This window comes from Lathyrus oleraceus, chromosome 2 (genome assembly GCF_024323335.1).
Source record: "Lathyrus oleraceus cultivar Zhongwan6 chromosome 2, CAAS_Psat_ZW6_1.0, whole genome shotgun sequence".
Lineage (NCBI taxonomy): Eukaryota > Viridiplantae > Streptophyta > Magnoliopsida > Fabales > Fabaceae > Lathyrus > Lathyrus oleraceus.
This window is the reverse complement of record NC_066580.1, coordinates 329,911,510-329,983,598: the sequence shown is the minus strand read 5'-3', so window position 1 is coordinate 329,983,598 and position 72,089 is coordinate 329,911,510.

Genomic DNA, 72,089 nt, shown 5'->3' with positions numbered 1-72,089 from the left:
GTTGACACCACCCCACGTTCTTTAACAGCCCGACTAAACTGCAGACAGCCCTCATCAATCAAACCTTGGATACCAGCCCTCAACTGTACACAACCATTCTTTGAACCTTCACAATCTGAACAGCCCTGATCACAGCCCGGGAACACTTCCCCACTCAACAGACGATTTTTCACAACTAGCAATGAGGTCTGAACATCTTCAACATCAACTATCCAGTCAACAACTTCTCCATCTTCCAAATTATTTACCCTATGCGCACCATGCTGAGGCATAGGATTGTTCACAACATTCGGCACAGGAGCAAAATTGATAGTTTTGGCGTCAATTAAGTCCTGGACCTTATGATGAAAAGCCCGACAGTTCTCAATATGGTGCCTCGGTGCACCGGAGTGGAAGTCACAACGTACGTTGGCATCATACCCAGGTGGTATCTTTGTCAACGGAGCCATTGTACGCAACTCAACGAACCCCAATCTGAGCAGTTCGGGCAGCAATTCAGCGTAGGTCATTGGCAACGGGTCGAAACGTCGATCCGGCATCCTCTGTCTCGGCTGAAACGGACGTTGCTGTTGTTGTTGTGGTGGTGGTTGTTGAACTCTCTGTTGTTGCTGTTGTCGAGGTTGAGGTGCTGGAATGGTTACAGCGGCAACCTGGAGATATTGCCCTATATTCACACTTCTTCTATGCTGCACAGCATTGGTTTCACCCTCCCTCATACGGGGTGCCCCAGCAAACGACTTCTTTGAAGATGAGGAACCAACATCCTGAATCTTCCCAGCTTTAATAAGGCTCTCTGTCCTCTCCCCACAGATTACCACATCAGAGAAACTACCGAATGGGCAACTTCCCATCCGGTCCATGAATACACCTTGTAATGTACCGATGAACATATCGGTCAGTTCCCTCTCCAGCATAGGGGGTTGTACTCTTGCAGCCAACTCACGCCATCTCTGGGCATACTCCTTGAAACTTTCTCCTGATTTCTGACATAGACTCTGCAACTGAGTCCGGCTCGGCACCATGTCCATATTATGTTTATATTGCCTCAAGAAGGCTTCACCCAGATCTCTCCAACTTCTGATGGACTCTCTTTTCAGCTCCATGTACCAATCCAAGGAAGCTCCAGACAAGCTGTCCTGGAAGAAGTACATCCATATTTTTTCGTCATCTGTATAGGCAGAGATTTTCCAGTAATAGGCCTGCACATGGGTGCGAGGACAAGAAGTATCGTTGTATCTGTCAAATGAGGGCGCCTTGAACTTGTAAGGGATTCTCAATCCTTCCACCAGACCCATGTTTGTGACATCAAAACCCAAAGAGTTCTGACACTCCATGGCTCTGATCTTCTCAGTTAGGGCATCAACCTTCCTATCCCTCTCTTCAACTCTTACCACCTCATCCTCATCACTGAGCAAGGTAAACATATCTTCCTGCCTGTTAACCAGCGGAGCAGGATGGCGCACGGGAGCACGGGTTGCTCTGGCATTAACAGTCTCTGCAGCAAGAGGTTGTCCATTGATTCTAATTCCCCTCAATTCATCCCCTACAGCATAGTCATTGACGGGAGCAACAACAGCAACATTGTCATTAACAGGTGCACCCACTGGTGAAGCACGACTAGGTGGTGGGAGCACAACTTCTTGTCTCTGGGCTAAGGCACGCAGCTCCTCTTGCCCTTGAACGACCCCTTGCATCATTGTCATGAATTGGGCCATGTTAGCCCTCATCTCAGCCAACTCAGCTAGCACTTGGTCCATGTTCCTCTGTTGATTCAATCTGGTTGCGTAGCGGTGCGAACGTTGATCAACTATCCTGCCTGACACAGGAACCAGAGTGAGAAGTCTCGAGCAAGAACACCTGTAATGCAAAATGATATGTGTATGATGCTTATGATGCGTATGATGCACATGATATGTTCATTTCTCAGGCATTAAAGAACCTAATTCATCTTTCAAGAAATGGCAACCTGCAACAAGGACAACATAGAAACAACATACACCATATAACTGAGCACAAGGTGAAACATCAACAATCTCATCTATAGATATGAGCAACAAGGATTATACAACATAATTCAAGCAAAGATCCCAAATGATCAGAGTACAACAACTGAATCCCATCCAACAAGCCTGGAGGTGATTCTCAACATAAACAATAGAGATATGAGCTAAGACAAATGGCTTCCAGGAATGAGAGTCTTCAGGTATTGACACTGGTCTATCAACAGGTCACATTCTGAACATTCTGGCAGAGGAGTGATCTTCTCCTTCAGTTGTCTTCTGAGCTCCACAACTTCTCCTCCAAGCTGGCTCTCTGATGCATGTCTCAAGTTTACCTCCTTCTTCAATTGGATGTCTTTGTCTTTGAGTTTCTTCTCCAAGTCTTTTATCTTCTTCTGGTAAGTAGCTTCAGCTCTCTGCAACCTCAAGCACTCACGGTGTTCTGCATTCAACAGTGCCTCCATCTCCTCATAAGACCTCTTCTTGCTATTCAATCTAGCAACATCTTCACCCTACATGCCTTTGAGTTGATGAGCCAAGTTCAACTTATCAGCTTTGGCTTTGTAAAGCTCTATCTGGGTATCTTGTTCCTTCTCTTTCAACCGACGATTCTCCATCAAGGCTTGCTTGTACTGCTCAGCAGGCACACTCTCAGCAAGGATCAAAGGTGGTTGCTCTTGCAATGACTCCATCCTATCATAGGGAAACAACAAAGTCTCAACTCTCTTCTTGACCCAATCAAGGTAATCAGGCATAACTACTGCAAACTTCTTCCCCATAACAGCTCCATCCTTGACACCAATGGACTTCCAAGCTCTTCCTACTTGCTCCAATCTAGCAGGGTCACTCTGCTTCTCAAAATACACACTTTCGGCTATCTCAACATCAAGTGGTCTTCCATTCAGCACAAACCCTAATTGGCGAAGAGAAAGAACCGGGTTGTAATTAATGCAACCCTTAGTCCCTACAAGTGGCACATTACGAAACTCTCCACAACTCATGATGACATTACGCACATCCATCCGGTAAGATTGCCACCTGATATCATAAGAGGTAAGAGACATAACTCTCTGAATCCACTTATGAGTGCTCTGAGCATCCACAAAAGGTCCACTGACTGGCAGAAGAGACAAGAACCAACTGAGCAACAATGGGAGACAACATCTGATAGCTCCACCCTTACCATGCCTACTGTGAATAGCATAGTAAGTGTCAGCTAACAAAGTAGGAACTGGGTTTCCTCCAATGAAGATAGTGACTGCAGCAAAGTCCACATAATTGGGCATACTCGGGAACAAGACAATCCCATAAATCATGATAGCCAACTGAGCATGCAAAGCTTCCCAATTTCCCTTCTTTGCTTCCTCTCTAGCCATCCTCAACAGGAACTTCAAAGGCAACCCTACCACATCACCGCTCGACTTCCAATTGTCACTCACTTCTTTGATACTCAGATGGAGAGCTCTGGAAACCACTCTGAAATCAACCTCCTTTGGAACATCCAAGAAAGGAACCTGATATCGGACCGGGACATTCAGCAGAATGGAGTACTCCTCGAGAGTGGGTGCTAACTGGTAATCCTGGAAAGTGAAACAACGGAGCTCTGGGTCATAGAACTGTAGAAGAGTCTGCAACGGCACTAGATCTACCACCATCTTCAACAGTGTGAACAAATCCCCATACGAATCAGTAAATACCTTCTGATTACCGCCGGTCACCAGGTTGCTCAACTCTATCAGAGACGTCAAAGGCTCACGGTGAAAACTGTAGGAACAAGTCTTCCGCTTCAACTCTGGAACGGCTGCCATCTCTCACAGTGAATAGACCCCTGAATGAACCTGAGAAATGATATGCATGAAGAGATTAGCTTTTTTTCTTTTGATTCTTTTTCTTGATTTTTCATTTTTCTTTTTTCATTATTTTTTTTTGAAAATAAATATGTTATGATGCAAATGATGCAAACACGACTGGCTGGCGGTGTATCTTGGAGCACAGGTTCAAAGCTTCGGATTGAATTCAGAACCACAAAGTCATCTGAGACCCAAAATCATCTAAGACCCAATCTGCAGAACCAAGTCACCAACAGGACCAAGAGTTACCAATAAGTCACCAACAAGTCACCAACGGTACCTGTAATAATGATCATTCCCTCCCCACTCACGGGTGTAATCTAGGCCAGGGTAAAGTCGAGAGAAACGCAGGATAAACAACCCTTTCATAGAATATCATCATGCACACACCCGAAGTATGTACCGATAATACCCCATCAGGATCTGAACTGCTCGTGATATCAAGTTCCGCTAAGTGGCGCAATACCACCCGCTTCCCAAGAATCACTCTATTCCTAGGTGTCCTAGAGTTCACTCATAGCCTGGGTATTGGGCCTTTTACCTCATGTAACTCCCGCCCCAACAGAGAAACAGACAACCAGCCAGCACAATGAAAATATGATGAATGCAAACATAAATGCAAACATAAATGCAAATATATACGAATAAATGCAATAAATAAGACAACAAAAGCAACCAAACCCTATCCTATAGAGCGCTAGGAGAGACTCGCTTAGGGAAGATGGACCAGCAAGAGGTCAACTTCTCTTAGATTTCCCCAACAGAGTCGCCAGCTGTCGCATTACGTGAAAAACCGGCCGGAAAACGAAACAACAGAGCCGCCACCGTGGGTTATTTATCCCAAAAGAGGGAAAGGAAACGCTCGAAGTAAACCTGGAAAAGACATGGTCTCGCGACCAGAGAAAGATGGGATCGGGAGTCGGTTATGCGAAGGGAAGGTATTAGCACCCCTACGCATCCGTCGTACTCGACGGGATCCACGCACAAAAGAAAGGATAAGGTTGCTAAAAACTGCTTAAACACCACACAAGGCTTGAAGGAAACACAGAAAGACAAGAGAAACTGACTCGGCAGGACATCGCATCCTGGGCCTACGTAGTCTGTCAGGCACAGACATCAGAGTCGACGTAGTTCGGGACAGGGGGAAACATGCTCGCTAGGATGTCGCATCCTATGCATATGTATCTTCTCTAACCAGAGGAAGAATCAGAGCACTCGTAGCTTGGCTAACGCATGCCAAACAAAACCCACACAGGAATCCGACTGCCAATCGCTGGACTTACGTCAGACTCCACACAAACAAGCAATCATGGAAACTGAATGCCAATCGCTGGACTTACATCAGACTCCGAACCAACAAACACACACAGGAAACCAACTGCCAATCGCTGGACTTACGTCAGACTCCAAACACACAAACAAGACACAGGAAGCCAACTGCCAATCGCTGGACTTACGTCAGACTCCGAACCAACAAACACACACAAAAGGGGTTAAAAAAGCAAAAGGCTGCCCAGAGAGATCAACTCAATCTCCTGCCTACGTACCTCATCTGGTATGAGGATCAGGGCGACGTAGTTCCCCTACGCAGGGAAAGAACTTCTAACCTAACCAGAGACAAAGGGAGATAACAAGCTACTAGGGAGACTACGACTCGAGCCTAGAAGTTGTCATGCATACGATCCCTATGTTGAGGTCTCTATCCTAACTTGCACAGGAAGCAAGCTAACCTAAACAACACCGGCAAATACATACAAGCACAAAAGCAAGCACACACACTATATGCAAACAAATGGGCTCATACAAGGTTAGGCTGTAAACACAAGCCAAATGGAATCGGGTGTAGTTAGCTCTTAACCCTAACATTGAGAGTTAGGGTGAAGCATATGAAATGGGAAGTGAGGGTAAGACCTCACAGCTCTTATCCCTGGCCTGGGAGAGCTTGACTCAAAGTAGAAGGTGTGAGAGTTTAGAATGTAGGAACTCTTCTCCACAGATGACTGACACAACATGATCTTGGGTTATTATCCACAATGCATCAACACAAGGTGTGTGAGCAAAGTGAATGACACACTGAGTAGCAGGAGATGGATTGCACATCCCTTTTATCTGCCAATTGCCTCTTAAGAGGTCTTTACCTGCTTGGCACAAATTTAAACATTCACAAGCATTGCCTCTTAAGGAGGGCTTCAGACAGGTGCCTGCCCACATAACAGGACACGTCTTCCAGACTACATGAAGTCAAAGGAATTATACCTCAGTGGTTAAGCAACCAAGCAAAGCAAAACAAGTTCAAAAGAACTCAAAGCAACTTAGGTACCTGTGAAAAATCTAAACCAATCAGTTCAACTGTACAGACAAACAGTCAACAGGCAATAACAAACAGACAGACAATGTTCACAATGTGCAAGCCACAATGCAAACTCAAATGAGTTAACATCAACCTACAAAACACACAAGTGTTAGTAATCAAGAGCAAACAGCAATGCTCAAATGAGGAAGCATCATCAACTATGGATTTGGATGTTTAAACCTGAAATCAAAGCCCACATGTAAGCCACAAACCACTAGGTCAAAGCCTAGGGTCAAAGATGGATCAAAAATTCAAAACAGAACATGAAACTTAACATGAATCATCTTCATCCAATCAAGAACACATCTCAAAAAGTCCCATATCAAAATCATTAATCATATTCATTTCATGAGCAAAACATGGCAAGACATGCAAATGGTAATCACATTGAGACATCAGAAGAAACAAATGCACATCAAATCAAAAATGACTCAAATAATCTTGACAAAATTCATGAGCAAACAGGACATATAACATGATCATCACACAAAAAATTAGAAGCATTGGACATCATTAGGCATGACAATCACATAGCATAAACAAGACAATCACATGTGTGACACAAATTGTCACACCAACTTAGCATAATCATAAAACAGAGATGAATCATGGTAAAAATCTCAAACCAATGCCAAAACATCACTCAACATGTCTAGAATCCACACACAAAATTTCAGAAGCATTGGATAATTTTTGAGCATTTTATGATGAATGGAATAAGGCAAGGTCAAACATGTATATGCATTCAAACACCCTAGGACAAATCATTTTTTAAGCCAGGCACAACTTTCGAATTTATACTCATAAAGAACTAGACAACCTGAGGAACACAATGCAAAAAATTAGAGATCATTTGGTGCATTTTTCAATTTATGGTGATTTTTGGAAGTTGATAGAAAAAAATGAAATCAAAAATGAACCAAGCATGAAAATATGAAAGGAAAATGAATAATGCATGGCAGTTGGAAAGTGACTTCGCCCGGTATCGAACCAGGGACGATTTTGAATCCCCTAGCGCGCGCATCCAAAACGACTGTGTTTTGGTATTCAAACCCTAAACACGCGCGCTGCATGGATTTCGTAGCTAATCTCAAAATTACACATGCAAGTTTTGTAGCTAAATCGAAGCAATGCCCTAGCAATAACTGGAAACGCAGAAACACATGCATGAACGATGAAGATCATGAAGATCTTCATACGACTTTTCCAGATTTCACAAAAACGTTCCAGAAACGAATGAAACTTATACCAATCAACTCGTCCTTCCACATACATCACAGATCGAGCAAGGATTCATGCAAAAACAACACATATTATCCAAATCGAAGAAATTAAAGTTGAGCACTCAAACTTCAATTGAACATATCTTGCTTAAAGCAGCACCAAATCACTCCAAATTTTCATCAGCATTATCACCAATCAATGAATTACAAGAATATCACAACCATTTGCAAAATAGAAGAGGTCGAATTCTGACCTGTTGAAGAACAGAAGTTGATTCAGCTTGCTTCAAGGCCTGGCAATGCTTCAATCCTTCTCCACACTGCTTAAGGAAGTGAATGATGATGAAATGGAAGCTTGAATGCACACAAATCTAGCTCAATCTTCAATTGCCATGGATGCTTCACACTTTGGATCTAGCTCAATATGCCACAATTTCTCTTGATTCCACGTCCAAATGTGCTCAGAAATGCCTCATGAACATGAATTGATCAATGAAAAGTGTTTGTGTTTGAAGAATTTTGGAAAAAAGTTTGAGAGAATTTTTTTGAGAATTTGTGATTCTAGATTTGAAAATGTGCTAATGGTGAAAACAGTTAGGGTTAAGTATATATATGCCATGCTAATGAAGTTTTAATCATGCTTAGGCCAAATGCAATTGTGATTAATCCATTTTGTGGTGTTTGTGCAAAAATGCTTTTTCACCTCACACTCATGCCATGCACGTGAACAGTACATGTTTCTGGCCCAAAATGCCTTAAAATGAGTCCATGCATATATTAGAATTGGTTTGGTATGCTCATGATCAATTAAAATGACTTTATGCAATTTTCATCCAAAAACTTCATGAATAAACCAAAGGCCATGCAAATGAAATTCATGTCAAATAATGGTATGCTTGGAAAATACATGTTATAAGGATCAAAATGCAAAAAGAACCACTCATTTTGGAGTTTTGGTTTGAAAGTTATGTCCATTTGAAGTTTGAAACACACTTTGCCATGATTGGACCATATCTCCTCAACCACATATGAGAAATTCATGATCTTGGACTTTTTGGAAATGGGAGAGAAAGATCTTCAACTTTCATTTGAAGCATTCTTGATGATGTAATATTGAGTTGAAGTTGGTCCAAAATCTTTCCATTTTTGGAAAGTTCGAATTACAGGTCACCTGCTATTTTTGGAAAGTCTTGATCTGACTTCAAACTCTTCAATGTTGATGTTTGAAATGTCAAATGAGACTTGTTTGAGCATGAATGAGGCATCTCTAACCACTTCCCACCTTCAAATTCACAATTGACTGTGCAGTTGACTTCTGTTGACTTTTCAGGGCCTCAAATGATTTGCACATGGACTGATGAGTTCTGAGCCTTCAGCACTTGGCCAAGCTACTTCAAAATGATCCTTGGGTCATATGAACTCATTGTACCAACCCTAGGTCTTTGATCTCATGGAGAATGCTCTTGTTGCTTTGCACAGCTGAATCTCCTAACCAATCTTGACTGATGATATGCAATGGACTATGCAATGACAATGCAATGTTAATGACCTAAAAATGAAATGTATACATAAATGGGAGGTGCAAATTTGAGGTGCTACAAAAGGAAAGGTTAGAAAGCGAACAAAAACCGAGAAGTTTTATCAAATCAAAAACTAATAAAAATGTCAGAGATCTGGGTAAGGGGGTTGGTTATGCAATGGGAAGGTTTTAAGCTCCCAAAACATTCTTAGTACTCTAAGGGAGCCCTTTTTATAAATGTTGTATGGTAGGTTGGTATTTATGAAAATATTTGTGCAAACATGATTGGGGAGATGAGAAAAGAATATACAAATTATTTACAATATTTTTTTTTGAATGGATAAACCCATTGCCTACGTGCCATCTTAAAAAGGTAGGATCAAAACCTCGTAGTTCGAGGTAAAAATCTCAAAAAATAAGTTGGTGGATTGATTGGTCAAAAGCCTTAAGGTCTTTTGTTATCAAAGGGAGAAAACTCAACGTAAACCACAAATCCACCATGTGAGGAGAGCTTCAACATACTAGTGAGGGACCCACCCTATAATAAGTATGGAAGACTTATAGTCCAATCACTAAGGATAAGGTGAGGTTTACATCAACCACTATGATAACTCAAACCTAATAGCTAATGTTTATGAAAAGCTTTGGCAAAGGTGGCCATTGGAACCACAAAAAGGTTTTAAGTGAGTTGTATTTACAAAATTAGAAGTATTCACAAAAATAAAGTCAAAGTTGACTTAAAGTTCAATTCAAAATAAGTGTTATGAAAAGAGTTTGAAAAAATCAAAGGCATAGTGCCTAGGTTTGTAAGTTTGAAAACAATGTTAATGTTTGCATAAAAAGTTTGGCTTGGGTTAGAGTGGAGAGAAGAAGAGAAGGGCTAGGTCCTAAACATGCAAAGATGAGGGGAGAGAAATAAAACCACTTAGAGTTCCCTTCTTGAGATCATAAAGATGATCCAAGTTGCTCCTTTCCTTTGGACTTAGCAAGGAATAAGCAATTCGCTCAAGCAATCAAGCAAATAATCAATCAAGCTCCTAGGATCTTCCAATTTGGACTTGTCTCTCTTATCTTGGATGCTCATGACAATGGTCCTTCTAATTAGCTCAAGTTTGGGATCCCTATCACAAGAACACACAAATCAAAAGGTACCACAATGCAATAAAAAGAATGGACAAGAGTGAGTTTAGAATTAGGAGTCCTTTCAATTCATCTTTCAAGATTAAGCATTCTAAACGCATGGGGCCTAGTTGCTCTTCAACATGTTTAGCATTCTAAAGGCATGAGGCCTAGTTTCTCTTGAAACTCCATTTATCATAGGTAAGGTCCTAATTCTAAGTCCTTTCTCCTTTTTCACTGGGTTCACACAAACAAAAACAAAACAAGCACAAGGCAATAGTATATACACAATAATGTGCTCAAGTGAGCAAAAGGCAAATTGCATAAGCATAAACATGAGCTCAAGTGAGCAAAGGGCAAAGACAATTGAATTAATGAGCAAGAAAATAAATTGCATTAAAGTAAATTGCAAGAATTAAATGCTTGAATTAAAAGTTAGTAATTAGTAGTTAGTGTTAGTGTGCCATAAGGCAATTTAGCGCTATGTTAAGCAATCGTAAGTGGTCTAATGTAGTAGTCACACCTATCTGAGTCCGGTCAATAAAACTATAGGCAAATAAACACAAGTTAGATATCATGACTAGTAAGCAAAGCTCCTACAACTTGCCATTCCAAAAGAAGAGAAAAATGACCTTGTATGGATTTAGGTTTTTTGCTTGACCAAGAAGCAACCTATCTTGGACACAAAGCAATTCACTTGACCTTTGATCAAGATGAATTTGATTTGGATCAAAGAAGGTTAAGCCTCTCATATGTCAAGGCTAACCACCAATCATTAACTCATTGGTCAAAAGTAAAGAAGAAGAAGAAGATTGAAATGGAATCTACATAATTGAAATTCAAATGACATAAGCAAAACACATTGATCAAACATGAATGGAATCAACATCAATCAATGGTAAACAGAAGTGAGATGAAGCTTAGAAGTCAAGAAATAACAAAAATATTTTTGGTATTTTTGAAATTAAAATAATACTTGAAATAAAATGAACAAATAAAGGTCAAACTTCAAATCCAATTCAAATCAACTTGGAAAAGTCCAATTGGATCTGTAGCGGGGTATTCGTTACCATTAGAGATATTGACTAAATCCAAGGTAAATCATACAATTTGAGTCTCCACCGCACTTCTATTTATCCAAAGGAATGGTTAGAAAGCGAACAAAAACCTGATAGTTTTAACAAAAACTAGTAAAAGAAACAGAGATCTGGGTAAGTGGGTTGGTTATGCAATGGGAAGGTGTTAGGCACCCAAAACATCCTAGGTACTCCTAGGGAGCCCTTTTCATACTTGTTGTAAGGTTGGTATTTTGTGAAAATATGTTTGTGCAAACATGATTGAAGAGATGAGAAAAGAATATACAAGTTATTTACATTTTGTGTTTGAATGGATGAACCCATTGCCTACGTACCATCTTTAAGAAAGATTAGGATCAAAACCTCATAGTTCGGGGTAAAAATCTCAAAACAAATTAGTGAATTGATTGGTCCAAAAGCCTTAAGGTCTTTTGTTATCAAAGGGAGAAAACTCAACCAAACCACAAATCCACCATGTGAGGATAACTTCAACATGCTAGTGAGGGGTTAACCCTATAATAAGCATGGAAGACTCATTGTCCATCACTAAGGACATAGGTGAGTATTACATCTACCAAAAAGATAACTCAAACCTAATAGCTAAAGGTTATGGAAAATTGACTAAGAAGGTGGCCATTAGAACCTCAAAAGCACATTTGAATGGGTTATGTTTACCAATTAGAAGTATTTATAAAATGGTCAAAGTTGACTTAAAGATTCAATTCAAAATAAGTGTTATGAAAAAGAAATTTTAAAATCAAAAGCATAAGGCTTAGGTTTCTAATTTTGAAAACAAATGGTTAAATGTTTGCATAGAAGGTTTTGGCTTGGGTTAGAGTGGAGAGAAGAAGAAGAATGGCTAAGTCCTAAGTAAAACAAAAGGTGAGGGATAAGAAATGAAACCATACTAGGAGTTCCTCTCTTGATATCATATTGATGATCCAAGTAGCTCCCATCCTTTGGAATAAACAACCACAAAGTATAAGCAATCAAACAAATCTCATAAGAGATCCTCAATGTATCTTGTATCTTCCACTTGGACGAACATGGTAATGATCCTCCAATTAAGCTCAAATGGGAACTCCTAGCACAAAACACACACATCAAAAGTTCCATGAAGTGAAACAAGAATGGACAAGAGTGAGTTTAGAGATTTGGTTCTTCTAATCCATCTTCATCATTAAGATCCTTTTACTCCAATTTCGCATAAGGAAGGTCCTAGAAGCTAAGTCCAATTCTCCATTTCTTTGCATAGGGAAAGTCCTAGAAACTAAGTCCATTTCTTTGCATTTGGTCTATAATAATCAAAACAAAAACACAAGCACAATAATATATACACAATTATATGCTCAAGTGAGCAAAAGGCAAATGGCATTAACATAAACATGTGCTCAAGTGAGCAAAGGGAAAATCAAATGGATAAAATGTGCAAGAATAGTAAATTGCATAAAAGTAAATTGCATAAGGTAAATGTTAATTGTCAATAGTTAGTGTTAGTAGTTAGTGTGCCATAAGGCAAATTTAGCGCTATGTTAAGCAATCGTAATTGGACTTATGTATAAGTCACAACTATTTGAGGCCGGTCAATAAAAATGTAGGCAACAAACACAAGTTAGGAGTCTTGATTAGTGAACCAAGTCCCAACAACTTTCCATGCCAAAAGGAGAAGAGAATTGATCTTGTATTGGTTTAAGCCTTTTGCATGATTTAAAAGACAACCTATCCTTAATGCAAAGCCATTCACTTGATCAATTGATCAAGATGAATTAGATTTGGATCAAGGAAGATTAAGTCTCCATAATCAATGCTAACTTATCAACCTTCAACTCATTGATCAAAAAGAAAAAGAAGAAGAAGAAGGAGATGAATAATGGAGAATGGAAATGGCAAAATAAAAGTGCATTAAATGAAACATCATGTACCAATTCTCATATGTTGACCAATAACATTGAAAGTCAAGGTCAAACAATCAAAAACAGAAGTGAGATGAAGATTGGAAGTCAAGAAAAGAATAAAATATTTTTGGCATTTTTTAAAATTTAAAATAAACATGAATTAAAATATTAAAGAAAGGTCAAACTTCAAAATCACTTCAAATCAACCTTGAAAGGTCCAAATGATTTATCCTAAGTTCAACAAGGTCAAACAAAGTTTGACAAAAAATTTCAGCATTTTTAAAAGTCAGAAACTATTTTTTATCAATTAAAAATGAATAAAAATAACCCAATGGAACTAAAATCTCAAATAAATCTCAAATCAATTCAAAAATTGATGAGAATATTTTTCATAGATCCATCATCACTCAAATAGGTTAGGAAAATATTTTTGTATTTTTTGAATATCAAAAACTATTTAAAATGAATTAAAAATAACCAGAAAAGAGAAAATTCACAAAAAATACCAAATGATGAAATAAAAAATATTAAAATTCAGAAATAGAAACTAGAATTTATTTGGGAAATAATGCAATTGGTCCCATAATTTTTGGATAAAAAATAAGAGAGATATGATTTTTTGAAATAAAAGGAATTAAAGAAAATAAAAACAAAAATTATAAAATGCAAAAAAAGGAGGAGCGTTGGATCTGAGCTCATTAATTGAGCTGGTTGATCACACGCTCCTAAGGCGCGCGCCTATGGTGATCCACGGTCAATGCGTGCACATGAGAAAGAAATAAAAGTCATAACAATGGATGATCAAGATTGAATCTGGAAATTCAAACGCACGGCCTAGATTTGATCTGGAGATGATGAAGCCACCGGAGCCACCGTCTTCTCCGGTGAGCTTCAGGATTCCGGCCAAGATGCAGAAATTCAAAAGGCAACCAAAATGCGTGATCTATACATCATTAGAAAGCTGGGATGATGTACATCATCCCTGTACCATCCATTTTCCCTCTAGATCTCCATAGTATGAGAAATCAGAGGTGGGAAAATCTGGTGTTCATCATGAACTCAATGAATTTCAAAAATTACAAGCATAAACATGATGCCTCCATTGAGAGGACTTCAGCCAACACAAAATCTAAGCCAATAGGTCAAAGGTTTAGGAGAATCAAAGAAAATACCAGTTGGAGTGTGTGCTTGAATTCTGGTAGCTTGAGCTTGTTGCCTTGCTTGCTTTACCAAAACAAAAGTTCAATGAGATGTATGGTGAAGGTCTAGAAGCATTAGATCTAAGAATACAACCAGATGAAGCTGAATTCTAGATCTTAAAATTTTTGAGAAAAATGCAATTGCTTCTTTAGTAATGGTTAGGGAGAGAATTCTGCAGCATTTCAGGTTGAATTAGGCGTCTGAAATGAGTGGAATGAAGTCTCTATTTATAGAGGAAATGGCAAGGAGAGTGTGAAAGGATCCGTGTGCATGGCATGTGAAGCTTCATTGCATGGGCTTGCATGATCATGCACAAGGCCCAAAACAATGCCAAATGAGTTCTGCACACCAGCCAGATGGAAATGGACGTGTGAAATGCAAAGGCAATTGCTCATGTAGCAAGATTTCAAGTGAATTCTCCATTTGTACCTAAACAATCATCTCTTCGAAAGTATCATTTAGAAAATCCAAGCATAGGCACATGGGTAATGGTTCGAAAGGTCTTTGTATGAGGAACAAATGTTATGTTGGACAAAAACTCATTTCGAGTGTGGAAATTTATTAAATTTGAGTTTAAAGTGTGATGTGCAAAACATGTCAAGGCAAGGTTTCTAAAATTGGCCAACTTTCAAGCCCCTCTTTTTAAATGATGCAATCTTCAAATGAAAAACCCTCCAACATCCAAGTTGTAGATCGTTTCAAGGCAATCAAAATGGACTTAAATTTTACATCATTTGGATTTTTGATGAAGACGTTATGGGCACTTGAAGTTGGACTTTTTTGACTTTTAATGCATTTGGTCAAAAAGGACCTATAATGTCTTGCATTATCACATGTATTTCCTTTGAGATTTTGAAATTTTGTTCAACATAGCATTTGAAATAGACATCTTAAGCTTTCCAATGAATTTGATCCCACCTCAAAATCATAAAAAATGAATGAGTTATGTCCTTGGGAAGTTGACCCAAAATTAGGGTTTCAGTCAAAATGACCTATAATATATTGGAATGGCAGACGCTCTTCCAAGCTTAAACTAAATTTTTGATGAACATGAAAGTTGTTCATATTGTCCTTAAGAACATTTTTTTTGGAATCATCTCCATTTGACCAACACATAAAAAGTTAGGTCTCAGTGCATTTCAAAATAGTCATATGAATTGACTGATCAACTTCTCAAGTCTACAACTCATACCTTGAGGAATTGATGATTGAGGACACTCAAATAGGTTCAAATATGCATGAAATGAAGAGTTAAAGAACTTCCCTTGATGGGCTGAGATTGCTTCCTGAGCAAGGCATTGTGGTGCCTAGATGAATTAGGGCTCCTTGAAGAACAAGACCTCAAACCCTTTGACTTGCTTTGATCAAAATGATGAATTGAGATGCTAGGGAGGCATATTTGATGGATTAGAGCTTTGGGAACCATTACCATGCTTTCTTTCACCTCCTCTTGACCATGTCTTTGTACCAAGGATCTCCTAAAAGCTTTTGACCTTGTGATTGCTCAAGCTACAAACAAAAGATGTTAGTGACATATTTTTGTGCTTTTTGGTTAATAAATAAAAATTAGAAAAGTAATGATATACAATTCAAGCATGCTTGGTGATCTCAAACCACTCACAAGGAGTCCCACCCAAGGCAAGGGGAACCAAGATGCTCAAAGATCCTTGAGGCTATGCCAATGTAATGTTATGATGCCATGAGGGATCTTAGGGACAAAATTGGGGTCTTACAGGATCATCATAAGTCTAACATGGTCAAACAAGGTCTGACAAATTTTTTCACCATTTTTTGAAAACAGAAACTAATTTTAAACAATTAAGAATGGAGAAAAATAACATAATTGGACTAAAATCTCAAATAAATCTCAAATCAATTAAGAAATTAATGAGAATGTTTTTCATAGATCCATCATCATCCAAAGATGTTAAGAAAATATTTTTTTGGCATTTTTGAATATCAAAAAGTATTTTAAATGAATTAAAAATAACCAGAAAATAAATAATTCACATAAAATATTAAATGGAATCACAAAAATAATTAAAAACCATTTTTAGAAACTAGAATTTAAGAGAATTTTTTTGCAATTGGTCCCATATTTTTGTGATTCCAAATAAAGAAGTTATGAATTTTTAAAATAAAATGGAAGAAAAGAAAATTAAAACAGAAATTAAAAAATAGCAAAAATCCTGAGGCGTCAGATCCACTTCATTAATTGACGTGGCTGATCTTGTGGCTGGGAAACGCGCGCGCATTGTGATCCTTAGTCAACAGCGTGGCACATGGATTTAAATAAAGTCATAACAATGAAGCGCTAGGATTAGATCTGGGAACATGGATCCAAGGGCTGAGGCTAGGACGCGTGGGGACGGTGGTGGAAACCACCGTCTTTTCCGGTGAGAAGGCCAGTTCTGGCACCAGTTGCAGGTTTTCAAACCTCAACCATAGCACACGATCTATATACGATTCAAAAGCTGGGGTGATGTACATCACCCCTGTGACCTTAGTTTTTGCTTAAGACTCTCATAGAAGGAGAAATCTGAGATGGAAAAACAAGGTACTCAATCTGAACTTGTTCAATTCTCAAAATTAAAACCACAAATCAATTGCCTCTCACATGAGGACTTCCGAGATGCCAACCAATACAAATAATGTTCAATATCCAAAGAAATTCGAAGGAAAACAGTTGGAGTGAAAACTTTTGAAGTGCAGTTTGTGTGAGCTTAATCCAATCCAATTCTTCAGTGCAGCTTGATCTTGAAGTAACAAGGAAGCAAGGCTAAGGAATTTGGAAGCTAAAGATCAACCAATGAAGTTGAAATTTGAGCTTGAAAAATGGATAAAAATTCAAAATTCCTTTAATGGAGGGTTGGGAAATCAGTTGTGCAGAGCTTCAGGCGCCTTTAGGTTAGTTTTCAAATGAAGCAAGCATGTCTATTTATAGCCAAGACTGATGTAATATGTGGGAAACACGTGTTTGCATGAACTTTGTATTATCACATGTGTTTCTTTTAGGATTATTGCAGCGGGGTATTAGTTACCTTTAGATTTATTAACTAAATCAAAAGGAAATCATACAATTCGAGTCGCCACCGCACTTCTATTTATCCAAAGGAAAGGTTAGAAAGCGAACAAAAACCGAGAAGTTTTATCAAATCATAAACTAATAAAAATGTCAGAGATTTGGGTAAGGGGGTTGGTAATGCAATGGGAAAGTTTTAAGCACCCAAAACATCCTAGGTACTCCTAGGGAGCCCTTTTCACTATTGTTGTAAGGTAGGTTGGTATTTGTGAAAAAATTATTTGTGCAAACCTGATTAGGGAGATGAGAGAAGAATGTACAAATTATTTACAATTTTTGTGTTTGAATGGATAAACTCATTGCCTAAGTACCATCTTAAAAAAGATTAGGATCAAAACCTTGTAGTTCGGGGTAAAAATCTCAAAAGAAGTTGGTGAATTGATTGGTCCAAAAGCCTTAAGGTCTTTTGTTATCAAAGGGAGAAAACTCAACCTAAAACCACAAATCCACCATGTGAGGAGAGCTTCAACATGCTAGTCAGGGGTTAACCCTATAATAAGCATGGAAGTCTTATGGTCAATCACTAAGGATATAGGTGAGTATTATATCAACCTCAAGGATAACTCAAACCTAATAGCTAATGTTTATGAAAAGCTTTGGCAAGGAGTGGCCATTGAAACCACAAAAACAATAGAGTGAGTTGTATTTACCAATGAAAAGTATTTACAAAGTAAGGTCAATGTTTACTTAGAATTCAATTCAAAATAAGTGTTATGAAAATAATAGTGCTTAGGTTTCTAATTTTGAAAACAAATGTTAATGTTTGCCCAAAAAGTTTTGGCTTGGGTTAGAGTGGAGAGAAGAAGAAGAATGGCTAAGTCCTAAACATACAAAGGTGAAGGAGGAGAAATAAAACCACAAATGGAGTTCCCTTCTTGAGATCATAGTGATGATCCAAGTTGATCTCTTTCCTTTGGAAAAGCAAGCAATAAGCAAATAACTCAAGCAATCAATCAAACAAGCAAGCTCATAGGAATCTTCTAATGGCTTTTGTATCTCTCACTTTAGATGATCATGACACTAGTTCTTCTACTTGGCTCAAATTTGGGATCCCTAGCACAAGAACACACAAATCAAAAAGTTCCACAAAACAAATAAAGATTGGACAAGAGGGAGTTTAGAATTTGGTCCTTTCAAAGTCCTCTTCAAGATTAAGCATTCTAAAGGCATGAAGCCTAGTTGATCTTTGACATTATTCTTCTTTTATAGCATTCTAAAGCATGAGGCCTACTTGCTTTTTGACTCAATTAGCATAGGGAATATCCTAAAATCTAAGTCCTTTTGTCCATTTGCATTGGGTTCACAGAATCAAAACAAAACACAAGCACAATAGTATATACATAATAATGTGCTCAAGTGAGCAAAAGGCAAATTGCATTAACATAAACATGAGCTCAAGTGAGCAAAGGGCAAAAGCAAATGAACTAATGAACAAGATATTAAATTGCATAAAAGTAAATTGCAAGAATTAAATGACTTGAATTAAAAGTTAATGGTCAATAACTAGTGTTAGTGTGCCATAAGGCAATTTAGCGCTATGTTAAGCAATCGTAAGTGGACTAATATAGTAGTCACACCTATCTGAGGTCGGTCAATAAAAATATAGGCAACAAACACAAGTTAGAGACCATGAATAGTAAGCCAAGCTCCTACAACTTGCCATGCCAAAAGAAAAGAAGAATGATCTTGTATTGATTTAGGTTTTTTGCTTGACCAAGAAGCAACCTATCCTTAATGCAAAGCCATTCACTTGATATATGATCAAGATGAATTAGATTTGAATTAAGCAAGGTTAAGCTTCCCATATGTCAAGGCTAACCACCAATCTTTAACTCATTGATCAAAAAAAAAAAAAAGATGAAGAAGAAGATGAATAAGAATGTACATGAGTGGAATTCAAATGAGATATCCAACACACATTGATCAAACATGAATAGAATCAAAGTGAATCAATGGTAAGCAGAAGCAAAATGAAGCTTAAAGGTCAAGAAACAAATAAAATATTTTTGGTATTTTTGAGAATTAAAATAATACTTGAATTAAAATAAACAATTAAAGGTCAAACTTCAAATCCATTTCTAATCAACTTGAAAAAGTCCAAATGGATCATCCTAAGTTCAACAAAGTCAAACAAATTTTGACAAATTTTTTCAGCATTTTTAGAAACCAGAAACCATTTTTAAACAATTAAAAATGAATAAAAAATAACCTAATTGAACTAAAATCTCAAATAAATCTCAAATCAATTAATAAATTGATGAGAATAGTTTTCATAGATTCATAATCATTCAAAGAGGTTAGGAAAATATTTTTGTATTTTTTGGATATTGGAAACTATTTAAAATGAATTAAAAATAACTAGAAAAGAGAAAATTCACAAAAAATATCAAATGACAAAAAAAAATATTAAGAATCATTTTCAGAAACTAGAATTAAAAAGGGAAATAATGCAATTGGTCCCATATTTTTTGGATAAAAAATGAAAGAGATATGAATTTTTGAAATAAAAGGAAATAAAAGAAAATAAAAAGAAATTCAGAAAATGGAAAAAGATCTGGCGCGTTGGATCAACCTCATTAAATGAGGTGGCACATCCAAGGATCCTCATGCGCGCGCTCATCATGGTCTCCAGTCAATTGAGAAACACATTGAATTAAAAAATGTCATAACATTGAATGAACCTGATTAGATCTGGAAACTTAAACCAACGACCTAGATTTAAATTGGAAAAGGGACAGTGGTGTACACCACCGTCTTCTTCGGCGAACACATGAATTCCGGTGGAAGTTGCAGGTCAACAAAACTTAATGAAAACGAGCGATCCTCATATCATTGGAAAGCTGGGGTGATGTACATCCCCCCTGTGCCATTGGTTTCTCCTCTAGACTCTCATAGGAAGAGAAATCAGAGAGAGAAAATCATGGTGTTCAATCTGAACTTAATGGATTCGTGAAATTAAATACACAATTCAAATGGCTCTTGTGAGAGGACTTCAGAGGAGCCAACCAACACAAGAAATGAGCTATAATCAATGAGTTTCGAAGGAAAAAAGTTTGATCATCAACCTTTGAAGTGCAGATCTATGGAGCACAATCCTTCCCAATTCTTGATAGCAGCTTGTTCTTGAGATGGAAATAGGGCAAGGCTAAGGAATTAGAGTCCAGTAATCAACCAAGGAAGTTGAAAATTGGATCTGAAAAATTGAAGTGAAAGAGCAAAATTCCTTTTTAGTGAGGTTTGGATTGAATTCTACAGCATGTAAGGCGCCTTAAGGTTGGATTGGAATGAAGCTGAGCATGCTTATTTATAGTGGAAGCTGATGCAAAGCATGGAAAAATCATGTTGTGCATGAAGTAAGGGCCTTCATGCATGGGCCTGTACAGGCGCATAGGAGGCCCAAATGCAATTGGAAATGCAAGCTTAACATCAGCATAATGATTTTGGACGTGCAGATATGATGGAATTGGATTCTGCATGAACATTTCACATAGTTTCCATAAATGCACCAAAATCTTCTCCTCTTCGAAAATGCATCTTACCAAAATGAAACATGGCCTTGTGGATAATGGTTGGAAAGGTCTTGACCTGAGGAACAACTGTTATGTTGAACAAAACTCCATTTGGAATTGGTAAATTTATGAAAATAGGCCTTGAAGTTCAATGTACAAAACATGTTCATGTGAATTTTGCCAAAATAGGCACACTTCAAGCCCTTCTGTTTCAATGATGAAAGCCTAAAATGACAAAACCTTCAACATCAAAGTTGTAGATCTTTTCAAGACAATCAATTTGGATTTTTTATGAGAAACTTATGGGCACTTGAAGTTGGACTTTTTCACATTTCAATGACTTTGGTCCAAAGTGACCTATAATGTTTTGTATTATCACATGTACTTCTTTTAGGATTATGAAAATTTGTTCAACATAAAAAATAAATTAGACAACTTAAAATATCCAATGAATTTTATCCCACCTCAAAATCATGAAAAATTAATGAGTTATGTCCTTGGGAAGTTGACCCAAAATTAGGGTTTCAGTCAAAATGACCTATACTGTATTGAAATGAATGGTAAATTTCCACGCTTCAAATCAATTTTTGATGAACATGAAAGTTGTTCATATGGTTCTTAAGAACATTTTTTCTCTTGGGGTCATCTTCATTTGACAAACACATCAAAAGTTAGGTCTCAGTGGATTCCGAAATAGTCAGATGAATTGACTAATCAACTTCTCAAGTCCATACCTCAAACCTTGATGAATTAATGATTGAGGACACTCAAATAACTTCAAATATGCATGAAATGATGAATTAAAGAACTTCCATTTATTATATTTGATCATAGGTTGAGGTTGCTTCATGAGCAAGGCACAGTCAATGCACAACTGAATTAGGGTTTCCTTGGGAAACAAGCCTCAAGCCCTTTGGCTTGTCTTGATCAAAATGACAAACTGAGATACTTAGGGGCATATATGATGAATGAGATATTTTTGAACCATTTTCATGCTTGCTTTCACCTTCACCTGGCCATATCAATGAGCATAGGGCCTCCTAGGAGCCTTGGATCTTATGATTGCTCAAGCTACAAAACAAAAGATGTTAGTGACATATTTTTGTGCTTTTGGTTAGTAAACAAAATAAGAAAAGAAAAAATATACAATTCAATCATGCTTGGTGGTCTCAAACCAACTCACACAAGTCCCAACCCAAGGGTTAAGGGGCCAAGATGCTATGATCCTTGAGGCAAATGCAATGTGCAATGATATGATGCCATGAGGGATCTTAGGATCAAAATTACGGTCTTACAATTATGAAATTTTATCCAACATAAAAATTGAAGTATACAATTCAAACTTTCCAATGCACTTGGTCCCACCTCAAAATCATAAAAAATGAAGGAGTTAGGTCCTTGGGAAGTTGACCCAAAATTAGGGTTTCAGTCAAAATGACCTATAATGTTTTGAAATTAATGATGACCTTCCATGTTTCAAATGGATTTTTGATGAACATGAAAGTTGTTCATATGGTTCTTAAGAACATGTTTTCTGTTGGGGTCATTTTCATTTGACAAATACATCAAAAGTTAGGTCTCAGTAGATTTCAAAATAGTCAAATGAATTGACTGATCAACTTTTCAAGTCCAAACTTCAAATATTTATGGATTAATGTTTGAGGACACTCACATAAGCTTATATATGCATGAAATGGTGAATGAAAGAACTTCCCTTGATTTTATTTGATCATAGGTTGAGGTTGCTTCATGAGAAAGGCACAGTCAATGCAAAGTTGAATTAGGATTTCCTTGGGAAACAATCCTCAAGTCCCTTGGTTTATCTTGATCAAATTTAAAAATTGAGATACTTGGGAGGCATATATGATTATTGAGAGCTTTGACAACCATTGTCATGCTTGCTTTCAACTTCATCTGGCCACATCAATGAGTATAGGGGCCACCTCGGAGCCTTGAATCACATGACTGCTTAAGCTTCAAAAAAAACAAAGTTAGTGACATATTTTTGTGCTTTTGGTTAGTAAACAAAATAATAAAATCAATAATATACAATTCAAGCATGCTTGGTGGTCTCAAACCAACTCACACAAGTCCCAACCCTAGGGTTAAGGAGCCAAGATGCTATGATCCTTGAGGCAAATGCAATGTGAAATGATATGATGCCATGAGGGATCTTAGGGTCAAAATTAGGGTCTTACACAAAGAAGCAACAGTGGGTTTGGGTTTGGCAACTTCCTTGCCTTTCCTTTATCACCCTGCTTGGTGGGTCTTTTATTCTGTCTCTTTCCATTTTCGATCATCAGAATGGACTTCCATTTTGACTTTAGATTCTGCTTAGAAATTCTTAACATGGCTAGCAGTTCAGGAAGAGATTTTTCCATATCATTCATATTGAAATTTAGGACAAATTGACTGAATCTATCTGGCACCGATTGCAAGATGAAATCAGTCGCAAGTTCCTTTCCGAGGGGAAAACCCAACCTCTCAAGGTTTTCCACATGCCCAATCATCTTGAGCACATGGGGACCTACAGGGGCTCCCTCAGCTAACTTGCCTTGAAAAAGGGCTTTTGAAACTTCAAACCTTTCATGTCTTGCTTGCTCTTGATAGAGCATATTCAGGTGTTCGATCATATCGAACGCTGCCATGTTCTCATGTTGCTTTTGCAACTCTGAGTTCATGGTAGCTAGCATGAGACAAGCAGTTTCATTGGCATCATCGATATGCTTCTTATAAGCATCTCTTTCTGCCTTAGGTGCAAAACTAGGAGGTTCCTCTTCAGGAACAGGTTTCTCCAAGACATACAGCTTTCTATCATGTTTGAGGACAATCCTCAGATTTCGGTGCCAATCCAAAAAATTTGTCCTAGACAATTTTTCCTTGTCAAGGATTGATCGCAAAATGTTGTTAGAGGTGTTTGTTGTCATGATAATCTACATGAAAATAATGAAAATATAAGTATCAATAACATATTTAATTAGGCCTTTAATTAAATATGCTCCCACTATTTTACTCAAAACAAATGACCCTCACCATTTGATTCGGAAAATCCCGTTGGAAGATTTTCTAGTGGGTCGAGATCCACATTTCACATTGTTTTAAGTCCGCGTAGGCGGATTACACAAAACTAGGTTATTTAGGTAGAGACTCCTTCCAATTGTATCTAATACAACTCTCGAATATTTTAGATGGGTGAATAACTCCTTATTCCAATCCATCACATGGATCATTTCCAACTCTTGCTTTTAAACATATATAATCTTATTATAATTTGTTTAGTTAAGTTTAACCCGTTGTTTTAGCAATTGGATATTACAATTATCCCATCGCACCTTACTAATATAGAACATGCATCTCGCGTAGGCGAAACCTACATTATTCAATACTAGTCTCGATGAGTGCTAAAACTTGGAAAGCATAAACTTAATATTTAATTTGAGGGAATTTGCAATTATTCTGATCTCACCGGCTTATTTATCAGATAAATCGTCTCTCACATGCATTAACATACATTCACATGCATTAACATACATAATGAAACAATTATGGCCCCTAGCGCAATTATTCTCCCAAGCCAATTAGAGAACCTAAGCTAACCTAATAACGATCTAAGCTTCTCCAAGCAAGATCTTCAAGGTTGTCCTCCTTTGATTTTGAATTCTTCTCTTTCTTCATAATATTACATTACATAAAATAAAGTCGTTTTACATACGAGGGAGTGAGATGAGAAAAGAAGTTACATTATGAGATTAAAAGAGAGGCACGACACACAGGTCGTATTTTAAAAACCCAAAACAAAATAAAAGAAAACTAAGGCAATAATCGATCACCACAAGACAATAATAATAAACACATTATTATTGTTAATTTTAATTCTTTTAATGAGTTAAAACCAAATTAAATTTCGGCGATCGATCATACTATGCAGAGTTAGCCAAGGGCCCGCTGCCCGGTCAGCTGGACGGGGGTTCCGCTGACCGATCAGCAAACAGGGGTCAAGGGGGCAGCGCCCCTGGCAAAAATTTTGAATGAACAATTCATTTGAAATCAACGTCGTTTTTTGCATCAACACTTGATACGTTAAAGCATAACTCTTGAGCAGTCACAATCCTAATTGCATAACTCTTTGACAACACAACCCTTGTGCCGTCATTAACCCTAATGCACCAATTTCAGACCGTCAAACACACCTCGATTGTTGATTCAGTATGATTCATCAACACGTCATTGCTTCACCATACTAATGTCGGATCAAGAAGCAAACCACCATTGAACGAAATAGAAACAATATATCATATATACCGTATTTTGCATCATGATTACTTATATCATATATATAACTTGATCGATCTTAATTGCATAACCTATGGACGATCGATGTATCGCTGCTTCACCATACTAATGTCGGATTCCGAAGCATAGTCAACATCAATCATCCAAATCGTACACACATGATGCCAAATTTAATTACTCGTTTATTCTTTGATTCATTCTGCCTTTTAATCGTATTAATATAGAAAATAAACAGCTATCAGATGCATGGTTTCATAAGTGGCTCTGATACCACTAAAGGAGAAGAGCGATCCAAAACGCAGCGGAATTTAAAATTTCTCCTTTAATGATCCTTACGAATGGGCATGATCAGTGATAGAATCGTTACCTCTTGTGGCGATTGTAACCTTTGATGCAGATCTACGGAGCGATCACGAACGTTGAACGATGACAACGCCTCTACTCAGTCCACAGGAACAGATTCCTTTAATCTCAAGGCTAGCTGTTACGAATGAAGGCTTTGAGTGAGAGAGAGAGAGAGAAATGAAATTGCAACTGCACAAATGCTTCTACAGAAGGGTTCTATTTATAGAACCACTTGGGTGGGCTGCAAGCTAAAAAGCCCACTCAAGTGTATGTGGCCCATATCTTATAATATGCCGAAATCACTTAAGCGTGTGGTACCTTACCATATTTCGTATTCTACTTAAGTACACCGTACCTTACGATGTTCTATAATTCACTTAAGTGCACTGTACATTACGGTATTTCTTAGTTACTATATCTCTCATCAATCCGTCCTTTGTGTGTGACCCTGTAGGTTTTCGCGGCATTGGCAATTATATTAAATCACATATTTAACATAATAAACAGTGAGCGGTATCTAGCAACACATCACTGCTACCCAAGACACAAAAGTGTCATGTGATCTTACAAATCCTTCTGTGATAATACTTATGTGTACAATTACCCTTTTACCCTTATGTCTATATTGAACACAAGGCATAGGTCGTGTTATCCTTATCCAGTTCAATATTGGGCCCATAGACAGTTATCCTGTTACGCAGGGTGGGAAAATTCCATCTAGGTCACTCATGTCCCTTAGCATGCTTCATGGAGTACCCATCAACTGTCTTTATGGTCATCCAGTTACGGATAATGTTTGATCAACAATAAGGCACTCGACTCTACATCTAGGGTCCATAGTGGTTTCAGGTCGAAGGATGGTATACACCATTATCACCATGAGAATAAGTTATGACACTTTGCATAACATTCTATATATTATTCTCATAGCGGGTCAATCCAGTATAAATATTACTCTTAATATTCATACCTATGTTTAAGACTTGATAACTCCTTATCCATGATCCATGAGATGTGATCATCAGTCTATATACATAATAGTCTTAATGCTTTAATGTTATCCCACTTCACAATAAAGCTCGACTATGGATACTTTAAGAATAGTGTCCTTATGTTTAATGTGATCTCATGATTAAGTCACACTTGATACATTAAACGGACTATCTATTCTAGAGACTTTATTAGACAAACATAATAAAGAAAAAGCCTTTTATTATTAATAAATAAATCGATACAAGTACCAAAAGTATTGGCCTCTAGGGCTTACACCAACACCAATGTCTTAGAGTAGAACCTTCAGAATTGAACTAAATGTGATGGACACAAGTTCCTTACAACTTCAATTAGAAGGGATGAATGATTATTACACTATAGACTTGAACATCTCAATTTAAAAGACATTAGAGAGCTGAAGAGAAGAAATATGGTTTCAGGGTTACTAGAAATCGACATTCCAAATGAAGTGAGTGAAGAATGTGTGCAGGTGAAGCAACACAAGAACAACTTCAGAAAGGATGCAATAAGCAAGTTGAAGGTAATTCTTGAAATCATATACTCAGATGTATGTAGTTCTATCCAGGTGGATTCGATTGGAGGTAACAAATACTTTGTCACATTCATAAATGATTTCAATCGAAAATAGTGGACTTACCTAATCAATAAGAAATGTGAAGTGATTGAGGTATTTTTCATGCTTAAATCTATGGTCGAAAGACAAAGTGGTTGAAATCTCAAGATTCTGAGAACTGAAAGTGGTAGAGAGTATGTGTTGAAAGACTTCAACAAGTTATGTGAGAAAGAACTGATTGTGCATGAGGTGGTACCACCCTACACTCCACAACAGAATGGAATTGCAGAAACGAAGAATAAAACCATCATGAATATGGTGAGAATTATGTTGAAAGGTAAGGATTTACCCAAAGAATTTTGAGGAGAAGCTGTGTCGACAACAACATATATTTAGAATAAATGTCTGACGAAGAAGCTAAAAGGAATCACACTAGAAGAATGTTAGTCTGGTGTCTGTAGCGGGGTATTCGTTACCATTAGAGATATTGACTAAATCCACGGTAAATCATACAAGTCGAGTCGCCACCGCACTTCTATTTATCCAAAGGAATGGTTAGAAAGCGAACAAAAACCTAAAAGTTTTATCAAATCAAAAACTAGTAAAAGAGAATCAGAGATCTGGGTAAGGGGGTTGGTTATGCAATGGGAAGGTGTTAGGCACCCAAAACATCCTAGGTACTCCTAGGGAGCCCTTTTCATACTTGTTGTAAGGTTGTTGTTTTGTGAAAATTTGTTTGTGCAAACATGATTGAAGAGATGAGAAGAGAATATACAAGTTATTTACATTTTGTGTTTGGACGGATGAACCCATTGCCTACGTACCATCTTAAAAAAGATTGGGATCAAAACCTCGTAGTTCGGGGTAAAAATCTCAAAATGAGTGAGTGGATTGATTGGTCCAAAAGCCTTAAGGTCTTTTGTTATCCCAGGGAGAAAACTCAACCTAAAACCACAAATCCACCATGTGAGGATAACTTCAACATGCTAGTGAGGGGTTAACCCTATAATAAGCATGGAAGACTCATTGTCCATCACTAAGGATATAGATGAGTATTACATCTACCACAAAGATAACTCAAACCTAATAGCTAGAGGTTATGAAAAAGTTTTGATTAGAAAGTGGCCATTGAAACCACAAAAAGGTATTTGGATAGGTTATATTTACCAATTAGAAGTATGTACAAAATGGTCAAAGTTGATTTAAAGGTTCAATTCAAAATAAGTATTTTGAAAAGAAAGTTTTAAAATCAAAAGCATAAGGCTTAGGTTTCTAATGTTGAAAACAAATGTTAAATGTTTGCACAAAAGTTTTGGCTTGCGTTAGAGTGGAGAGAAGAAGAAGAATGGCTAGAGTCCTAAGCATGCAAGAGGTGAGGGATAAGAAGCAAAAACCACAATGGAGTTCCTCTCTTGAGATCATATTGATGATCCAAGTAGCTCCCATCCTTTGGAATAAGCAATCACACAAAGCACAAACTCAAGCAATCAACAGTCAAATGAACTCTTGGAAAGACTCCTCAATGTATCTTGGTTCTTTCTCTCTCTTAGAAGCTCATGGCAATGGCTTCCCAATTAAGCTCAAGTTAGAACTCCTAGCACAAGAAAACACACATCAAAAGGTTTTATAATACAATCAAAGAATGGACAAGAGGGAGTTTAGGATATGGTCCTTTCAATGTTCATCTTCAAGATTAAGCATTCTAAAGGCCCCAATGCCTAGTTGCTCTTTGACTTTTTATATCAATCTAAAGGCTCAATGCCTAGTTGCTCTTTGACTCCAAATTTGCATAGGGAAAGTCCTAAAGTCTAAGTCCATTTTGTCCAATTCTTTGCATTTGGTTCACAACAAACAAAACAAAACACAAGCACAATAGTATATACACAATTATGTGCTCAAGTGAGCAAAAGGCAAATGGCATTAACATAAACATGTGCTCCAATGAGCAAAGGAAAAAGCAAATGAATAATATGTACAAGAATAGTAAATTGCATAAAAGTAAAGTGCAAAAAGTAAATGCTAATGGTTAATAGTTAGTAGTTAGTGTGCCATAAGGCAAATTTAGTGCTATTTTAAGCAATCGTAATTGGACTTATGTAGAAGTCACAACTATCTGAGGCCGGTCAATAATAATGTAGGCAACAACACAAGTTAGAAGTCTTGATTAGTGAACCAAGTTCCAACAACTTGCCAATCCAAAAAGGAAAAGAGATTTGATCTTGTATTGGTTTAAGTCTTTTGCATGATTTAGGAAACAACATATCCTTAATGCAAATCCATTCACTTGATCAATTGATCTAGATGAATTAGATTTGAATCAAGGAAGATTAAGTCTCCGTAATCAATACTAACTTATCAACCTTCAACTCATTGATCAAAAAGAAAAAAAAGGAGAAGGAGAAAGAAGAAGATGAATAATGGAAATGGATAATGGAAAGAATAAAGTGCATTAGGTGAAATCAAATGTACCAATCTGTAAGACCCCAATCTTGTCCCTAAGATCCCTCATGGCATCATATCATAACATTGCATTGCCTCAAGGATCATTGGACACCTTGCTTCCTTCCTTGTGGGTGGGATCTTTCTTGAGAGTGGTCCTTGATCACCAAACATTGCCTGCATTTGTATATCTTTGCTTTTCTTTTAATCACTAACCAAAAATGTACAAAAATATGTCATTAACCTTTGTTACTTGCAGCTTAAGCAGTCAACAGTCAAGGCAATTCAAGTGGATCTTATGTGAAAGAGATGAAGTTTCCATTGAGATATGGATCATGTGATCATTATTTTGAGCTTATGTGAGCTATAGGTTCATTTTGGAGCAAGTTCCCAAGTGGCAAAGTTCCCAAATCCATCAGGACATTTTCAGGTCATCTAAGGGCCAATGCAGTCAATTGAAAAGTCAACTGTGGGTTTTGAGTGTGGAAATTGAGTTTCTTCATCCCATTCATGTCCAAATCATGCTTATTCATCATTTCAAAGATCAAGGTTGAAGAATTTGAAGTCAAGTCAAAAGTTTCCAAAAATGGAAAGTGACCTATAATTTCAACTTTCCAAAAATGGCAAGTTTTTGATCCAACTTCAACTCAACTTTCAAACATCAAAGAAGCTTCAAATGAATTTTTGTCCAACATGAAAGTTGAAGATCTTTCTCTCCCATTTCCAAAAAGTCCAAGATCATGAGCATCTGATGAATGGTTATGGAGGTATGATCCAATCATTGCCAAGTATACATGGGACTTCAAATGGCCATATCTTTTGATCCATAACTCCAAATTTGGTGGTTCTTTTTGCATTTTGCTTCTCATGACATGAGCTTTTCAAAACATTCACCACATTGCATGAATTGTTATCACATGATCATTTGCTACTCCATGCCTTTTTGGAGGGAAATTGCAAAATTTAAAAATGGTGCATCATGGGAACTTTCTACCATTGCCATTGTGTTTAAAAAGTGATTTTAAGTGAAAATGATCAAGCAAATGGTACTGTTCACGTGGGATTAGTCCATGCACCATGCATTTTTGATTTTTTGCAAGACACCTTATTTTGATTAACCAAATTAAGTATGGATTAGCAAGGTGATTAGGACTTCATATAAATACCTAAATCTAACAGAATTTGAAGGAAGTTAATCATTTTTCACCATTTCAAGATCCAAATTCTCTCTCCCTCCAAAATTTTCTTCCATTCATAATTCAAATTTTTTCCAAATAACATTGCAATTTTAGTTCATATTCTTGTTCTCTGGTGTGAATTGAGTGCAGATCAAGTGTTAGATTGTTGAATTCGAGCAAGAGTTGTGCATAGCAAGCTCATGAAGGTGAAGATGGAAATTCTGTTTTGAGCTAGATCCAGCACATGCCAAGCTTCAATTGCTTCATCAAACATCATTACAAGCATTCTAGAGCTGATTTGGATCATTACAAGTTGTGGATCGTGCGAATTCAAGGATCTGCTCTTCAAGAGGTCAAGTTTCGAATCTCTTAATTTTGCAATTCATTAGCATATTCTTGTAGATCTCATGTTGCTGATGATTCTGGTAAAAATTTCATGAAAAATAGTGCATTATTGAATGAGATATGTGTGATTCAAGTTTTGTGCTCCATTTTTATTTTGCTCGATTCTCTCTTGTTATGATGAATTAGGCTTAGTTGTTTGTTGATCTGTAATCACCATGGAAGGATCTTTGAAATGATATACTCGTTTTGGATTTCTGGAAAAATCTGGAAAAATGTTTGAAGCTCATGCACTGTTCATCTTCGTCTTCATGAGGAAGATGAAGTAACGTCGGATTTGCGACGGATTTGCGTCCAATTGATTTTCGCTAGGGTTTGTAGGAAAAACGGTGTCGTTTTGTGCTGGCGCGCTCATTTTTGAATTTGGACTTGGTTCGATCCCTGGCGTGCAACATTTTTCAAATTGCTTCAGCATTATTACCTTTCCCTCCAAATTACATGTTACATGATTCATTTTGATTTTCATTTTTTATGTCGACTTTAAAAATTCATATAAAATTGAAAAATGCTCCAAAAAATGCCTGGTTTTTTGCTACTTGATCCATAGGATGTCTAGAATTTAATGATGTTAAATTTTGAAGTTGTGCATGGCTGGATTCTGAATGGTGTTAGCCTTTTTGATCATATGTGCTTGTGTGACCTTGTCTTGCTCTTTCTATTGTGAAATGCTTGATTTTAATCCAATGGACATGAAATTTTACATGATGATTCTAGACACATTGATGGATGTTTTAGGTCTGGTTTGGTATTTTTCTCATTTACCATTTCTGTTTTATGCACATGCTTGCATGATGTGACAATTTGTCTCACACCTTTGGTTGTTCAACTTGTGCAATTTAATTTTCATGCCAAATGATCTTTGATGCTTCTGATTTTTTGTATGTTGATCATGTTGGATGTGTTGAATGCTCATGAATGTTTCCAGAATTATTTGGATCATTTCTATTTTGATTTGGAATTTTCATTCATGATGTCCAAATATGAGCTTTGAAATTGTCTTTGACTTCCTTTGCACATGAAATGCCTTTGCTTGATGATTTTGATGTGATCCTTTTTAGGACATGTTAATATGTGTTTGAAGTTGCATTGTGTTGAATATTAGCTCCTGTTTTGAATTTTTTCTTCACCTTTGACCCTAGGCTTTGACCTAGTGGTTTGGACTTACAATTGAGCTTTGAATTTCAGGACCAAGCATCTAATCTCCATGGTTGATGTTGCTTCATCATTTGAATGTTGATGTTTGCTATTGATTGCTAACATTTGGTTGTTTTTATAGGTTGATGATAAGTCATTTGAGTTTGCCTCATGGCTTATGTGTTGTACATTGGGATTGTCTGTTTGTTATTGACTGTTGTTTGTTTGTTGGAGTATTGTACTGATTTGTTTAGTTTTTTACACAGGTACTTAAGTTGCTTTAAGTTCATTTGAACTTTGCTTTGCTTTGCTTGTGGTTGGCATACCACTTAGGTATAATCCCTAATCTTCATGTAGTCTGGAAGACCTGTCATGTTACTTTGGCAGGCACCTGTCTGAAGCCCTCCTTAAGAGGCATGTCTTTGTTTGTTTAATTTTGTGCCAAGCAGGTTAAGTCCTCTTAAGAGGCAATTGGCAGATAGAAGGGATGTGCAATCCATCCCCTGCTATTCAGTTGTGTCATTCACTTTGCTCACACCATGTGTTGATTGCATTGTGAATAAGAACCCAGGATCTTATAGAGTCCATCATTTGTGGAGAAGAGTTCCTTCATTCTGAACTCCCACACTTTCTATTGTTTAAAGCTCTCCCAGACCAGGGATAAGAGCTATGAGGCATAACCCTCATCTCCATTTCATCTGCTTCACCCTAACTCTCAATGTTAGGGTTAAGACCTCAAAACACCCATACAGTATTGGCCTGTTTAAAGCCCAACCTTGATTGAGCCTCTTGATTGTGTATAGTGTGTGCTAACTGATTGCTTGATTGCTTAACTGTGCATCTTTCATGTTTGCTTTTGCATATCTACTTGCATCATTCCATGTGCTTGCTTTTTGATTTTCATAGCATGTTTGTTGATGTGAGGAGTCAGATGTAAGGCCATTGATTGGTTATCTATTTCCTATGATCATTTGTTGTGGAGTCAGGTGTAAGTCCATAGATTGGTTACCTGTTTCCTTGTTTGTTTTGTCCATTGAGGAGTCAATTGTAAGTCCATTGATTGGCATTCGTTTCCTATGATCTGGTAGGAGTTGGGACTAAGACCATTGATTGGCATACCATTTCCTTGGAGTCAAGTGTAAGACCATTTATTAGCAACTTGTTTCCTCTTGCTTATTGCATTTGTTTTCTTTGCTTTGTGAGATTGGTGTAAGTCCATTGATTGGCATCTGGTATCCATGTTTTCTTGGTTTTGTGAGACTAGTGTAAGTCCATTGATTGGCATCTGGTATCCATCTTTGTTTTGTGAGACTGGTGTAAGTCCATAGATTGGCATCTGGTATCCTTGTTTTGTTTTGTGAGGCTAGTGTAAGTCCATTGATTGGCATCTGGGTTCCCTTTATGTTGACTTGTTTTTGATACATTGCTTATTTGCTTTACTTGTTGCCTTATTCCAAAGGAATCACTTGGATCATCTACATATGATCTCAAGAGGTGAACACCTAAGAAGTTTTGCATCCCTTAACCTTCACCCTTTTGTTTCTTTAAACCTCCACTTGCATGTTAACTCAAACCAGAAAACTTTGTGCAAACATTTTCACTTCTTTTCAAACTAGAAACCTAGGCCTTAAGCCTTTGATTTTTCAAACTTCATTTTCATAATACTTCTTTTAAATTGAATTCTAATCACATTTTGACCATTTTTGTGAATAATCCTAATTGGTTAATTTCACTCATTCAATTGTTTTGTGGCTCAAGTCCACTTCTTGATAAGTTTTCATACATTAGCCGTAGATCTCAATTATCTTAGTGGTTAATGTGAATCTCACCTTTTGTCCTTAGTGATTGAATTGTAAGACTTCCTTGCTTATTATAGGGCATGGTCCCTCACTAACAAGTTGAAGCTTTTCTCACATGGTGGACTTGTGGTTGTATAGGTTGAGTTTTCTCCCGTGGATAATGAAAGACCTTAGGGCTTTTGTTTAAAATCAATCCACTCATATTTTGGAAATCTTTTAGCCGAACTACGAGGTTTTGATCCTGTAAAGGTACGTAGGCAATGGTTATCCATCCAAACACAAAAATAATAAAATTGTATATTCTTTTCTCATCCTCCCAATCAATGTTTGCACAATAAATATTTTCATAAACAATATCTTTTGCAACAATTTGTGAAAAGGGTTCCCTAGGAGTACCTAGGATGCATTGGGTGCCTAACACCTTCCCTTTGCATAATTACCCCCTTATCCAGATCTCTGACCTTTTCATTAGTTTTCTTGTGTAAAACTTCTTCGGCTTTTGTTCGCTTTTTAGCCATTCCTTTGGATAAATAAAAGTGCGGTGGCGACTCTATCTTTGTATGCTTTGCTTTTGGTTTAATCAATAAATCATAAAGTGACGAATACACCGCTACACAATCCATATGTGTTAACCAAATGACATTGAAATTCAAAGTCAAACAATGAGGAATCAGAAATGAGATGAAGATTGGAGGTCAAACAATAAACAAAATATTTTTGGCATTTTTAATATTAAAATAAACTTGAATTAAAAATAAAAGGAAGGTCAAACTTCAAAATCACTTCAAATCAACCTTGAAAGGTCCAAGTGATTTATCCTAAATTCAACAAGGTCAAACAAAGTCTGACAAAAAATTTCAGCATTTTTAAAAGTCAGAAACTATTTTTAATCAATTAAAATGAATAAAAATAACTTAATTGAACTAAAATCTCAAATAAATCTCAAATCAATTAGAAAATAGATGAGAATATTTTTCATAGATTCATCATCATTCAAATAGGTTGGGAAAATATTTTTGTATTTTTTGAATATCAAAAACTATTTAAAATGAATTAAAAATAACCAGAAAAGAGAAAATTCACAAAAAATATCAAATGACAAAATAAAATATATTAAAAATCAAAATTAGAAACTAGAAATTATTTGGAGAAGAATGCAATTGGTCCCATATTTTTTGGATTTAAAATGAAGGAGATATGAATTTTTGAAAATAATGGAAATAAAAGAAATTAAATCAGAAAATAGAAAATGCCAAAAATCCAGAGGCGTCAGATCTGGATTCATTAATTGACGTGGCACATCTGAAGGCAGGGAGACGCGCGCATGGTGTACTTGAGTCAACAGCATCACACATGGCATTATTGAAAGTAAATAGAACGCATGGCTGAGATTAAAACGTGGGATGTGCATCCAACGATCCAGATTGAATCTGGCATGGTGGACGGTGGCCAGCGCCACCGTCTTCTCCGGCGAGCACTAAAGCTCCGGCCAGAGTTGCAGGTCATCCAAACTCAACCAAAATCCACGATCTAGGTACCAAAACAAAGCTGGGGTGATGTACATCACCCCTGTACCATCCATTTCTACTCTAGATCTCCATAGTGAGAGAAATCAGAGGTTGAAACTTGATGGTGTTCATCATGAACTTGTTAGATTTTGAAAATTGAATACACAGTAATGATGCCTCTATTGAGAGGACTTCAGCCAACACAAAATCCAAGCAAATAGATCAATAGATGATGAGTTTCGAAGAAAAAACCAGTTGAAGAACAACCTTGGATTCTGGAGATTTAAGCTTGCTTCCTTGCTTCCTTTGGCAAAACAGAAGATCAATGGACTAAAAGATGAAGGTCTAGAAGCTTTAGATCCAAAGATTCAACCAGATGTAGTTGAATTTTAGATCTGAAAAATTTGATGAAAAATGAAATAGCTTCTTTGGTGAGAGGTTAGGTTTTCAGTTCAGCAGCATTTCAGGTTGATCCATGGATGAAATTTGAATGGAGTGAGGCTCTTATTTATAGATGGAATGGCAAGGCAAGTGTGATTCAATCCGTGTGCATGGAATTGGACATTCATTGCATGGGCTTGCATGATCATTCAAAAGGCCCAAATTCAATGCCAAATGCAATCTGAAATCATACCAAAGTGAAATGGATGTGTAATCTGAATGGTAATTGCTTGTGCATGGAATTTTGAGGTGTTATGCGTAATTGAACCAAAAACTTCCCCTCTTCAAAAATGCTATTTGCCAAATCCAAACATGAGCATGTGAGTAATGGTTGGAAAGGTTTTGATGTAAGGAACATTTGTTATGTTGGGCAAAAATCCATTTGAAGTGTGGAAATTGGTGAATTTTGAGTTTAAAAAGCAAGGTGCAAAACATGAAAAGGCAAAGTTTCTAAATTTGGCCAATGTTCAAGCCCTTCTGTTTGGATGACGCAAGCCCCAAATGAAAAAACCTCCAACATCAAAGTTGTAGATATCTTCAAGACAATAAAAATGGACTTAAATATTGCATCATTTGTATTTTTGATGAAAAAGTTATGGGCACTTGAAGTTGGACTTTTTTGCCTTTCAATGCATTTGGTCCAAAGTGACCTATAATGTTTTGCATTATCACATGTATTTCCTTTGAGATTTTGAAATTTTGTTCAACATAACATTTGAATTAGACATCTTAATCTTTCCAATGCATTTGATCCCACCTCAAAATCATAAATAATGAATGAGTTAGGTCCTTGGGAAGTTGACCCAAAATTAGGGTTTCAGTCAAAGTGACCTATAATGTCTTGGAAAGGGAGATAACCTTCCAAGCTTCAAATAAATTTTTGATGAACATGAAAGTTATTCATATTGTCCTTAAGAACATTTTTTCTTTTGGGATCATCTCCACTAAACCAATACATAAAAAGTTAGGTCTTAGTGCATTTCAAAATAATCAGATGAATTGACTGATCAACTTCTCAAGTCCATGACTCATATCTTGATGAATTGGTGACTGAGGATACTCAAATAAGTTCAAATATGCATGAAATGATGAATTAAAGAACTTTCCTTGATTGTATTTGATCATGGGCTAAGGTTGCTTCAAGAGCAAGGCATTGTGGTGCACAAATGAATTAGGATTTCCTTGGGGAACAAACCTCAAAGCCTTTGACTTTCTTTGATCAAAATGATGAATTGAGATGCTAGGGAGGCATATTTGATGGATTAAAGCATTGGGAACCATTACCATGCTTGCTTTCCTCTTCTCTTGTCCATATCTTTGTACCAATGATCTCCTTGAAGCTCTTGACCTTGTGATTACTCAAGTTACAAACAAAAGATGTTAGTGACATATTTTTTGTGCTTTTGGTTAGTAAACAAAATAAGAAAAGCAATGATATACAATTCAAGCATGCTTGGTGATCTCAAACCACTCACAAGAGGCCCTACCCAAAGGCAAGGGGAACCAAGATGCTTATGATCCTTGAGGCAATGCAAATGCAATGTTATGATGCCATGAGGGATCTTAGGGTCAAAATTGGGGTCTTACAGATGCCCCTATTTAAGGTCATTCTAGCCGGAGAAATGAAGGTTAAAATCTTCATCTCAACGGGGTAGAATGGGCTTAAATAATAACAAAGAGATAAATTTTGGTCCCTAAGAGACCTCATGATGCAGATGTATGTATGCAAACAGTAATACTCTGTGGGGGGATGTGTCGACAAAGGCAAAGATCAGGAGGAATTTGACAATCCCTATTAATAATCCACTTCATGGGGCAGAGACTCTACCGGGGAGTAAAAGGATAAAAATGCGTGAGCAGGTCACGACTTCAAACTTGCAGGGCGACGTAGAGGGAATCCATGAAATAAATCAATGGAAGGGCTCGAGTTGACTCGAAGATGCATGTATTGGGGAATATGCCAATACAGCAAAATTATCCATAACGGATACCTTGGATAAAAATGCGGACTCAGGTGGGGATGTCCACTAAGGACCCAGCTGAGGAAATAACAAATGAGGTATTACCGGTTACTGGGTAATAAGCTCGAAAAGAGATCACGTGATTCCACCGGTATAAGGGTGAGGGAAACATGCTCCAGGAGAATGAATATCTAAGACCGGTATAAGGGTGAGAGATATCAATCAACCAAACGTATGAGGAAGACCTAAAAGGTATATTTCAACTCAGGAATTCTGACTCCACAGGGGACAAAAAGTCATAATAGGGAGCAGAAGGAGTGAATACCAGGGATGCCGGTTACTGGGCATATAACAGGTGACTAACTAAAGCGTGAATTGGGGAATATTCCCAAGACACTCATCATCCAAAAGGAGGGCAAAAAGCAAACTCGATTATGGGATGGACATTTGATTCCACAAAGGGATACGAACCTTACTCAATTGGGGAAGAACAAAAGGCTTCGACCAAAGAGTGCATGAGACATACTATCTATTACCGTCAGAACGTAGATAATATACTCGCATGGAAGATTATCCACAACCGGTTACTGGGTTAATAAAGGATAAATCGACTGACAAAGACATGCATCGGGATACCGAAACTAGGTATATAATGATGACCAATCAAGGGGAGCAACAACATTACCGACAATCGGTACGTGAAAGATGACTCGCTAGGGGATAAACTGCCTAATCAGAGCATTTATCCAAAAGAATGAGGGAATATCAACACCGAATATTGGATAAAGATAACCGTCAAGGAGGGGATTACATCTACCGGATACTGGGTAGAAAACCATGGAGAAGTAACCGTCATCGATTAGGATGAACAAAAGGTTAACTCTGCAAGGGGATGAAATAGGGTTTACAACTACCGGTATAAGGGTAGCAACCACAGACTCCTCCGGGGATAAGATGAATGATTACTAATTACTGAGAAATTATTCATTTATACCACAGTGGAGCGCCGGAAACAGTCATAAGAGGCCAGTCTAGGATCAAACTAGATAGGCACGATGAAACAAAGTTTGTCCATATGAGGATATAACTCAATGGGGAAGTCCACCCCAATATATGTGTTGGGAGGCAACATAAACAACCATTATCCATAAGGATATAACTCGATGGGGAATATGAAAGGAAAGATAAACACTTTCTGGTTAAAGGGCTGACTCTATATTGAGGGATCAGACACCGACATCTGCTTGGGAAGCGTATTACCCACTAGCAGGGGATAACAAACAAAGATATATGGCAAAGAATGCAATCATGAATATCTGAATGTTTGAAAACTATATGCACGCATGCATGGTTTATGTATGATGAATGCTGACAAACAGACATTTCTAGCACAAACAGTTCCAAAGGATAAGTACACAAATATCCGGTACTACATCTCAAGAGAGAAAGCCAGATTCATCGGAGAGTATCCAATCTGATGAGGGTAAGAGATACCAGGAAGCAAAGATTTCTACAGGGGGATGAACATCAGTCATTCCAGCTGGGGAAAGGAGTTTTTTTTGCACAGATAAAAATCCGCCGCATAAGCAACTCTACTGGGGAACCAATCTGAGGAGGAAAGGGAACTTCTATGGGGAACAAACACCCAATACCGTACTACCAAATATCACATCTACTGAGGAGGAAAGGTCGCTACTCTGCTGAAGGGAAAATAGGTGAATATCTTACCAAACACTCTGCTCAGTAGAAAAACCAATAAAAGGATCCGGAGGAAGAAGATACAAGCCTGCTATGAACAGACGTCTTACCCTGTTGAGGATCATACCATCCTTGGGAGAGAACTGAAGATCTCCTAAGTATCCTCTCGTCATCGTGAATGTCCGTTTTGTTTAAACAAATTATGAAAAATTTGATTATTTAAAACAATGATATCCTCTCAATTAAAACATGCAAAACATTTGTTGACTAGAAACAAATAAGAGTGCAAGTAATTGGATAAAGGCTCAAATTTGTTTGATGGGATGATAGTCTGCAAATGGCAAAACTCCATAGATCTTTACAAATTTGAAATTGGTGATATATATTGGAAAAGGGCTACATTGAACATAATGACCATTTCTCCACCAATTCTGAATCCCATGTATTTGAAGCTTTGGTTGATGACAAATGAACAAGAATCTCTGACGAATGACAGTTGTAGAACAAAATCTTGTCAGGATGCAGTTACTTGCCAAATCCCTAATTTTTTTTGCCTAGATTGCCCCAGGATGAGGTACTCAATCTAGCGGGATATATATATTTACTTTTCTTGTCTCTAACTTTTGCCTGGATTGCCCTTTCGGGTTTTCAATCCACCGAGACGCTCATTTTTGCCTAAGCCGCCCTTTCGGGTTTTCAACTTAGCAAGCTATTCTGTTTTTTATTTTTAGGCGAAGTATTTCTTGACTGTATCTGAATTCACAGGATGAGTGAAATCCTCCCCATCCATAGTTATAAGTATCAAAGCACTGCCTGAAAAGGCTCTCTTAACAACATATGGACCTTCATAGTTTGGAGTCCACTTGCCCCTGGAATCGGGCGCGAAAGACAAGACTTTCTTGAGCACAAGGTCACCTTCTCGGAAAACACGAGCCTTGCCTTCTTATCAAAATCTTTCTTCATCCTTTGCTGATATAATTGACCATGGCACATGCCAGTCAATCTCTTCTCTTCTATCAAATTCAGTTGGTCATAACGACTCTGAACCCATTAAACATCAGTCAACTTGGCTTCCATCAAGACTCTCATTGATGGGATCTCCACCTCTACTGGGAGTACAGCCTCCATGCCATAAACAAGAGAGAAAGGGGTTGCCCCTGTCGAAGTGCGGACAGATGTGCGATATCCATGTAAAGCAAATGGCAGCATTTCATGCCAATCTTTGTACGTAACAACCATCTTCTGGATAATCTTCTTGATATTCTTATTAGCAGCTTCAACAACCCCGTTCATCTTGGGTCTATAGGGGGAAGAGTTATGATGTGCAATCTTGAACTCACTACACAGCTCTTTCATCATCTTGTTGTTCAAGTTAGATCCATTATCAGTAATGATCTTATCTGGCACACCATATCGACATATGAGTTGATTCTTGATAAACTTCACGACCACCTGCCTGGTCACATTTGCATATGATGTCGCTTCAACCCACTTGGTGAAGTAATCAATTACTATGAGAATAAATCTGTGTCCATTAGACGCTTTTGGCTTTATCATGCCAATCATGTCAATTCCCCACATGAAGAAAGGCCATGGTGATGAAATCACGTTCAGAAGTGTCGGGGGAATATGAATCTTACCTGCATAAATCTGACACTTATGGCATTTCTTCATATATTTGCAGCAGTCAGACTCCATTGTCAGCCAATAGTAGCCTGCTCTCAACATCTTTCTAGCCATGGCATGTTCATTGGAATGAGTACCAAATGAACCCTCATGGACCTCAGTCATCAACAGATTTGCTTCGTGTCTATCCACACATCTGAGCAGAACCATGTCAAAATTTCTCTTATAAAGCACATCAGCATTGAGGTAGAAACTTCCTGATAATCTCCTCAAAGTCTTCCTATCTTTCACAGATGCCCCATGCGGGTAAAACTGGTTCTGAAGGATACACTTGATATCATAATACCATGGCTTATTATCTTCTACTTCTTCTACTGCAAATACATGAGCTGGTCTGTCCAAGCGCATCACAGTGATATTGGGAACTTCATTCCAAAGTTTAACCACAATTATCGAAGCAAGCGTAGCAAGAGCGTCTGCCATCCGATTCTCATCTCGAGGAATATGATGGAAGGCAACCTCAGTAAAGAATGTTGAAATCCTCCTCGCATAATCCCTATATGGAATGAGGCCAGGCTAATTCGTTTCCCATTCACCCTTAATTTGATTAACAACGAGGGCCGAATCACCATAAACCTCAAGATGCTTGATCCTTAGATCAATGCACTCCTCCAATCCCATAATGCAGGCCTCATACTCAGCCATATTATTCGTGCATTTGAAAGTTAGCCTTGCTATAAAAGGAATATGTGTGCCCTGAGGGGTGATAATCACTGCCCCAATACCATTTCCATATTGATTTACAATGCCATCAAACACCATACTCCACCTGGAACCAGGCCCTGGCCCTTCATCGAGTGTAGGCTCATCGCAATCTTTCATTTTCAAATACCGAACTGACTGATAATCCTCAATCGGCTGATGTGCCAAGTGGTCAGCCAAGATACTACCTTTAATAGCCTTCTGAGCTCGATACTCAATATCATACTTAGATAACAACATCTGCCAACGGGCAATCCTCCCTGTTACAGCAGGCTTCTCGAAGATGTACTTGATTGGATCCATTCTGGATATCAACCACGTTGTATGATTCAACATATACTGGCGTAAGTGCTTAGCAGCGCAAGCCAACGCACAACATGTTTTCTCAAGCATAGAGTATCGAGACTCACAATCGGTGAACTTCTTGCTCAAGTAGTAAATAGCATACTCTTTATTCCCTGATTCGTCTTGCTGACCCAGGACACAACCCATTGAGTCTTCAAGAACAGTCAGATACATAATCAATGGTCTTCCTTCCACGGGCGGAGACAAGATCGGAGGCTCAGACAAATACTCTTTGATACTGTCGAAAGCTTTCTGGCAATCCTTGGTCCAATCATGGGACTGATCTTTCCGAAGGAGCTTGAATATCAGCACACATGTGGTAGTCATGTGGGATATGAATTGTGAAATATAATTCAAGCGGCCAAGAAAACCTCGGACTTGCTTCTCAGTTTTGGGTGCAGGCATCTCTTGTATTTCTTTGACCTTTGCAGGATCAACCTCAATACCTCTTTCACTGACAATAAAGCCCAATAACTTGCCGGAACGGACTCCAAATGTACACTTGTTGGGATTCAGACGAAGTTTATACTTTCTCAAACACTGAAAAAGCTTCAACAGGTGCTCTACATGCTCAACTTTCGTTCTTGACTTAGCAATCATATCGTCAACATATACCTCGATCTCCTTGTGCATCATATCATGAAACAAGGTGGTCATAGCTCGTTGATACGTGGCTTCAGCGTTCTTCAAACCGAAGGGCATCACTCGATAACAGAATGTTCCCCACGGTGTGATGAATGTTGTCTTCTCCATATCCTCGGGTGCCATCTTAATCTGATTATATCCGGAAAATCCATCCATAAATGAGAAGACATTGAATTTAGCTGTATTATCTACCAACATATCAATATGTGGTAGAGGAAAATCATCTTTCCGACTAGCTTTATTCAAGTCTCTATAGTCCACACACATCCGGACTTTTCCATCTTTCTTAGGCACAGGCACAATATTGGCCACTCATTGAGGATATGTAGAAGTCACCAGAAACCCCGCATCAATTTGCTTTTGAACTTCTTCTTTGATCTTCACTGCCATATCGGGATGAGTTCTTCTGAGCTTCTGCTTCACAGGCACACACTCAGGTTTCAAAGGTAGGAAATGTTGCACAATATCTGTATTTAGACCAGGCATGTCTTCATATGACCAGGCAAAGACATCAACATATTCTCGTAGCAATTCAATCAACCCCTTCTTAACAGATTCTTCTAGGAGTGCCCCAATCTTCACTTCTCGCACACAATCCTCAGACCACAAGTTGACTGTTTCCAGATTCTCAAGATGCGGCTGAATGATTTTCTCTTCATGCTCAAGTAGACGGGTAATCTCGTCAGGAATCTCTTCAACATCATCTTCTTTCGCTTCAAATACAGGGAATTCAAAGTTGGGAGATGGTGTTGGGTCATTATGTTCAATGGGTTTGACCAACCTGCATAATGGTTTTGGATATAAAAGAAATTTTAGAATTCAAATAAGGCAAATCATTATGCAGATGAAAAGATTGATTTTATTCTTATTTTGAGGTTTTTTGTGATCACCAATTTCATGCAAAAAGCGAAAAGGGAAAATAATTGGAAAAACAAACATTTAACTTGAATTTATTGAATGAAAATATCATTGAATTTATGCGCCAACAATGTCATCACTCCTCCTTTTGGCATGGGAGAATGGTTTTTAAACACAATGAACGTTACTTTGACTTATGGATAACTGTTGGAATATCCACAGCAACCCAATTATTGTAGATTCCCCCAGGGATGACGAAGTTGCCAGAATCCTCTTCGTCCTCTTCCAAGATGGAAGCAGCCTCTTCACCTTGACCAGTGTGGATGAAACCTCCACTCTTGAACAAACCTTGCGTATTAGAAGCACCAGAAGAATACCTTATGCCAGCCCGTGACTTGTTGTCTTCTAGCTCAATCATTTTCCATAATCCAGCAGTTACACCCCGCTCAATGGCCAACTTTGCATCTTTGTAGGAAGTAAATGAAGGAGTTCTCTTCTCAATAGGTTCAGCAATAGATAAAGCTTGGAAAGGAGTTCCAACTTCATCCTCAGCATCTATATATGAGAAGGAAGACAAATGGCTAACCAGGAGAGCCTTTTCTCCCCCTACCACCACCAGCTTCTTATTCTTTACAAATTTCAATTTCTGGTGTAGGGTAGATGTCATGGCGCCTGCCTCGTGAATCCATGGTCTGCCTAGGAGACAGCTATACGATGGGTGAATGTCCATAACCTGGAAGGTAATCTGGAAATCACTTGGTCCGATTTTGACTGGGAGATCAACCTCACCAATCACAGTTTTTCGAGACCCATCGAAAGCCTTCACAACTACTCCATTCTGCCTCATGGGAGGCCCTTGATATGACAACTTTGAGAGAGTGGATTTTGGCAAAATGTTCAATGATGACCCAATGTCCACCAGCACATTGGACATGGCGTCGTCTTTACAACTCACAGATATATGCAATGCCAAGTTGTGGTATCTTCCCTCCTCGTGGAGATCAGAGTCACAAAAACTCAAGTTGTTACAAGCAGTAATGTTCGCAACAATGCTATCGAATTGTTCTATTGTGACATCGTGATCCACATATGCCACATCCAACACCTTCTGCAGAGCCTCTTGGCGTGGTTCTGAATTCAAAAGCAATGATAGCACATATATTTTGGATGGCGTTTGTAGAAGTTGGTCTACAACATTGTATTCACTCCTTTTGATGAGCTTCAGCATCTTATCACAGTCTTCTTTCATATTGCCGCTTGGGCCAACAGAAGCTGGAGTTCTCAATGTAGAGGAGGGCTTAACAACAAGTGCCGGATTCGGGGTGCTCACAGCATTCCCAATCGGGCGCTCAACAAAATCAACATTATCTCGAGGCTTTGGAGGTGCTGAAAATACACGACCACTACGGTTCAAACCGCTAACATCAGCAATATTCACAACAGATGAAGAAGGCAAGGACACCTCTTTCCCATTTTCCACTACTACAGCATTGTAGCGATAGGGAACCGCCTTTTCAGAAGAGTATGGTACTGGTCCGACCGGTTTAATGGTTAATGCGGGAGAAACCTTCTACTTTCTACCATCATACTTGCAGATAACAGGCTCGGGGATCCGGAATACTGGAGAAATTACGTTGACCTCATCAGCATCTTCGTCAATATTTCTGTTTTGAAGGATCTCAATAACCCCTTCATCCAGCATTTCTTGAACATCTTTGCGCACCTGGCGACAACCTCTTTGATTAACAAAACAGACTCGACATCTATCGTGGTCATGCTCATAATGACTATAATCACATAGCAAACGATGCATCTCGAACAGAGATTGTCGAATATGACTGACGTATTTGACTTTGTACTTGCCAGGGCAACCCTGGACCATGTTGACAGATTTCCCATGCTCGGGCAATGGGTTCTTCTTCACGTTAGGACCTACGTCCTCGAAACACAGAATGCCACACCTCACAAGGTCTTGGACTTTGGTCTTCAAAGGGTAGCAGTTTGTTGAGATAGGGTTTGTATGTCGGGTTTTTGTTATCGTCTCCACATGGATTGTGATATATCGTCGCCGTTCGACAATTGTTTTAATTCTTAACTTGTAGTAACAAGGGGGGTTTTGGTTTTAGTCACGGTAGCTTGCATAAAAGTGTAAGAAAATGCGGTAAAAGTTTTGGGTTTTTCTATTTGAGAAAGATTGTCAAAGTTAGGGTTCGACGATCACTTTGCATGTATATGTTCGATCAACAAAACTCATAAACTCCTTTAGATGATAAACTATTTCACAAAGTCCTCCCAATGTGTTTATCTCTAACACGCATTGTGGGTTTTCCCATTTTGATCCATTGTTTATCTCTAACACAATCTATCAAAATGACAACTTTTTGGTTCAACTTTATTGTGAACAAAATCATTCATTACTATCTCTAGCTAACAAACAAGATTGGTTGAAAACCTAGGTAAAGAGTTGGTAAACATCTCTCGATCATAAACCAACACAAAGAGTTTTCAATAAAACAAAGTTTTCACCATACATTCATCATTAAAGAGTTTACAAATGAAGATCATCCCATTTACATACAAAGCTTGTGATCATCTACATCTAGCCTTGACAAAATGAAGAACTTAGCTACTCATTTTCATGGTAGCTTGTACAACAAGTTTCGGTTGAAGGTTGATCAACATCCGAGTCGAAGAATCGAGATTGGATGGGAATCCACCTTCTTTTTGTAGAATATTGTTAAGAGATGAAGAAAAATGAAGAAAATGTGTCTCTAGGTTACAAGGTATGATCCCAAGACAATATGAAAAATATCTAAGTAAAAAGTTCTAAGTGTCAAAAGTTCTCTCTCCAAAAATTAGCCCCTGCTACTTATAGTGTTGATGTCTGAGCTGTCATGCTCGCTAGGTGAGCAGAATGCTTCGCCTAGCGAGCAGAATGCTTCGCCTAGCGAGCAGAATGCTTCGCCTAGCGAGCAGAATGCTTCGCCTAGCGAGCCCCAAAATAGGCCACCTGAGGTGCCTGCGCCCAGAAAATATCTAAATCCAGATTTCACATGTTCGCTAGGCGAAGAAACCTTCGCTAGGCGAAGCCCACGCTTCCACCTTCGTTCCAACGAGTTTAGATGGTTTTGCTATTGGAATTGCTCGCTGGGAGCTCGCTAGTGGCTCGCCTAGCGAGTAAGTGCTAGCTGTGTATTTGTCCAAATCTGGGAGTGTTCGCTACATCCTTCGCTGGGTGCTCGCCTAGCGATTTTGCTGACTTTGCTACTATAAAATTCTGGGGATGCTCGCTAGCAGCTCGCTGGGTGCTCGTCTAGCGAGCACTTCGCTACAACACTCGCCTAGCGAGCATGCTGATGAATGCATTCTTTTCTTGGTCCCTTTGCCAACTTTCTTGTGCCTTCATTTTCTATTATTTCATGCCTAATTCCTGCACAATAACGCAAAAAAATTAAAGGTACCACAATCGTTTAACATTGTATTGCAATTCATCTAAAACAAAGGCGGTTTTGAACACTTTAGCAACAAAAATGTGTGAAAGATGCCCACATTTGATAGCTCAAATAAGCACTTTTGGGCATCTAACAACTCTCCCTAACTAGATTCTTGCTTGTCCTCAAGCAAAGTATGCCTCTTGAAGGACAAGAGGATTTGCTTAAAGAAAAAGGTTTCTCCGAAGTCGGATAAAACGGCTCAAACACAAGAAAATCAACTAGGCACAAGTTCCCAATGGTTAGAATAACATAATGCACAAGAACTAAAACTTTATAGCAATGTGAAACATGTAACAATCCACAACAATATTAATTTGAATGAATCACCCTATCTCTCCTCTTTGAATAAGGATTGAAGAAATTACGCGTTTGCAACCGCGGGGACAATCTCTCTCTCCAACAAACGATGCAAAAGACAATTCAATTCATACAATGTCTAACAATTATAAATGAAAATGCGGAAGCATGAAGATCACTAAGGACTTTTCCGGTTGTAGCTTGGTTAGGTTAACAAACAAGGGTCATATCTAAGGCCATTGAAAACGAAATTGCCGATGCAAAAGAGACATTCACTATACACTATTCACACATCTCAACTTTGTTCCCTTTGTTTCTCATTTGAAACCTTCACAACTCTTATTTCACAACTCAATTTTTGTTTTTCACTATTTTTCTTCCAAGCAAGCATTCATTTTTATTTTCTCTATTTTTTTCTTTTCTTTTACATCATATTTACAAAACAGATGTTTCTCTTTTCTAATTATTATTTTTTTTCAATGCTTGCTCGGTTTTTCAAGAGTTGTGGCACTTACCGATTCTCTTTTTCGTTCTCCCCAACTTATTTCTTACTCACTCTAAGTGAATGCTCTTGACTTTTTACGGCAAAAGAACAATATCAAAAAATTTCGGGTTTCAAGAAAAAAGATTTTTGACATCTCGCTTTATTTCAAGCTGAGATTCAACTGTTTAAGCTCAAAGAGGTTAACAAATACTCTCTCTTCTCACGGGTAAGTTGTATTTGGAACTGGTTGTGCTCATAAGAAAATAAACGCCTTGATCATTTCTAATTGCTTCCACAAATTCACAATAATAAAAGACAAAGCATGAATCAAATGAATCAACAAAGTTTATTAGAATCCAGCATTTAAGTGTACAATGGAGGTTTCCTCACAATTTGTGGTTTTAAGTCCTAGATGAAACATTCATTTAATTATGTTGCAAAAAGAACAATATTCAATTACAAAAAGAGTAAAGTTCTTAATGCATTCTAAATTTCTAACCGGAGGTAACCATGTATCTTAGCATTATTCGCTTGTTTATTTTTATCATTGCCATCCAAGCTCGGATGCACCTTCATTGGATACTTCTTTGAGGAGCAACCAATCTAGAAGGTTTGACACTCAACAACCAAAAATTTATTAAACAAAAGAAATTTAAACCAAACACACAAATTAAAAACATAAACAATAACTATTACTTAAAAATTTTAAAATGTGCGTGGGGGATAAAACACCCCAAAAGTACATAACCAAAACCAAAATACTACAAATCTGAAAATACAATAAAAATAAAACAAAACATGAAAAATAAAACAAACTTAGCCCTCAAAGGACTCAGAATCCTCATCACTACCGGCCTCAGAACCGGTACCATCCTCATCATCATCATCATCATCGTCATCACCATCCTCAGCACCACCCGAAGTATAAGCACCTGAAGCACCCTCCCCCTCTCCAAAAATAGGCCTGTCCACAGGCCAGCTAGCGTGCTGCAGAAACTGCTCACGTGTCATCATTGAATGCTCACCGGAGGGGTCACGGACCTGCAACTGTAACAACTGCATAGAGTCGTGAATATCTACCATGGCGCGTTGAGTTGCCGCCATCCAATCCCAATTATAGTTGCAGACAGCCTGCTGGAAGGGATCGAAACCATGAGCATAAACACCAGGACCATCAGTAGTCCCAGTATTACCACCAACTGTACTGGCTCTGAAATTCTTCGGTTTGCAATACTTGGCCACATATCTGTCATCGATAGCTGGCGGGATCCTCACTTGACTCCGGGAGGGTAGCTTTACCCTTGCATGTTGGCACAATGCCATGATGAGACACGGGAAAGCAAGGGGACAGTTAACTCGTGCCCCCGATTTTAGCCCGCTCTCAATCACGGACTTCAACTCTAAAGCAATTATCCTCGCCACATCAATCTGGATATTCGTGAGAATGCAGTGAACCAAGTGTGCCATTGGGATCAGCACGGTTGAGGTGTGAGACTTGGGTTTTATATTTTTCAGAACCAACATAAGGATCAGCTGAGCCATGGGAATCATATCTTCCCTATGGTATCTCATCGGAACCCCAGATGGGTTCAACTCAACTGATTTCCCTTCAAATAGCAGGGGAGCAGAAATTGAATCGGTATCCCGGTGAAGCCTCAAATCACGGTGGTAAGTGTCCCTCTCATTCGCTCCCAGATGGAGCGGTTCACGCAGCACCCGGTTGATTGTATCCCGATCGAAAGCAACCGTACGGCCGGACACTCTAGTCGTCCATGTGAATGGCTCGTCGTCGTTCGGTAGTGCCTTCGCGTAGAACTCACACACTATTTCGATGTCATAATGCTCAAGGGGAGATATCAACCGGTCCCATTTCTTGCTATGAATCAACCCGACAAATGTACGGTATTCGCCTTCGGGGTTGATAATGAACCTTTTCTCTGGCAGAATTTTTCTCTTTTCTAATGCCACATATCTAGCGGCTTGCTTTGGCCCGATGAATTTGTCGGTATCGAACTGAATGGGCACAGTACGGGAAGTGCTCCCGCCCTTTCTCTTTTTAGAAGCGCTCGCGCTAGACCTGGATGCCATCTGCAAAGTTATAGAGAAGAAACAACACAAACACAAAACCGATTAGAAAGCAAAACAGAAATACCAACCACTGTCATGGTCGTTACTGCTTCGCCTAGCGAGGGCCTAGCGAAGCTTCGCTACAGGTTCGCCTAGCGAAGTAGCAGCGACTGCTCGCCACTGATTCTCCTAGCGAGGTGCTAGCGAATCTTACGGGTTCTGGGTTCTCTCTTCTTAACAGTCCAATTTCATAAAACCCTAAGTCTACCAGCACCCATTTCAGAAACTAGGTAATTTATCATGAAAGGCATCGTTCTAAGGTACATGCAAATCTACACCCACATGCAAAACCTAATGTACCCATTCCCCCAAATTCACCCTAAATGTCTCATATTCAGAAATTTCAACTTGACAGCATAAAGTAAATGAGATAGGACAAACCTGTTGAAAGAGATCGATTGAAGTTAAAATGCACAGTGAGGTTTGCAAAGCAATGTAACAGTTAGGGTTTTTGTGAGATAAAAAGTGAGAGTGTGATTGTGAGTGTGTGAGGTGAGTTTGATCCTTTTATCAGACTAAAAAAAATGAAATAACAAGTGTTTGGGCCCAAATGAGTGGCCCTGTGAAACAGAAATAAAGTGCTGCCACACAACGCTCTCTACTACTTCGCCTAGCGAGCAGATAGCGATTCAGCTCGCTACTGCCTTCGCCTAACGAGCAGCTAGCGAGCATGACTTGTTTTTTTTTCATAACAGCAGGTAAAGCACATTCAGCAAGGTTTTTCAAATGGGACACCAATACAACATAACGGAGAACTGTAAATACTTACAATATTGGGGTGCCTCCCAACAAGCGCTTGTTTAACGTCAGATAAGCTCGACGGATTGAGATGCTCATGGAGCATCCCAGGAAATAGCACAGCTTCCGCGATCCACTTTGTTGAGCAACTTCCTTAAGGGCTTTGTTGTCTTCAAGAGGTTCTTGATGAACCTTCGATAAAATCTGATACCACCCTTTTTCGGAACTATTTGCACAACGCTCACCCATTCACCATCGGAGATAGAACAATTCATCCCGGCCTCTACTAGTTTGACAACGTCCTTCTTTTTCAGCACTCGCATCAATTGATTCTCCTCTTTTGTGGATAAAGTGTTGCTAATGATTACCGGTTTAGTACATTTATCACCAAGGAACACATACTTCAAATGTGGCTCTAGTTTTGGCTCCTCCACTTTCTTTGTCATATCCAAACTTTCGCTTGTCTCTTCATGATAAACAAGTTCTCCACAAGCCTCTAATTCATGCAATAATGCTTCCATCTCTTTTCCTTTATTTTTGGTCGAAACTTTGTATACTCCGATAAGAGATCTTTCGGAAGGATTAGAAACATGAACCTGGTTTGCGACCTCCACAAGTTTCTCCTTGGTGGCATCGATTCGGAAAGAATCATGCTTATCATTAGGATTCTTTTTGGCTTCAAAAAGATGGAAGGCTACCTCTTCATCTTGGACCCTTATTTTCATTAGACCGTTGTCAACATCAATCATCATACGTGCGGTTTTCATGAATGGTCGGCCAAGAATGATAGGCACATCACGATCCTCATCCATGTCTACTATCACAAAATCTACCGGAAACAAGAATTTGTCAACTTTCACTAACATGTCTTGAGCAACTCCATATGGTGAAGTGGTAGACTTATCAGCTAGTTGTAAAGTCATCTTTGTAGATTTGATCTCAACATTTCCCAATCTTTTAATAATGGATAGGGGAATTAAATTGATGCTAGATCCCAAGTCAATCAAGCCATTACCCGTGTAGGTGTCTCCAATGGTTACCGGTAAAGCGACTCGGCCCGGATCAGATTCCTTACTTGGGAGAGTTTTTTGAATGATGGCACTACATCGTGCATCAAGCAAGTTTAGAACTTCTCACTCTTTTCTTGGATTGGAGTAGCGCTCACTACCTCCTTTCCTTTAGCAACTCTAGAACTTCTCACTCTTTTCTTTTTCACTGGCTCCACCTTCACTTCATCATTATTATTTTTCTCAATTTCCACACTTTCTTTAGTTTCGACTTCACCATTCTTTTCGTCCTTTTCAACTTCTTCCTCACTCCACTCCCCAACTTCACCATCAATACTATCCTCTATTATTTTCTCCTCGTCTTTTTTCTCTTCCTCTCTTTTTTCACTCTCATCTCTTTTTTCACTCTCACTAATCAACTCCCTTCCACTTCTCGTTGTTATCGCTTTACAATACTCTTTTGGATTCGTTTGCGTGTTTGCCGAAAAAGATGGTATGGGTTGTTGTTCCGCTAGTTGATTAACAAGTTGACCGACTTGAGTTTCGAGATTTTTGATTGCTGCATCGGTGCTCTTTTGATTAGCCATTGACATTTGCATAAATTGTGTCAATGTCTCTTCTAACTTTGAAGTAACGACCGGCGGTTGTTGAGGTTGGTAAGGATTTTGGGAAGGGTTTTGACGGCTAGAGAACCACCCCCATAACCTTGGTTATGGTAGTAGTTACCCCTTGGTTGGAACCCTTGATTCCCTTGAAAGTGTTGTTGTTGATTTTGGGATGTGGTTGATACGGTTGTTCACTTCTTTGAACCCGGGAGGTGGACAAAATTCGGTGTCATGCTCACCCTTGCAAAGCTCACAACAAGCTATTTGTTTAGCTTTTGAAGGCTCTCTCAACTCTTTTATTTGTTGAGTTAAAAGTTCAACTTGTTGTGAAATGAGCTTTTTTTGGAAAGAATAGCATCGTTTGTCCCAAGCTCTAGCACTCCCGGTTTCTTCAAAGTGTTGCCTCTACTTTGACTTTGGAGGTCATTTAGAGCCATACGGTTAATAATATTTGTAGCTTCTTCGGCGCTTTTAGACAACAAAGAACCACCCGAGGTAGCATCCAATAAAGTCTTGCAATTTGGTTCAAGGCCATTTTTGAAAATGTGGATTTGAGTCAATTCATCAAAACCATGCCCTTTGCACTTCCGAAGCATGGATTTGAATCTCTCCCATGCCTCATTCAACGATTCGTTGGTTCCTTGAGAAAACACGGAGATAGTCGTCTTGGATTCCATGAAACGGTTGTGGGAGAAAAATCTTTCAATGAACTTCTCTTCCAACATGTTCCAATCCGTCATGACTGCAGGTGTTTGATCCAAGTACCAATCTCTGGCTTTACCGAGCAAAGCATGAGGAAAAAGTCGTTTGAACAACGGTAGCTCTTGAGCTTGATCAACTCCGGCCGCCAATGCTATCTCATAAAATTTGGTGAGAAAATCAAAAGGATCTTCATGGTCCATTCCGGTGAATGGACTCCCATATAGCAAATTAAGAGTTCCCGTCTTCATCTCGTCTTGCCTTCCCGTGTGGTTAGCAAACTGAGCAGTGTTCCTTGGACTGTTGACACAAGGTGTGGAGATGGGCGGTGGTTGATCCATGATAGGTATGAAAGGTGGTGGATGTATTGTAGAAGAACTTTCTCCTTGTTCTTGTCGTTGTCTAGCTTGTTGCCTCCTTCGTCTAGTTCTGCTATTCAGTCTCCTTGCGGTTCTTTCGATCTCAGGATCAAAAAGAAGTTCGTCCTCAGGAACCTACCCTCGCATAAAACGAAAGCTGCACACTAAACCAAACAAATTACAAGCACAAGTCAAAAATTCAAAAGTTAAAAATTAAGCAACTATTCCGATGCTCGCAATATCAATTCACAATCCCCGGCAACGGCGCCATTTTGTTGAGATAGGGTTTGTATGTCGGGTTTTTGTTATCGTCTCCACAGGGATTGTGAGATATCGACGCCGTTTGGTAGTTGCTTTAATTCTTAACTTGTAGTAACAAGGGGGGTTTTGGTTTTAGTCACGGTAGCTTGCATAAAAGTGTAAGAAAATGCGGTAAAAGTTTTGGGTTTTTCTATTTGAGAAAGATTGTCAAAGTTAGGGTTCGACGATCACTTTGCATGTATATGTTCGATCAACAAAACTCATAAACTCCTTTAGATGATAAACTATTTCACAAAGTCCTCCCAATGTGTTTATCTCTAACACACATTGTGGGTTTTCCCATTTTGATCCATTGTTTATCTCTAACACAATCTATCAAAATGACAACTTTTTGGTTCAACTTTATTGTGAACAAAATCATTCATTACTATCTCTAGCTAACAAACAAGATTGGTTGAAAACCTAGGTAAAGAGTTGGTAAACATCTCTCGATCATAAACCAACACAAAGAGTTTTCAATAAAACAAAGTTTTCACCATACATTCATCATTAACGAGTTTACAAATGAAGATCATCCCATTTACATACAAAGCTTGTGATCATCTACATCTAACCTTGACAAAATGAAGAACTTAGCTACTCATTTTCATGGTAGCTTGTACAACAAGTTTCGGTTGAAGGTTGATCAACATCCGAGTCGAAGAATCGAGATTGGATGGGAATCCACCTTCTTTTTGTAGAATATTGTCAAGAGATGAAGAAAAATGAAGAAAATGTGTTTCTAGGTTACAAGGTATGATCCCAAGACAATCTGAAAAATATCTAAGTAAAAAGTTCTAAGTGTCAAAAGTTCTCTCTCCAAAAGGTAGCCCCTGCTACTTATAGTGTTATTGTCTGAGCTGTCATGCTCGCTAGGCGAGCAGAATGCTTCGCCTAGCGAGCCCCAAAATAGGCCACCTGAGGTGCCTGCGCCCAGAAAATATCTAAATCCAGATTTCACATGTTCGCTAGGCGAAGAAACCTTCGCTAGGCGAAGCCCATGCTTCCACCTTCGCTCCAGCGAGTTTAGATGGTTTTGCTACTGGAATTGCTCGCTGGGAGCTCACTAGTGGCTCGCCTAGTGAGTAAGTGCTAGCTATGGATTTGTCCAAATCTGGGAGTGTTCGCTACCTCCTTCGCTGGATGCTCGCCTAGCGAGTTTGCTGACTTTGCTACTGTAAAATTCTGGGGATGCTCGCTAGCAGCTCGCTGGGTGCTCGCCTAGCGAGCACTTCGCTACAGCACTCGCCTAGCGAGCATGCTGATGAATGCATTCTTTTCTTGGTCCCTTTGCCAACTTTCTTGTGCCTTCATTTTCTATTATTTCATGCCTAATTCCTGCACAATAACGCACAAATTAAAGGTACCAAGATCGTTTAACATTGTATTGCAATTCATCTGAAACAAAGGCGGTTTTGAACACTTTAGCAACAAAAAGGAGTGAAAGATGCCCATATTTGATAGCTCAAATAAGCACTTTTAGGCATCTAACACAGTTCTCCACGTCGTGACTGGGAGCACCAGAATGGTAAACATAGTGTAATTCGGGCTTATACCACCACTAGGGGTTAGTAGGTATAGCCGGTGGGTCTCGCGGAGTAATCAACTTCCTCTCTATCAAAGAGGGATATAACTCTGCGTACGTCATCGGAATAGAATCGAAGGTGACCCTCTTCCTCTCGTAACTTGTGCTGGTTTGATTACTGTTTCGAGGGTGGTAGGCCTGCTGTTGCGGACGGTGCTGTTGATGTTGATATTGCGGATGTGGTTGCTGACTATTGTTATGTTGCTGGTACTGCTGATTATCTCTGAAGACAGGTGCTATATGAGCCACCTGGTGCTGGTTACCGGCGGGACGCATGGTCTTCCTCCTCACAGAGGGTCTTCTTGGTTTCATATGAGAGGTCACAGCATGTGCCTCTCCATCTTTCTTCTTCGCAAACGCCCCATAACGTTTGGCAGAAGAGCCTTCTTCTCTCGTCAGACGTCCTTCTCTAACCCCTTCTTCTAGACGCATCCCCATATTCACCATCTCGGTGAAGTCAGAAGGAGCGTTAGCAATCATCCGCTCATAATAAAAAGAACTCAAGGTCTTCAAAAAGATCTTGGTCATCTCTTTCTCTTCTAGCGGGGGCACGATCTGTGCTGCTACCTCTCGCCACCTCTGGGCGTATTCTTTGAATGTTACCTTGTCCATCTGGGACATGGCTCTCAATTGATCCCTATCGGGAGCCATATCCACATTGTACTTGTACTGCTTGACGAAGGCCTCGCCAAGATCGTTGAAGGATCGAATGTTCGCACTGTCTAAACCCATGTACCAACGCAGAGCAGCACCGGACAAACTGTCCTGAAAGTAGTGGATGAGCAGTTGGTCATTGTCAGTCTGAGTTGACATTTTCCTAGCATACATGACCGGGTGGCTGAGAGGGCAAGTATTTCCCTTGTATTTTTCAAAGTCAGGGACCTTGAATTTCACAGGGATCTTCACATTAGGAACCAAGCAGAGTTCGGCAGCAGACTTGCCAAAAAGATCCTTTCCTCTGAGAGTTTTCAATTCCTTGCCAAGCTCAAGAAATTGATCGTTCATAGCATCCATCTTTTCATAGACATTTGGGCCCTCAGACGGCTCAGAATGATAGATGGTGTCGTCTACTCTAGGCAGAGTATGCACGACAGGAGGAGGAACAGCAAGGACCGGGCTAGATGCCGGCATAGAAGCAAAGGTGGGAGCAGGACCCTCGGGAATGAAATTGGGAGGCATCCCCCACAGGAAACCGACTGGCATGGCCGTCGGAGCAAAGTGTGCACTGGCTGCAGGCACAGTCGATGAGACAATCTCAGAGATGACTGTCCTCTGGGGAGGAGTTGAAGGTGTCGGAGAAGACTGGCTCTGGGCAGCCAAGAATGATTCCATCAAGGCACTTAATCTGGCCACTTCCTCTTTCAGTTCGCGGTTCTCTTGTTCCAAATGATCCATCAGTCTTGAAATGTTGGCTCTGGTTCAGTACCGATGAGTCAGCTTGTCTTCAAAATAAATGAAGAACACAGATTTAGACCACAGGACAAGAAGCCGGGAACAAAACCTGTTTATGCACATGATGCATGCAATGCTTGTGCACATGATTTGTTTTTTATTTCAAAGGAATTTTAGGGTTCTATTTTCAAATTTTGGAAATATTAAACACTTTTATATGGAAACATAATATCTGGGAAATATTTTACACCAAAGAAGTACAACATTGGTAACCATATATAAGAGAAAAGGAAAATAATCATCTTATGGATCCCTAGAATCAATCATCCAAAGCTCTGGACATAGGAAGATAAGTTGCACGAAGCCTCTTCACCTCCCTCTCGTAGGCTGCCTCCATATCTGCCTTCTCCTTGGCGAGTCGGTCGTACTTCCTTTTCCAAAACCTGAAAGACTGAGGAAGTAGAGAAGTCCATGCATCATCAGGATCATCAATAACCTGATGTTCGAGGAACTCTATCAAAGCATCCTTCTCCTTGATCTGCTGAAGCAACTCCTCTCTTTCACGGATCCAAGCACGTGAACGGTCTTCGTCTCTCAACTCCTCTACTCCTTGGTCAGGGAGGGTTGAAGGCCCAGCCATAACCAACGGCGTAGGTCTCGGATAACCGTAAGGCATGAGATACTCAGACGCTCTCTTCCTAACCCAAGCAGTGTAAGGCTCCATAGCAACACAATTCTTAGGACGTAACTCTTTCCTTCCTTTTCTATGAATCTTGCGCCAAGCGCGGACCATCCTGCCCTTCAAGTTTTGGGGATCTTTACCCTCCTGAAAGAACACACCCTCTAACAGAATGTTATTAGGTTTATCCTTTAGGGGGAACCCAAGCTGACGACGTGCCAAAACAGGGTTGTAGTTAATCCCACCACATGTACCAAAAAGAGGTACATTGGAGAATTCGCCACAAGAGTCGATAATCTGCACATCATCATACACACGGTTGTACCAAAAGATATCATCATTAGTGAGAGACATAAGTCTCGTGGACCACCGTAGACGTCCTTTGTTTTCCTTGAAGGCGACTGTCTGCGGTAAGTGTGAAATAACCCACTTATACAACAGAGGCAAAGAGCACACAATGGCACCACCACCCTTTGCATTCCTCATATGCAAAGAGAAATAAGTGTCACCCAACAGAGTCGGAACGGGATTAAGAATAGAGAAAATCCTAATAGCGTTCACATCCACAAACTCGTCGATGTTGGGGAATAACACTAGCCCATAGATGAGAAGTACAAATATGGCCTCAAAGGTGTCCTCACTCATGGCCTTCCTATACACAGTAGCTTGAGCAATGAGGAACTCAGAAGGGAGACCTTGAATTCCACCTTTGGTAGTTATATGAGCACCAACCAGAGATTCATCTATATGCAACATGTTAGCTATCTCTTGAGAAGTAGGGATACTCTCCAAGCCACTGAATGGCAACTGGTCCAGGATAGGTATGCCCACAAGGTAAGCATACTCCTCAAGCGTAGGCAAAAGCTGAAAATCCGGAAAAGTGAAGCAACGATACAAAGGATCATAAAACTGCACCAATACACTCATCAATCCTTCGTCCACCTGAGTAGTCAGAAGAGGAAGAAGCTTCCCAAAACGAGCCTTGAAACCCAAGGGATCTAGTACATAGGATGTCAGATTCCTTAATTCTTTCAAATCTGGTTGTCTGAAATTGTACTTCTTGGTATTCCTTCTTTGTCTTTCCATACCTTAAAATTTGCAAATAGACCTCTTAAGTTCCTTGAAAATTTTCTTCATTATTTTGATGATATAGATGCAAATGGGTGCATGAATGCATGAATGCAACAATCACACTCAAGAATCAAGCAAAGCACACCAAACAAAGGTCATGGGATGGATCATATCATCCTTAATATCAATCATCCATTTTGGTGGATTATGGTTTACACCTTATCAACACCCAAGTTCCATTGATATTAAGAATATATGAATGGATCAACCACGAATCAAGGGTTTGTTGCGAGTCACGAGCATGGAGTCTCGGTTAAGAACCACCCAAAGGGAGTGTACTAGGGTTTAAACCTGCCAAGCATGTTCTACAAGAGGTTCCCATAGTCATCATCCCATCTTTTGGATATTATCGGAGAAACGACTACTCGTATTCCAAAAAATATTCTCAAGAAAGACTCTTATGAGTGTAGTATCGCGTAACAATCGTATCAAATCTTACACTTGAACGACTTTCGCACTACATCCTTAGAATAGGCCAAGATGGGCTTGGTAAACTAAGGTCCTTGGCTTCTAAGGTCTATATTGGAAAGAGTAATGTCTAACCACAACTACTTGTGTGACATTATTGATCCCAACATGACTTCCACCAAGTGAATGGACTTGCAAGTCAACTTGCTAAGGAATAACTCCACACAAGTCAACAAGACTATGCCATTCTCCTATCCTAAGTGCACTCGAGTCCGGGTATAGAACTCATCTCACAAAGATCACCAAGCATACAAGGAATTAATATTCAAGCAATTCAATCATTACATACAAGACAGTAATCTCAAATTGCACAAAAATATGTCACAAAACAATACAATACAATACAACAAGTATGAAAAGTAGGCAAAACCACTGGGCAAAGGCCCTCCCCAACAGAGTCGCCACTTTTCTGTAGCGGGTTATTCGTTACCATTAGAGATATTGACTAAATCCACGGTAAATCATACAAGTCGAGTCGCCACCGCACTTCTATTTATCCAAAGGAATGGTTAGAAAGCGAACAAAAACCTAAAAGTTTTATCAAATCAAAAACTAGTAAAAGAGAATCAGAGATCTGGGTAAGTGGGTTGGTTATGCAATGGGAAGGTGTTAGGCACCCAAAACATCCTAGGTACTCCTAGGTAGCCCTTTTCATACTTTTTGTAAGGTTGTTGTTTTGTGAAAATTTGTTTGTGCAAACATGATTGAAGAGATGAGAAGAGAATATACAAGTTATTTACATTTTGTGTTTGGATGGATGAACCCATTGCCTACGTACCATCTTAAAAAAGATTGGGATCAAAACCTCGTAGTTCGGGGTAAAAATCTCAAAATGAGTGACTGGATTGATTGGTCCAAAAGCCTTAAGGTCTTTTGTTATCCAAGGGAGAAAACTCAACCTAAAACCACAAATCCACCATGTGAGGATAACTTCAACATGCTAGTGAGGGGTTAACCCTATAAGAAGCATGGAAGACTCATTGTCCATCACTAAGGATATAGGTGATTATTACATCTACCACAAAGATAACTCAAACCTAATAGCTAGAGGTTATGAAAAAGTTTTGATTAGAAAGTGGCCATTGAAACCACAAAAAGGTATTTGGATAGATTATATTTACCAATTAGAAGTATGTACAAAATGGTCAAAGTTGATTTAAAGGTTCAATTCAAAATAAGTATTATGAAAAGAAAGTTTGAAAATCAAAAGCATAAGGCTTAGGTTTCTAATGTTGAAAACAAATGTTAAATGTTTGCACAAAAGTTTTGGCTTGGGTTAGAGTGGAGAGAAGAAGAAGAATGGCTAGAGTCCTAAGCATGCAAGAGGTGAGGGATAAGAAGCAAAAACCACAATGGAGTTCCTCTCTTGAGATCATATTGATGATCCAAGTAGCTCCCATCCTTTGGAATAAGCAATCACACAAAGCACAAACTCAAACAATCAACAGTCAAATGAACTCTTGGAAAGACTCCTTAATGTATCTTGGGTCTCTCTCTCTCTCTCTTAGAAGCTCATGGCAATGGTTCCCCAATTAAGCTCAAGTTGGAACTCCTAGCACAAGAAAACACACATCAAAAGGTTCTATAATACAATCAAAGAATGGACAAGAGGGAGTTTAGAATATGGTCCTTTCAATGTTCATCTTCAAGATTAAGCATTCTAAAGGCCCCAATGCCTAGTTGCTCTTTGACTTTTTATAGCACTCTAAAGGCTCAATGTCTAGTTGCTCTTTGACTCCAAATTTACATAGGTAAAGTCCTAAAGTCTAAGTCCATTTTGTCCAATTCTTTGCATTTGGTTCACAACAAACAAAACAAAACACAAGCACAATAGTATATACACAATTATGTGCTCAAGTGAGCAAAAGGCAGATGACATTAACATAAACATGTGCTCCAATGAGCAAAGGAAAAAGCAAATGAATAATATGTACAAGAATAGTAAATTGCATAAAAGTAAAGTGCAAAAAGTAAATGTTAATGGTTAATAGTTAGTAGTTAGTGTGCCATAAGGCAAATTTAGCGCTATGTTAAGCAATCGTAATTGGACTTATGTAGAAGTCACAACTATCTGAGGCCGGTCAATAATAATGTAGGCAACAACATAAGTTAGAAGTCTTGATTAGTGAACCAAGTTCCAACAACTTTCCATGTCAAAAAGGAAAAGAGAATTGATCTTGTATTGGTTTAAGTCTTTTGCATGATTTAGGAAACAACCTATCCTTAATGCAAAGCCATTCACTTGATCAATTGATCAAGATGAATTAGATTTGAATCAAGGAAGATTAAGTCTCCCTAATCAATACTAACTTATCAACCTTCAACTCATTGATCAAAAAGAAAAAAAAGAAGAAGGAGAAAGAAGAAGATGAATAATGGAAATGGATAATGGAAAGAATAAAGTGCATAAGGTGAAATCAAATGTACCAATCCATATGTGTTGACCAAATGACATTGAAAGTCAAAGTCAAACAATGAGGAATCAGAAATGAGATGAAGATTGGAGGTCAAACAATAAACAAAATATTTTTGGCATTTTTAATATTAAAATAAACTTGAATTAAAAATAAAAGGAAGGTCAAACTTCAAAATCACTTCAAATCAACCTTGAAAGGTCCAAGTGATTTATCCTAAGTTCAACAAGGTCAAAAAAAGTTTGACAAAAAATTTCAGCATTTTTAAAAGTCAGAAACTATTTTTAATCAATTAAAATGAATAAAAATAACCTAATTGAACTAAAATCTCAAATAAATCTCAAATCAATTAGAAAATTGATGAGAATATTTTTCATAGATTCATCATCATTCAAATAGGTTGGGAAAATATTTTTGTATTTTTTGAATATCAAAAACTATTTAAAATGAATTGAAAATAACCAGAAAAGAGAAAATTCACAAAAAATATCAAATGACAAAATAAAATATATTAAAAATCAAAATTAGAAACTAGAAATTATTTGGAGAAGAATGCAATTGGTCCCATATTTTTTAGATTTAAAATGAAGGAGATATGAATTTTTGAAAATAATGGAAATAAAAGAAATTAAATAAGAAAATAGAAAATGCCAAAAATCCAGAGGCGTCAGATCTAGATTCACTAATTAACGTGGCACATCTGAAGGCAGGGAGACGCGCGCGCATGGTGTACTTGAGTCAACAGCATCACACATGGCATTATTGAAAGTAAACAGAACGCATGGTTGTGATTAAAACGTGGGATGTGCATCCAATAATCCAGATTGAATCTGGCATGGTGGACGGTGGCCAGCGCCACCGTCTTCTCCGGCGAGCACTAAAGCTCCGGCCAGAGTTGCAGGTCATCCAAACTCAACCAAAATCCACGATCTAGGTACCAAAACAAAGCTGGGGTGATGTACATCACTCCTGTACCATCCATTTCTACTCTAGATCTCCATAGTGAGAGAAATCAGAGGTTGAAACTTGATGGTGTTCATCATGAACTTGTTAGATTTTGAAAATTGAATACACAGTAATGATGCCTCTATTGAGAGGACTTCAGCCAACACAAAATCCAAGCAAACAGATCAATAGATGATGAGTTTCGAAGAAAAAACCAGTTAAAGAACAACCTTGGATTCTTGAGATTTGAGCTTGCTTCCTTGCTTCCTTTGGCAAAACAGAAGATCAATGGACTAAAAGATGAAGGTCTACAAGCTTTAGATCCAAAGATTCAACCAGATGTAGTTGAATTTTAGATCTGAAAAATTTGATAAAAAGTGAAATAGCTTCTTTTGTGAGAGGTTAGGTTTTCAGTTTAGCAGCATTTCAGGTTGATTCATGGATGAAATTTGAATGGAGTGAGGCTCTTATTTATAGATGGAATGGCAAGGCAAGTGTGATTCAATCCGTGTGCATGGAATTGGACATTCATTGCATGGGCTTGCATGATCATTCAAAAGGTCCAAATTCAATGCCAAATGCAATCTGAAATCATACCAAAGTGAAATGGACGTGTAATCTGAATGGTAATTGCTTGTGCATGGAATTTTGAGGTGTTATGCATAATTGAACCAAAAAACTTCCCCTCTTCGAAAATGCTATTTGCCAAATCCAAACATGACCATGTGAGTAATGGTTGGAAAGGTTTTGATGTGAGGAACATTTGTTTTGTTGGGCAAAAATCCATTTGAAGTGTGGAAATTGGTGAATTTTGAGTTTAAAGTGCAAGGTGCAAAACATGAAAAGGCAAAGTTTCTAAATTTGGCCAATGTTCAAGCCCTTCTGTTTTGATGACGCATGCCCCAAATGAAACAATCTTCAACATTAAAGTTGTAGATCTCTTCAAGACAATCAAAATGGACTTAAATTTTGCATCATTTGGATTTTTGATGAAAACGTTATGGGCACTTGAAGTTGGACTTTTTTGCCTTTCAATGCATTTGGTCCAAAGTCACCTATAATTGTTTGCATTATCACATGTATTTCCTTTGAGATTTTGAAATTTTGTTCAACATAAAATTTGAAGTAGACATATTAATCTTTCCAATTCATTGTATCCCACCTCAAAATCATAAAACATGAATGAGTTATGTCCTTGGGAATTTGACCCAAAATTAGGGTTTCAGTCAAAGTGACCTATAATGTCTTGGAAAGGGAGATAACCTTCCAAGCTTCAAATCAATTTTTGATGAACATGAAAGTTATTCATATTATCCTTAAAAACATTTTTTATTTTGGGATCATCTCTATTAAACCAATAAATAAAAAGTTAGGTCTCAGTGCATTTCAAAATAATCAAATGAATTGACTGATCAACTTCTCAAGTCCATGACTCATATCTTGATGAATTGATGATTGAGGATACTCAAATAAGTTCAAATATGCATGAAATGATGAATTAAAGAACTTCCCTTAATTGTATTTGATCATGGGCTGAGGTTGCTTCAAGAGCAAGGCATTGTGGTGCACAGATGAATTAGGGTTTCCTTGGGGAACAAACCTCAAACCCTTTGACTTGCTTTGATCAAAATGATGAATTGAGATGCTAGGGAGGCATATTTGATGGATGAAAGCATTGGGAACCATTACCATGCTTGCTTTCCTCTTCTCTTGGCCATATCTTTGTACCAATGATCTCCTTGAAGCTCTTGACCTTGTGATTGCTCAAGCTACAAACAAAAGATGTTAGTGACATATTTTTTATGCTTTTGGTTAGTAAACAAAATAAGAAAAGCAATGATATACAATTCAAGCATGCTTGGTGATCTCAAACCACTCACAAGAGGCCCTACCCAAAGGCAAGGGGAACCAAGATGCTTATGATCCTTGAGGCAATGCAAATGCAATGTTATGATGCCATGAGGGATCTTAGGGTCAAAATTGGGGTCTTACAGTGTCAAGCCTAGCTTGAGTCATATGATTTGTTTTTTGATTTATAACACATAGAAATGTGCCTGATTAGTTGAGAAGAAAACTTGATGACATGCCGAGTTAGATGATCCTAATAGGATATCATTCGAATGGAGGTTACAAGTTGTTCGACCTAGTGAATAAGCAAGTAGTGATCAATAGGGATATGATCATATATGAGCTTAAGGAATGGGATTGGATTGAAAATGTAAAGAAAGATTCAATGAGAATCTTATATGAAGAATTAACAATTGAAGTCGAAAGAGAAGTTTGACAAGAAGAAGTCAAAGGTCAAGCAAGCACAAGCAGACCTCAGAGAATAAGACACATGCCTGCAAGGTTGCAAGAATATATGATTATATCATAGATATGATCGATGATGAAGGTGAGCTAGTGCACTATGCTTTCTATGAAGATGTCGAACCAGTTAATGCAACTGAAGCATTGAAGGATTCAAAGTGGGTGAAAGAAATGAATGAGGAATTAAAGTCCATCGAAGTCAAATACACTTGGTCACTTGTTGAATTACATCAAAGTAAGAAGGAAATCGATGTGAAGTGAGTATACATGGTGAAGTTGAATCCCAAAGGAAATGTAACTCGAAACAAGGCAAGGCTTGTGGCAAAAGGATTTCTTCAAAAGGGAGGAATCTACTTGATGAAGTTTTTGCACCTGCTTCTAGGATCGAAACAATCAGGTTATTGGTTGTTGGTCTAGCAAACATGAACAACTAGCATACGTGTCAGATGGATGTGAAATGTGCATTCCTAAATGGCCCCTTAGATGAAGAATTTTATGTTACACAACCAATTAGGTTTGTGAAGCAAGGGGAATAAGGAAAGGTATACATGTTACATAAAGCCCTGTATGAACTCAAGCAAGCTCCGAGAGCTCGAAATAAGATGATATATAGATTTCTAAGGGTGAAGGAATTTGTGAAGTACACAATTGAGCATGGAGTATATGTAAGAAGAAGAAACATTGAATTACTTATACTATGTCTCTATGTCGATGACCTATTGATAACAAGAAGTTGCAAAAAGGAGATCAAAGGCTTCAATCATGACCTAAGTGAGGAGTTTAAAATGTCAGACTTGGGAAATATCTCATACTTCCTTGGTATCGAATTCTACAAGAGTAGTAGTTGATTAATGATGCACCAAAGAAGATATGCTTCTGAAATACTCAAGAGATTTGAGATGCAAGATTGCAACCCAACTTCTACTCTAGTTGAGCCCAGATTACAACTATTGAAAGACACATATGAAGATGATGTTGATCCAACGCAGTACAAAAGAGTCATTGGATCACTTCGACACCTTTGTTACATAAGACCTGATCTAGCATATACTATAGGTATCGTTAATAGATTCATGCAAAGCCAAAGGTATCACACCTAGCAGTGACAAAGAGGATACTAAGATATCTGAAGGGAACTCTCGACTATGTCACATCCCGATTTTGACCTTGAATCGCTGATTCAATACATTCATCATATCTATTGCATCTCTACATAGAATACCATGAATAACATACCGCATAGTGCCTAGAGTAACAACCGAAATAATTTTTTTTCTAAAACTACAAGCAAACCGGTTGAATTAATTGACAGAGGTCCGTCAAATCAGTGGACGAAAAATTTCCAAATCAAGCTTGCAAACACCAGTTTTATTAATCTACGTTTCACGTAGTTTAATCTGGTATGCTCAATTTATTTTTTGGCTAAGTTTTCGGTAACCCTTTTGACCCGCCTGAGCCTTTTAACCGGTCAAAATTTATTTCAAAATTAAAAGAAACGCTATATTTTTCCAATAACTTTATTTCTCGGTGATCGTTGTGGTGCAGTCATTTTATTTTTTCGGGCATTTTGACCTCCGGTTTTTATTCATTTTTGATTTGTTTAATTCCATTTTTTATCAGGATAGTCGGGAGAATTTATTAGAATTAGTCGTTCTTTCGGTTTAAATTTATATTGTGTATTGTTATTTTAATTTATTTTCTCAAAACTATCTTTTATAATTCAAATATTCAATAAAAGATTATTATGGTCAATTTTTTTCTCTCCCTCATTTGAAATAGAACGTGTCACCAACTGGCTCGAGATCCAAAATATCTCCCTTTCCCCAATGGCAAGGGGACATTCGTCCAAAAAGGGAGGGAGGCAACGTATTTCTTTTGCGTGAAAACCACTCACCAAAAGTCAATGTATTTTTTTCTCCCTCATGAATACAACATACACTTTTTCATGTTAAAAATAAGACCCCCAAGTGGGTGGACAACAGACAAGGAGATGTTGGTGAAAATGACAATCTTTTTGTCTTTTATGATATCAAAAAAGAAAGGAAACCATTAACTTCCTCTCTCAAAAAAAGAAAATCTTTATTCAATAAAAAAACCACTCTTCTTAAGTTCTTTTTTCTTCATTATTTTTTAACTCACTCCGCATTTTGATTAATCGCATATAACATTTCGATTGTTGTCAATATGCGCAAACCGACTTTGAGCACATTATCTAGGTTTTTTTGTTTGCTTTTCAATTTCTATTTGCCTTGCACGTTCTTGTGTTATGTGACTTTGATTCGCATCCTTGCATCCCGATTTTAATCCGTGGACGTCTCAATTTTTTTTCTTTTGATTTAATTTTTGAGTGTCTTGTAAATATAACTTGTTGTGTTGTTTATTTTCTTCACATGGCTTACTCTTGGGCCTTCTTACAATGAAACCATCCTCTTGCACCTACACTAATGCATTGCTTGTTTGTTGATTGAATCAGATTTATTTGTTTCATTATTTTGAATCCCCATTCGATAAAATGTACCCCCACTCCCATGATGTGTAATAATTTTACTGTTTTATTTATTTATTTTCTTGATTGTTTAGCTAGCTACTAACACAAGAATAAAATCAACTTTTTTTCAAAAATAAAAACTTGATCCAATGTCAAGTATTTTCTCAATAAAAAAATCCATCCATTTCTATTCATCCCATTTCTGTCTATTCCATTTCTTTCAAACCTTCATTCAAATATTTCTCAATCGTTCATTAAATGCTTGATCCAACGTCAAGCCAATTTCACAATAAAAACTTAAAAATACTTAATTCATATTTAACACACTTCATAAAAGATGGAAATGGAACGTGGTGGATATCACGCACTCCTGAGACCAGGATTCGAGATGGATATCTCGCCTATCTTAGCTCTCGCCATCATCCAAAATTGTCAACATGGTTTTGTCAAACCCTTTTCTAAATCAAATTCAAAAACACTTAATTCTTATTAAATACTTTTGCAAATAAGATGGAAATGGAACATGGTGGATACCACGCACTCCTGAGACTAGGATTCGAGATGGATATCTCGCCCATCCAAGTTCTATCCATTACTCAAAACACATTCAAACCAATCAAACCTTTTTCTCGCCGCCGTACGATTGACCATTAAACCCCTTTCTCAAACGAAAGGTATTTTATTTCAAGATGATGCAAAGCAATGTTTCGTCCACTTGAACGTGTGAGTAAGCTTGCGACGTGTGAATGTTAATTTGTAAATCCATTCGACCGTGATGCGAATGTCCCATTCTCCACTTTTTTTGGGTAGTCCAACAATGTTTTCGTCGATTGACACAAAGTAGCTTTCGCTAAAATCGACCAACAAAGAAACATTTTTCTACCCAGAACTACGTAATCCTTGTGTTCTCTATTGCACCCGGAGATACGTAGGAGCAGGATCCGTAAATCTTGTCAGGCCCGTTAAAAAAAAACTTAGGTTTAACCCCTTCATTGAAAAAACATTCTTCTCTCGTCCATTCTTTCTTTCCCACCTAAGAACTTGAGAAGCCTAACATTTCAAACTAACACTAACGCGCATAATTAACCTAACGGTTCCTGTTGAGTACAACGGACGTGAGGAGTGCTAATACCTTCCCCTTGCATAATGGACTCCAGAACCCTGATTTGGTTGCGATGACCATAATCATTGTCGTTCTTTCTTGGGTTTTTTCGATATTTCCCCTTTCCTTTTAGGAATAAGTAAAGTTCGATGGTGACTCTGTTCAGTCCATCATTGCGAGCGTGCGATTACGCTTCACTAGGTCGTTCTCATATTTTTCGAGGTAGGATAGATTACGACATTTTATTTCCTGCAGCTGATGAAGGAAAAGAATTTAAGTTAGTGGGACACACCGACTCAAGTTGGTGTAGTGATGTTAATGATAGAAAATCCACAATTGGCTACGTGTTTATGATAGGTGGTGCACTAGTTGCTTGAAATTAAAGAAAGCAACCAGTAGTGGCATTGTCGTCATGCGAAGTATAATACATACTTGATTCTTTCTGTGCATGCCAAGCAACGTGGATGGTGAATTTGGTCAAAGTGATTACAAGGAAGAATCATGGAGCAATTACCATGAAGATCGACAGTGTGTCCTCTATCAATCTGGCGAAGAATCCGATAGTGCGTGGAAGAAGCTGGGACATAGAAATAAGGTTCCATTATCCTCGAGAGCAAGTAGTATAAGCGCAGCTGAACTTTGAACACTACAGTACTGGGAATCAGATTGCAGACGTTATGACAAAAGCAGTGCAAGTCGAAGTACTCAAGAAGTTAACATCCATGATAAATGAATATAGCTTAGACACAATGAATTATGTGGTGTGTCGAATTGTAATTCATGGTGTCGAAGCATGTTGGTGTCGAACACCTAGTAGTTGAAGTGTCGAGGAGTTAGCCTCAATATGGTTTTTTACTAAGGCCCAATTTTGCAGTTGTAGCACAATTAGGTATTTTAGGCTTTACTTGAGGAGTAAGCAAGACCAAAATCTATAAATAGGCAGTAATCCTTATTGATTGTATTACAATGCAATAGAAGTGCAATTGCATAAGTTGAATAAATCTCTGTTTGAGAGCAGAGAGTTACTCTCTAGAAATTCTTTTTCTTCTTCCCCTACTTTGATAAAACCCTAATTCCCTTTCTTTCTGATTTTCATCTTTTGTTTCTTTCTTCAATTATCAATTGTGCAACAAATTTTTTCATAGATTTTGGTGAATTTCCAACAAAAAAAACAAACAAACAAATATTTATTTGTTATTAAATAATAAATTAATTGAATTTAATATTTTTATATTTTCTAAATAAAAGTATAAATAATTATAAAAAAATAATTATGTTTAAACAAACTAGGTCAATATTTCCTCAAGTCCTACTTATAACAAAAATCTATTTATATCTATCAAACTTAACGTATCAAACTATTTTGCGACACCTAACACTAAGTTCTTCAAAAATAGTCCACATCATCCTATTAGCTTGTGTATAATTTTTACAAAACCACCAATCAAAACACCACCGCCTGACAACACCCCATCTGACATTCTTTGACTCTTTTTCATACAAAACCCCCCATTTCCCCTTCCCTAATTCTCCAATACCAAAACCTCCTTTTCCTCTTCTCTAATTATCCAATACCAGACAAAAATCATATAGATGGAGAAACTTATAATTTTGCATGTTAAAGGAAGTGGTTTCAAGTAATGCTCAGTAGTACAAGATAGTAATCAAAGCAATCATTACTCTTGTGGCAAATACCTCAAGAAGCGTGATTGTTCTTGCAAAATTGATTTTGGATTTCTCTTTTAAGATTTTGGATTATGATTGCATCATTAGGTATGTGTACGGTTGTTTTTGCAGAATTCTATTTTGAATTTCTCCCATCACAATTAGATTTTCGCCTTCCTATTTGGATTGTTATTCTTGCAGAATTCTATTTTGGATTTCTCCATTACAGTTCGATTATGAAATGGTTCAAAATCTTCAGACAAGAATAATTTTCAGGAATAAACTAATTTGTTGCAACAATAGCAATCCATCTTCTTTCATTTCAAGTAATTTCGTCAAGCAATATCTACAAAATAAGTTTAAAACTCATGTATGTTGATTTCATTTAGAAAATTCTTGCATTTGTTCTCCTAACCTTAATTATTGAGATATGCGAAAAAGGTGGTTTGAAATGGATTATAATTGGCTTATCACTGTTAACACTTTCTAATACTTTGATTCTGGGAATTCTATTGTTGAAAAATATGTATAATGACGAAGTTGTTGTTCTTTTAGCTCAAATTGTTTTCTTGCAGAGTATTATTATTTTCTTGAATTGTATGATTTAGTACAATTTGATTTTGTTTCTTTGTGAATTTTGCACCTTAAACTTATAATTTTGCACCTTAAAAAAATGGTTTCAAGTACTGCTCAGTAGAACAAGACAGTAATCAAAGCAATCATTACTCATGTTGCAAATATCTCGGGAAGCGTGACTATTCTTGTAAAATTGATTTTTGATTTCTCTTATAAAGGTTTCTCGATTTTGGATTATGATTGCATCATTAGGTATGTGTGCGGTTGTCTTGCAGAATTCTATTTTGAATTTCTCCGATCACAATTATATTTTCTCCTTCCTATTTGGATTGTTGTTCTTGCAGAATTCTACTTTAGATTCCTCCATTACGGTTTGATTATGAAATGGTTCAAAATCTTCACACAAGAATAATGTTCAGGAATAAACTAATTTGTTGCACCATTAGCAATCCATCTTCTTTAATTATAAGTAATTTCATCATGCAATATCTATAAAATAAGCTTAAAACTCATGTAAGTTGATTTTATTTAGAAAAATCTTGCATTTGTTCTCCTAACCTCAATTATTAAGATATGCGAAAAACGTGGTTTGAAATGGATTATAATTGGTTTATCATTGTTAACACTTTCTAATACTTTGATTCTTGGAATTCTATTATTGAAAAATATGTATAATGACGAAGTTGTTGTTCTTCTAGCTCAAATTGTTTTCTTGTAAAGTATTATTATTTTCTTGAATTGTATGATTTGGTACAATTTGATTTTGTTTATTTATGAATTTTCCACCTTAAACTTATAATTTTTCACGTTAAAGAAAGTGGTTTCAAGTACTGCTCAGTAGAACAAGACAATAATCACTTACTCATGTTGCAAATATCTCAGGAAGTGTGACTGTTCTTGCAAAGTTGATTTTGGATTTTTCTTATAAAGGTTTCATGATTTTGCATTATGATTGCATCATTACGTATGTGTGTGGCTGTTCTTGTAGAATTCTATTTTGAATTTCTTATATCAGAATTAGATTTTCTCCTTCCTATTTGGGTTATTGTTCTTACACAATTTTATTTTGGATTTCTCCATTACGGTTTGATTATAAAATGGTTCAAAATATTCGCACAAGAACAATGTTCAGGAATAAACAAATTTGTTGCAATATTATCAATCCATCTTCTTTCATTTGAGGTAAATACATCGAACAATATATACAAAATGAGCTTAAAACTCATGTATGTTGATTTCATTTAGAAAATTCTTGCATTTGTTCTCTTAACCTCAATTATTAAGATCTGCGGAAAATATGGTTCGAAATGGATTATAACTGGTTTATCACTGTTAACACTTTCTAATACTTTGATTCTTGGAATTCCATTGTTGAAAAAAATATTTATAATGACGGA